The sequence below is a fragment of the Wolffia australiana genome, chromosome 9 (assembly GCF_029677425.1).
Source record: "Wolffia australiana isolate 7733 chromosome 9, ASM2967742v1".
Lineage (NCBI taxonomy): Eukaryota > Viridiplantae > Streptophyta > Magnoliopsida > Alismatales > Araceae > Wolffia > Wolffia australiana.
This window is the reverse complement of record NC_135843.1, coordinates 16,176,849-16,248,937: the sequence shown is the minus strand read 5'-3', so window position 1 is coordinate 16,248,937 and position 72,089 is coordinate 16,176,849. Positions and strand designations below refer to the sequence as shown.

Here is a 72,089-nt window from a genome sequence, read left to right as displayed (position 1 = left end):
GATTTTTTTGGAAGCATGAACTAATTCAAAAGAAGCCTCGGTGGGAGCATGAGGTATTTGACCCATACTTGACCTGATATAATGTCATTAACTGGTTTTACTAGAAGATTTATGGATAATCCAATGACTAAACATATGACAGCTGCCAAGAAACAGCTAAAGTATGCAAAGGGGAAACTGAATTTGGGTTTGGTCTATGAGAAAGGAGCAGAATATAATATAATGGGTTATTCAGATAGTGACTATGCTTGAGAACAAGAAGACTAGAAGAGTACAAATTGTATGGTATTTTTCCATTGGCTGAATATTATTTGTGGGGGATCACAAAAGCAGAAGATTGTGGCATTCTCGTCTTGGGAAGCAGGATATGTAGCTGCCACTACAGCTGCATGTCAAGGTGGGTGGCTGCCTCAATTGATAAGAAAGCCCAAGAACAAAGAAAATATTCCTTTCAATTTGAAGATAGAAAATAAGTCAGCTATTGCTTTATGCAAGAACCCACTGTTTCATACCCCTTTAAAGCACATTGAAACTCCATATCATTTTATCCTGCTTTGTCTTGAGAAGAAGGAGATTGTTTTAGAGAATTTCAGCTCTAATGAATGATTTGTAGACATTTGTACCACTCATTGGGAAAAAAAGGTTTATTGAACTACAAAGGAAGCTGAATATGATGGAAACTGAATGTCAAGCTTCAGGGTCATACTGATGTTTTAAATCCCAAGAATTATCTTCTTTTGGTAAAATAAAAGTATCCCATGACCTTCGTCACTATTGGCAGTAGAGAACATAAAACATAATCCTCATCGAGGACTACATCAAGAGAAATAAACATCTTCACCTACATATATGAAGATGCTCCTGTAGCTGATGTGCATAGAGGCATAACTCTATAAAACCCACCTTTCTGATCTAGCCCAATAAACCCAATGAAACAGACTTCATGGCGGCATGAACATTGGAAGAGACCAATGTCCTTCACCAGGGTGATGTTTCGACAAAATTTATTTCTGTTCTTTACCGTTTGGATTACGCTTGGACAGCGTGCACTCTTCAGTTTCATGTTTTCATTTGGTATATCATCTACTGCTACCATTTGCGAATGAAAGTTCAGAACAAAAAAACAGATTTGGTTTCGTTCTTTTTTTACTTCTTCCTACATAGGGTTGTCATATGGGCCTCCCTCTAAGGAAAGGGAACAAGGACCACTAAAGGGTCTTATGCATCCTCGAGAATGGAACGAGGCCCATGCATACGAACACAGAGGCCCACATACACAGAATTCAAAACTAGAAAGAATTGATAAAAACACAGCAAAGATAATGTCGACCTCAAGGGGCCCATTGATTAGGCCGAATAATTGAAGGCCAGGTCTCTCCTTCAGCATACGCTCCATGAGCTTGTTGAGACTGGGATTCAGTGCTAGATGGTTCCCATCAAATCCTAAGAAGAATATTTAAGCAAAGGTGCTTTTCCTGTCAATAATATCTCTGGCAAAATCTCTATCTTTGTCGCTAATCAATGCGAAAACATCTTGACTCTCTCATACACAAGTCCATGGTTTTGAGTCCCTTTAACATACCTGAGAATTTGCCCTACAGACACGTGTGAACTATAGTGGGTTTCAGCATGAATCAGCTCAGAACACTCGCAACATATACCAACTCTAGCCGTGTGTGTATGATATACCTCCGACTTCCCATCAACCTTCTGAAGTGAGTTGCATCTACTTAATCATCTTTTGTAAGAGTGAAATAGGTATTACATCCCTCCATCTTAAGGAAACTTAGTAGTTTACCATCATATCTGCTTTACCTGAATGTAATCTTAGTTGATGACTGCTTAATTTCAATTCCAAGGAAAGTTGAAAGCACACCTAGATCGGCCATATCAAATTCTTCCTTCATCTACTTCATCTACTTCCTTGGATCCTGTGAAAATAAAATCATCAACTTTACACCCATGTGATGGATGTGCCAGCCATTCAGTGCTGTCAACCTAATGATCATCTGGAACATCTTAAATCCAGCAATGAGAGCAAAAACTGTCATCATCAATTCCGGGTCTCTAGGAGTACCCTTTTGCCACGAGTCGGGCTTTAAGCCTTATGATCTTTCCACTCTAGTACTATTTGACTTTGTACACCTACTCATGTCCAATGGGTTTACAGTCTTCTGGTGGAGACACCACCTCTTACTTTGAATTCCTATTAATTGATCTGCTTTCTCCCTACATGGCATGTTTCCAATTGACGTCAGCAGGTGTTTCGCTGAAATTTGATGGCTCTTCGTAGATCATAAGACCATTTTTATCAATTTTAGATGTCGTTTCTAGTGTTATAGCTCCATCCTCACTAGGGTCCTTTACATGGAGCTCTCGGCTAATTGAGTCTACCTTAATGGAGATGACACCTCTTTAACATTATCAGCTGCCAAAGATGCTCCTTCTCTTGCAATTTGGTTGACTACATATGATGGAATAGGGCAACCACCAATTTTGTGTCTAAGTTGACCCAAGAGCTGTTCTTCTAGTCGCGTTCTTTTTCTTCTTCAAAAATGACATCCCAGCTGATCTGAATTGTTGAATAACAGGGCAAGAAATACCGATGTGCTTTCGTCCTGGTCTCATAGCAAATACATACTGGTGGTTGACTTTGATCTTCCCGTTTTTTCAGATGCTTGTGACTTTCTTAATAGGAACTAGTGACCAAAAAAACTCCTTTGATGATCTATTCCTGGCTTCTCACCTGTGTCTCATGCCGTGTCTTCCTAAGAATGCACGTTCTGGATGACCTGTTCAGCACATAGATAGCACCGTTTAGTGCCTCTACCCGCAGCTCCTTCTCCGCCTGTGCTACTACCTTGAATATCTTGAAAGCTGCTAAAGCATCAGATATCAAAGTATGATTAGTAGAATTCATCGTAGCCACCTACGTCAATCTCAAATGATCATGTACGATTAGTAGAAAGTAGTGTCTGCCTCCAAGTGATGGTAGTGAGATGGGTCAGCATATATCAAAGCACACCAAATTTTGTGGCTTCACAAACAAATGATCCTTCCCTTTTGGAAATGGTGCACAAAAATGCTTGACAATGATGTAGGATGCAAATCAATCTTCCAAGACTTCAATTGTTGATAGTCCTTTGACTACTGCATTTCTTGTCATTTGATGCAATGTGTGTAGTCTTTAGAGACAAAATCTGCAATGCGATATCTTCAAATTTCTACTTCTTTTTTGGTGAGGTGACAGAACTCTAAAATGACCAATTCTAGCTTGTCGAGACAGCCCCACTTCACGATCTTTGCAAGCAATGTCTTATTGGTCTCGTAGATGAACAAGGAAGAATTTCTAGATATTCATAGGGTACTCACAATTATCAAAGACACCCAAAATGCGGATGTTGACCTTTAGTGTTAGTTCATACAACACCTTCTCGAGCTTTAACACACTTCCATCCTTGATTTTTGTATTGATTGTCCCCTTTGTGACGTAAGTGTTTTGTGATCCATCGCCGAAATAGACAATGCAAGTCAACGTCAAATCTAGGACACAGAAATAATTTTGAATCCATGTCATGTGTGAATTAACTCCAATCTCAAGAAACGAGACATTAGAAGCGTGGCACAGCTAAGGCTATTGAAGCTCTATATAAGCATATCTAAGGCTTCTTAACCAACTGCCATTGATAGTGCTGAGACCTCGTCTCCACCAGCTTCGACCAAGTTTGCCTTTCATTCTCTGTTATCCTCTGATTTGTATTCAGACTTAAAATGATCAAATTTCTGGCACTTGGAGTATTGTATCTTTGACTTGTCGAGGTTCGCTTCTAATGGTCGTCTAAAGTGTTGGGTTATAAAGGCCTAGATCTGGATGAATAAATCAGAATGACACGCAGTAGAATATTTTTGTGAAATCAAACGGCATCATTAAAACTATGAAACGAAAAAGATTTACACCAATCGCATCCATGATTTCTTGGATCCTGGAGTGAGATGAGTCAAGCTACTCCAATGTGCACCATCTAGATGTATCCACACGATCCTCGGCACATCGGATCTTCTCCTTCTTTTGACAAGCACCATTCTACATCAACCGTCGTCGTTACGCCGTTATGATCGCATCGGGCATGGAGAGAGGGTGTGGGAGAAGGAAATAGAAGGCGAAGGCCCGCGGACAATTCTGGCCTGAGCGAATTTGGTTGAGGGCCTTCCCTATTTATACTAAGTGGGTATTTTTCATAAAAACCCCAAAAACAAAAGTATATCTTTCAACGTCCAAAAGACCATTTGCATGTGACCCTGTAAGCCCATGTATCAGTTAAGTTAACAAATCCAGTGGCCAAATAACCTTTATTGGCCTTCCAAATTAATTATCTATATTATCATATAAATTAATTAATGTCAGTTCAATTTAACCCAATCGATAGGTCAAGTCTCCAACACGTGGGGTGCCAAGCTACACGTCGTGTTCTAGAAGATACAAAGGTGTGTGTATCGACTCACTTCATGGAACATGTTCGTCATCGGTTACCGTGTACGTATAACCCCTCATCCACTAGACGCTCCAAGGATGACTTTGGAGACATCAACTATATTGACATACTTCTTTTCTCATCGTCAAGTTTCAGGTTGACCTAGTTGGAAACTTTCTAATAGTTCATACTTCTATATTGTATAAGAAAACTTCAAATCTAGACTTTCTATTATTTGAACATTATTGAAAACTCAACTTTATGGAGACGTTGAGTTTCAACCGATCTTCTCCATGACCTCAAAATTTCCATTTTGTCTTCTCAAGACATCCAGAACACATATCATATTATTTTAGTGCTTATAAGTATTAGAGCTTAGGCCACTTTTGGCCTTGCCCATCGAATTATGTGCTTGATTAATATTATTATCATGGCACAATGAACCCCTCTCTGAGTTTCCCATCCCAAAACAACTTTGGTGATGCTATCTATGTTTATAGATTTGGATAGTAGTGATAACCTTATTGAACTATCTCTATAGATCGGTATTCTCACTACGTAGGTTATTTCTCCAAAATCCCTTTATGGAGAAGAGATTTGACAGTCATTCTTTTATTGATTATAACATTCCTACATCATTCTCAATGAGTAGAATGTACTCTACACAAAGAATATGATAATTATGATTGTATTTGTACTCCCATGGGTCATCTGGTATACTTGCATGGCCAGTTCTTCATTCTTAATAAGGACATGAGATTTGATCACTCTATCAAAACTCATATTCTAACTTCAGAATGACTGCTTCAATCCATAATTTGACTCTGACAGCTTGCACACTTGGATGTATAATTATAGGTTGTGTCAAATACAGCTTCATCCATTTCTTCAGTCCATAATGATAGTGTGCTTCTTGGTGAGAATGAATCTGGTGGACTATATCATGGCAGCTAGTGTGAACCCTTACTCCATGAAAATTTTCTTTGAACAATTTCAATTTGTCCATTAGCAAATAATCTTTATCAAAAGATTACTTTCTCATAATGGATACCATACCCTTCAGAGTTCGACCAAGTTCAAAACTTGGTTGATATGTGCAAACCAAACTCCACAATCCACATGTTCTCGCTCATTCCAAAAGTTAGAATAACATCTTCGTATGTTAGAGATCACCATCTCTTAGATATGGTGTTTTGACATTAACTCAAAATCACGATGTCCAACATTATGATCGAGTTATCTAGTCACTTCTACCAAACATATGAACCTCTTCGGTATACTTCTGAACAAGTTTAGGACCAACTCCTCACCCAATGAGGCTATGATATTTATAGATCAGGAATTCCTTCCGAGAATTCCTTCTGAACACTATCTTCTCGTAGAATATATGTGTCTTTCAACAAGACAATCCTTAGCCAACAAAACAATATTGTTCCTTAGGATGGTAAAAGTAGTATTTTATTCCAATTTAGATATCCATAAAATCCATATCTCATAGTCCTCAACTCCATCTAATCTAACTCGAGCCTCATCTTATGGACTAGATTTCACATTTATAAAGTTGGGCTTCATTCTCTTTCAACAACTCTTATGGAATAGAATTCACAGATTAAATGGTTAACAAGTTCAGCATTCATGCAACTGCAATGAGTGCATGTACACATGGGTTCACTAGAGGTCTTAAGTTGCTAGTCATGGACTCCACTATGTTCAACACACTGTAAATCTATGTCTTTGATGAACCATTCATTTCATAAGTGGAGGACTAAGTTGAGATAGGTAACATCTTCATGCATGAACTATGTGAACTCCATACTCAAGTATTATTCTCTTCGATCGCATCAAAAAGTTTTCCTACGCTTTCAGGTATGTAGAAACATACATCCCCATGTATCAACAAATCATTGACATGTTCTCCACTTCATAAGTTTGGAGGCATGGGTACTTTTACCCAAAAGGTACGATTAGCATCAAGCATATGATTAAAAATCAAATGCGCTAACTATACATCACATGCATTTTAAGTTCTGTACCTTTTGCCAATGCTATTTATGCTCATAAAGATGAGCTCTTTTCACATAGTTCTTGCTCTTAGTAGGAGCAATATCATTTTGTGATAATGCAGAATTATTGCTTTTATATCGATGCCAAAGCAATCAACTTATTTCTCAAATAAATGGAACAACTATTGTTCTCGATAGTTAGGGAATATCCAAATCTCTTCATAACAGATGTGATGTTCTTGTTCATTGTAGGAACATGATTATATTCTAAAGATACCATATCTCTCAAGTGAAATTTGACATTCACTATCCATATAGTGATCATCGTAACTTTTATGATACTTCCTAGCCCCAAATTTATGTTTCCTTTTCCTCAACTTTGTTCACGTTTTAAGCAATCAAAACATCCATATGTTTTAACTTGCTTCGAGCTATCTTAATGAGTTACTACGCATGGTTCGTCTTCTAGTGACCTTTCAGACCGTAGTATAAATATTTGTTGCTGCTTATAACCTTGTGTGATAGGAACACCTTAACATCCCGAGACACCTTCCCATTGGTCATACCAAATAAGGTGTCTCGGGATGTTACCTTGTAATGGTTCATCTTTGACATCTTTAAGCAAGTTAAGTACGAGCCATGAAGGAATTGAATTACGATATCAACAATAAATTGAAGGGAGAACCATTCTCCTAGTATACATCACTGTTTTGTCATTTCAATCATCTTTAGCATATCTTCATATGCAGAAGATCCCTCGACCATGTGAGCTTTGAATAGACTATTGGGATTTCACATCCATAAGTCCTTAGGTTCTATGTCTTTATGCTATCTCAATAGCTAACGGCTCATTAATGGTGCGTTAACAATGAACTCTTCACTTAAATTTTTTTACTCATATCCCATCACCGACATCGGCATCATTCAAAAGGAGATAAACTAACCTTTTAGACTTGAAGAATCTCATCAAGTTCATGAGCAAATCATAAATTATCGACTTGTCAATGAGTTGCATCAAACATGCAATCTAATGGGCTACTTGACGACGAGTGTTTATAGGAGATTAGGTCAATGAAAGACCTAGAATGTTTTACAAGATGTTCTATCCATCAATAAGGGCTCCCACTAAAATTTATCATTCCATAAAACCCTCACGTGTACATAAACAGAGAAACCAACTTTCTCCTAGTGGGGATCATATTCTCAAAACACATACTATGACCTAGAGTATAGCTCCACCAATCATAATACATATCATTGAGCACCCATCTCATGGGACTTGCAACCAATTGCAACATCCAATCATAGTTTGGTCCAAAACGCTCATGCAGCCTAGAGTATACCCCCACCAACCACTGAGTTTGGTCTAAGCAATACCTTCATTACTGGACGGAAATAGATTTGCGTATAATCCTGGAGTATACCCCCTCCAAACTACACTGTTCCTCTACCCCGTTCTTGTATCATACACTAGTACTTAGTCCTGCCTCCCAAATAAGTGAGCCTGGAGTTGACTCCACCAACCCAACATAAAGGGATTTGGATCCTAAGACTATAATGAAGGAGGACCATGCTTGAGTTCGTCACTCCCGCACTACAGCTCAGAGTTTAATTTGAGGGGTTTTAGGTTTGGTCTCAACTATCACGAGGAGCACTATGTGATATCTCATATCACATGTGTCTTCTTCTAAGGCATATGAATTATACATATGTCTCGTTAATGGGACAAGGAGGCGAATGTATCTTGAAAATCAATCATAGTCAAAATTTTAAGCCCAATAGCTCCCTATATTGGATAACAAAAACTTAGGGATCCTATATTAGATCCATCTAAAAGTTTTTAGTGTCTCATTCCATCAAACACTCCACAATATAATATTGCAGATACTAAATCAAATAAATAAATGCAATATTAAAGTTAAATTTAATCAGATTAAATTAAAGCAATATTTAATCACATTAAACCATTGCTAAATTTAAAATTTATGATCAAATAAATCAAGAAATAACCATTTAATCAATTTAAAACTGTTTTAGGAATTTTATTGAATTTGTAATTTAACTCTAAAATTATTCCATTCAATTATTCCAAATATAAATGCATTTCCTTCTTAAGGAATTTTATTAACATCAAATAAATTACCTTTTAATTTATTTTGATGAATAAAATAAAATACAGATTATTCCTGAATTTTATGGAATTTATTTGGTATTAAACAATTTAACTCTTTAGTTATTCAACTCCAATAAAGGGAAATCAGCATGTCCAATTTATATTTAAGATTTATTTGACATTAAATTTAACGTTTAAATTTTTTCCTGTCAAGAATAAATAATATAATTTTCCTGATTTTTCCAGAATTTTTCAGGACTTATTTCATGCCTAAAATATTTTATTTCAAAATTATTTAGGGTCAAATAAATATTCTGATTTTAACGCAATAGATAAAGTTTAACCACAAGAAATCAGGATTGGCCTAGTGGTTATGGGCCTTCTTGAAGAGAGGGGAGAACAGAGTTCGAATCTCGATGGGTACAATCTTTTAGAAATAAACAGTTCAATTCCCACCAAGTGCGGGCCACCCGGTCGGCCAACCTAGCGGGCCACCTAGGTGGCGCAGGCCCCGCGGGCACCCCGCCTAGGTGGTGTCGGCTGCACAAGCGAATGCCTAGGTGGTGCCCGCCATGCAGCACACCAGCCAAGGTGGCTCCCGCCACGTGGCACACCTGCCTAGGTGGCACGGGCCTCGCAGGCGGCCCACCTAGCTGGTGCTCGCCACGCGTGCGGGCCACCTAGGTGATGGTGGGGGACCATCCATCTTCGAAGACCTTGTCAAACCAGTTTGTCAATCGAGGGCTCACGCGCGATACCTAACCTTCGGAGTACTCACCTCGTCAATGGGCCATAAAGGTTTGACGTTTTCTTTCCTTGCATTTTCCTTGCTTAGTAGGCCATGTATGTTGGCCGCGTATGTGTTTCTTTTTTTTATTCGCACGTGTGTGGACTGCTGTACGAACCTACACATTTGCGCGTGTGTTAGCGCCTATGTAGGCGTGTTAGTGTGTCTCTCTCTCCTATTAGGGGGGGCCTAATTATTTTTAATTGGGCTTTCTCCCCTTTATTTCTAAGGGGGAAGGCCCATATTTGCCCCTATAAAAGGTGGTTTCCCCCCCAAAAGAAGAGAGGAGCGAAGAAAGATTGAAGAAAATGTGATTTTTAGTGAGTTTTCCTGTTTTTTTTGTTTTTTTAAGTTTTGTCATATTTATGAAAATGCCACTATGGAAATAGAGAGAGAGAGAGCCGAGAACTCGCCAGAAACCGCCGCCGCCTATGCCAAAAACTATCATCGCCGCCGCTTTCATCGGAGCTCTGCCCGCCATGCTTCACGCTGCCCATCGTCAGCCACAACCACCATGCGTTGCCTGCGGTTGCCCAATGCCGCCAACCGCCGCCCTGTGCCACCCAGCCAGGCTCCCCAGAAAAAAAAAATTCTCATTTTTGCACGTCTTGCACATATTCGTATTTTTGAAAGTCATATCAGGTGCATTTATGCAAATACTCATCATCTCATCATTTAGTAGGAGTACCCTATCCTTTACGTAGTATCTAGCTGAGACAATGGGTCGAAATCGTAACCCCATTCGAGCAGACTACATGATCGATCATGGATGGGAGAATGGCCCCATCACTTACGATCTTCTAATGGAAGATCAATTACATTCATCGTTCATGCACTCACTCAGATGAAAACTACCCAAACACCTATCCTGAGGATAGGGAATCGCGCTTTCGCAACTCTACCGGACCTCATAGACCGAGTTGGCCCATCGACGTCCATCTGAGCAATATCAGACACCCAAGCCAATTACCGCCCGTACTTATGGAGCAAGTGCGAAAAATGGGGTGATCTTTTCACCGCCATCTCCTCAGCCCTGACGCCTTCTGCAACAGCCAGACGGCCATTATCGACAACAAGACGATCGTCATCAGTGGGACCACTGTGGAGAGTAGAATGATCACTATCAGGACAATCGTTACTAGGACAATCACAACTGGACGATCATGATCGTTTCCAAAATGATTGTTACTAGGATGATCGCCATCAGGGCAATCATGATCACTCCCTGGAGGATCGCCATCAGGGCAATCATGATCACTACCTGGATGATCGCTACCATGGTGATCGCCACCAGTATGATCACTATCCACATCAGAATGATTGCTATCGGGGCGATCGCTATTAGGATGATTGCCACCTAGATGATCACCACTAGGACGATCACTATCGATCACAAAACGATCGTAACCACCAGCAGGACAGTCGCTACGAGGACTACCACCCCCAGGATGATCGTTATCAATAGCAAGATGATAGCTATCATCAACAAGACGACGATCCTAGAAAATATGACGATCTCTACCGACATCAGGACGATCACTACCTTGATGATAACTGTATGGGTGATCCCTATAGCACGCATGATGATTACTATGGATATTTGGATGACTATTCGTGGCAACAAGATGGCCACCATCAGCAGCAAGAAAGACATCACACAAGAGGACCACCCTACGACCACCAGGGCCAACACCGCGAGCCGATCCCTATCCAATACAGAGCTTTACCTGGAACATACCCACCACCGGCCCCTTATGTTGCCCCGGCCTTGCATGGGCAAGGATACCCCCGTGCGCCGCCGATGCCTTACGCTCTGCAGGCACCTCCTGCGGTGCACACCTATGGGGCCCCACTCACGTCGCGCCCCAAGTCTAGCATACTTCTTTCATACCTGTCGTGCCCTACATGCAGCCTGTACCATGTGTTGCGCCTGACATGCCGTCGCGGCATGTCTATCCACCGGCCACATATACTTTGTATGCCTCACGTGGGCCGCTAGTTCCTTATAGGCAGAATGACCCACGAGCGCTACCCGCGCCTTATGCGTTGGCTACATACTCTGCACCACCTTCGGGGTATTACTAGACTTTGATGCCCTCACCACCACCTGTTGCGCTCGCGTCATATGCGTTCTTTACACCACGAACACCTTTTTAACAGTATGCTCCATTGGCACTACATGTGGCTCAGTCAACTTATACGCCCCCGACCATATACCAGCCTTCTCACATTGCTTCAAAGTATGACACTTAGTATGATGATCCCCCACCAACCAATGAGGATTACTATGGTCCACCTCATGATGATTTCTATCTGCGACTGCTAGACAACGAGTATTATGATGATGTTGTAGAGCCTTCTCGTGGATCCCGTCGTGCTAGGACTAATAGGAAGACTAGGAGAAGTGCTCATAATGCACCAGATGTCCATACGTTCATGACTTCTACTAAGTCCCCACCAATTGCTTGAGTTCTTGGCACCCTTGAGCTAGATGAGCTCAAGACTGCCCATAGTGTTACTTCCCTAGTAGACCCACCAGAAGGGCCTCTACCACTGTCAAGGCTACAATTTATTTTCATTACTGAGCCATACATAGATGCCCTTAATGCCACGCCTAATGATGACCTCCTAATAGAGACTCCACCCCAGGAGACCGTTAGGGTAGTTTACCCAATGATTTGGAGCTAGTAGAGCTCGATGCTACGAGATGTTATGATTTCCCAGAAGAGTTTCCTCTACTTTGGAAAATTCAGTTTACCTCTTCCGATATGCCTGAGCTAGCTGAACTCGTGGCCAAGTCTAGTGATGGATTCCCGAACAAGCAGTCGAAAGAGCCTCTACCACTGCAGACGCTATAGTATATGATTCCCATATTCGTAGAGATAGTTGAATCGTTAGTTACATTTAGTTATTGATTCCCGATAGGGCCTTCAGAAGAGCCTTAGCCCCTGGTGATGTTGCAGCTTGGCTTTAGTATCAATCTAGACTTAGACCCACTTTTACCCATGCTTCATGTTTATATCCTGAGAGAGTTTATGAATGATTTACGATCACTGCAAAAGTTTCTACGCGTTGTTTACCCCACGGCTGAGATAGCGATAGCCATGCTTTTCGAGCTAAAACATATACATCGCGTCTCCACGGATGCAAATCGTATTCACGAGAGGAGGTTTCATGCACCTCTGTATTTCCTTTCTGATCGTGATGTTCTATTTGGGAGATACTTCTGGAAGCCAATGTGGCTTCTTGATAAGCCTAAAAATGATGTGTAAATACGTCGTTGTTTGGGCTTCTAGACTTATGCAATAAAATTTATAAATAATCTTAATCACTAAATACAATGTATAGAGCAAGCAAGGGGTCGAACAACACGGAGGGAACAAGCAAGAATATTTATCCAACTTTAAATAAATTAATTCAAGAATGAATCAACTTCACAATTAATAAACCTTAATTATATTTAATTAAGTTTTTATTTAATCCAAAATTAAGTAAAAACTTAATTTTGATTTTAAATATCTTCGGTCAAAACACTCAAGATAGGATAACTTTAATTATCAGATCAGATTAATTCGGACTAAAAATTTCCCAATTATTATTAAATTTAAAAGATTTTTATGAATTAAAATTGGGAATTAATAATCAAGAAAGGGGTTTTGAAATTAGACTTCAAGAAGGACGAATTTTTGGATGAAATTTTATACTTAGGTTTTTTATATTTTGAATTCAATTTCCAAAACAATATCAATTTTGAAATCTAGAGAGAGAAAATAGATAAATTAACCTAGAGAGAGAAAGTGAAGAATTTGGGGGAAAAGTGAAATCCGAGCCTAATTTAAAAATCCAAAAATGCAGAATTGTTCCAAATCTATTTTAAAAAAAGATTAAAAATCAGATCTTGAATCAAAATCAAATTGGAATGCTAATTTCATTCAAAAAAACTTGTAGGGCATGTACATTTCGCCCATGCTAAGGCATTTTAGAATCTTTGAAGAAGAAGTTCAAAATACAAATCAGAAACTTACAATTTTGAATGAAGAATCAAGATCAGTTGACTTCAGAAACAACTCCTGTGTCCTTCTTGGCCAATTCCTTGGGGAGAGCTTCCAAAAGTTAATTTTCCTAGGGGAGACTCTATTTAAAGATCCAACCGTATGGATCGTAGAGGGGTAAAAGACAAACATGCCCTCAAAATTTCAGCTCAATCGGACGTCTAGATCTCAAGATATTGCCATTTTACTGGCGTTTAATCTCAACCGTTGTATCTTTTATCTCTCTTCAACAAAATCTCATAAAATGGCATTTTTTAATTGGTCGGCACTTATTTTCTCATTTTCCCCCTTCTCGGAATGCGTTCTGACTTGTTGTTATGTGCATTTGCAGCGCGCAATCATCGGAGCATTGATTGCCTCATTTGAATGGATAACAAAGCTCCACGTGGCCCCTTTTTCTTAAGAAAAGGAAAGACAAAAGTTAGGTGAGCTTACCAAATTTTTTTAATACACGCAGGTTGATTTTTGCGTGCATTTAATGCACGCGGCGAATCGACTGCTACGTGCATTAAATAACGCGCACGGGGATTATTTCTTTATAAATGCGCATGGGTCGGTTGCTGCGTGCAATCAATGCACGCGGCTAACTGACTGCACGTACGAGGAAGTACATCTTAAATGCATGCGAAGATCGATTCTCCTTGTGCATTTATTGCATGAAAAGAATCAACAATAATGTACTTTTTATTCTTCTTCTCGCCCTCCGCGCCATGTAATTCCATGCAAAGCAATAATGTGCTCATGATGGCATCACGCATCGCGATGCTATCATGGGCGAATAAAACATTTAACTTAATGGATCCCATCATTCACGTGAATTTTGGGCGAATGATGTGGATGCCATGTGTTTAAATAAAGAAATACCATTATAAAATGCCAAATAAATAAAATATATATTCGTTAAATTTGAAAAAAAAACATTTCTTGACTATAGAATGGTCAGAAAATTATATAAAAATTTTGGAAAAAATCCAGAAAATTTAGGAAAGCCCTTACCAACCTTTAGCCAAGTATTTAAGGCCGTAAAAAATATTTCTTCAATAAAATGAGGTTAAATACCATGTAAACAGTAATAGACAATCAGAAACAATAATAAAATCAAAGTGCAAGTCATTTATCTTTATTTATATATGATGACATGCAAATATGGCCATTAAAACACATAAATATAATGTAATATTCATTAATTAAAGATGTTAATTTGCAAGTTATCACTTCTCCGAGATACATGAGTTGGTCTTATTATGACTTATGCATCTGCCAGAGATAGATGGATTGAGGCAGACTTCTCTCTCGTATATTAAGTAGTATGTTCTTGTGATACGAGCGATTTCATGATGTGGGAGTGGATTATTCCCTGGGCAGAGTTGTTTATATTTCGATACCATGTATGGCCAGATACCACGTAAGCCTCCTGACTTCGCCCTCTTAGTCATGCATTTTAGGCTCTTAGATTATGGATTTGCATTTGCGTGTCATGTGAGAGAGTCATGTCATAACATTCATGTATGCATTGCATTCCAACATGAGAACTATGAACTCGTTGCCAATTTACATCGATGCCCAATTAGTTATTGTGAAGCGACTTGGTTATGGATCGGTTGAGGCTTTAGAGATACTCTCTAAGGGTCGCTATGACGCTTCGTGCTCGTAGTGTCGGGCCTTTCTCAATAGTCCAGATGGTTGGGAAGACCGCATGTGTTGCAAGTATTTCCCCTATATGGGGAATATGCCCCATCATCAATGTGTCCAACCTTGACTCGTACCAACCCGTGCCGCCTCTTTTCTCCACCAAAAAGATGTTCCCTTTTGGCCCTAGTAGTCAACATTCATTCTTGATGAGTTTGTTAGTCCACCTTACCCAGTTTGCACCCCCCCCCTCCACTGATGAAGCACTCGTGGAAACAGAAGACGAGCTCTAACCACCCATCCGGCATGAGCAATCCCCTCGACACGATGCAGTTGGTCTCAAGCTCGACACTATCGAGCTTTCCCCATGCTCGGAGGATGACGGGGGACCATCCAGCTTCAAAGACCCTGTAAAACCAGTTCATCAAGCAAGGGCTCACGCCCAAGACCTAGCCTTTGGAGAACTCTGCCTCGTCAATGGGCCATAAAGGTTTGACGTTTTCTTTCGTTGCATTTTCCTTGCTTAGTAGGCCATCTATGTTGGCCGCGTATGTGTTTGTTTTTTTTATTCGCACGTGTGTGGACTGCTGTACGAACCTACACATTTGCGCGTGTGTTAGCGTCAAAGTGGGCGTGTTAGTGTGTCTCTCTCTCCTATTAGGGGGGGGGCCTAATTACTTTTAATTGGGCTTTCTCCCCTTTATTTCTAAGGGGGAAGGCCCATATTTGCCCCTATAAAAGGTGGTTTCCCCCCCAAAAGAAGAGAGGAGAGAAGAAAGATTGAAGAAAATGTTTTTTAGTGATTTTCCTGGTTTTTTTCATTTTCTTCATATTTACAAAAATGCCGCTGCAAAAATAGAGAGAGAGAGAGAGAAAAAAAACCCTAAAATTTGCCAAAAACAACCACTGCCGCCGCTTTTGCAAGACCTCTGGCTGCCGCTCTTGAGGCCGCCAAGAACCGCCCGCCGTCGCCTAACATCATCAATGGCCGTCAAGCGATGCTAGCGGCTGCCCAGCGCCGCCAGCGGCCACCCAACGCTGCCCAGCACTGGCCGCATCCGCCCTGGCCGCCTAGGGCTATCCAACGGCGCAAGCGGTCGCCTAAGCCGCCAAAGTCTGCCCACGGCCCCCCCACGCAGCCCAGGTCTGCCCGAAGCCGCCCGCGACCGCGCGAAGGGTGCCCTTGGCTGCCTAGATCGCCCCAGGCCGCTCGAGGCCACCGCAGCAACTGCCAATAGTCGCTGGAGGCACCCACGGCCACCGCAGCACTCGCTAGTGGTTGTCGCAGCAATTGTCCGCGGCCACTTCAGCCACTCGCGACCAACAGTTGCCTGTTACTACCGCCGTTGTGTCCTGCCATGGTTGCCACCTGTCTGCCACTTCCAATGTGCCCTGCCCTCGCCCCCGCGATCGCCAAATGGCTACCGCCATTGTCATGCGCTGCCATCGCCGCGACGGTCACTAGTCGTCTATTGTCGTACCCTACCGCTGTCGCCGTGCCCTGCCATCACCGCCACGCCCAGCCATTGCCACACCCGTCACTGCACCCAAAGGCACACTTCACCACCGTGCTCATGGCTACAGCAATCACCACACCTCGTTATTGCGCCCATCGCCACTGTGCCTTGCCATTGCACCCGTCACCATGCCTAGCCGCCTACTTGCGCCATGGCGCATACTTGCATTGCCGCGTGTACTTGCGTCGTTGTGCCTACTTGCACCATGGTGCCTTCTTACGCCACCGCACCTCCTTGCATCGTCGTGCCTTCTTGCGTCGCCACACTTATTTGCACCTCCATGCCTACTTGCGCCGCCACGCCTACTTGTGCCGCCATGCCTACTTGTGTCGGTGCACTTAATTGCACCACTGCACCTACTTGTGTCGCCGCCCCTACGTGCGCCTACATCGTGCCTTGGAGTTGTTCGCCTTCTACGGTTGCCGAATCAGACACCACCCGAGCCTACTGTTCTAGGTACGCTCTTCGATTCCCTCTCAACATTATTTTATTACTGCTAGCGCCTCCGAACAGTTTCTCCACTGTCGGGGTTAGATTAGTGATAGATAGGATTCACGTTCTGAGGATTAGAATTTCATTTGGTACGTTCTTGGTTGAGACCATCGATGCCATGCGCCAAAGCAGGAGTACTCGAGCTCGCACTGTCACCCTTCAACCTGAAGTCCGGATCATCAAGAGCCTAGTGGCATTCCCAGGTCACGCTTATCATAGCCTAATGGTCATTCGTGTTAGTTGACACCAGATTTGTTCTTCCAGTGATTTCAGCATAGCATCGTCATCACTCACACTACGTCCACATTAGTCATCTCCACTACATGACATGATTGTCATCACTCTCCTCGTGGTGTAACATGAGCCTTTCGATTGCGGCACCCGTCTTGTTACATCAGGTGGTGCCGCCACGAAGGCCACTGCCAAGGTGGCACCGCCACGCTGGGGGGCTACCTAGGTGGCACCCCCCTCACGGGCGGGTTGCCTAGGTGGCACTCACCATGTGGGCGGGCCAACTAGATGGCACCCCCCACTTGGGTCGCTCGCCTAGGTGGCGTCTACCATGTGTGCGGGCTGCCTAGAGTGGATCGAGATTGACCCGTCTGCTCTAGGTTGTGCCCAGGGTGGGCCCCATGTGGCCTACACTAGCCAGGCACAGGTCAACTAATGTAGGGCCAGCTCTAGCCATCGCTGGGCCACCGATCAGCCGCCGGTGAGACGCCGAGGCCCTCTGCTGCAAAATGGACCCCACTTAGTCTAAACGTGGCCCCGTTCCGTCCTAACTAGGCCCCCGTTCAGGCTGAACAAGGCCTCGCTCCGCCATGAGGAGGTCGCGGGTCCAGTTCAAGCTGAACGGGGACCCATTCTGCCCTGGACAGAGCCCATTAAACCGCTGAACGAGGTTTTTTTCAAGCTCTAAAGAGCTCAGAATAGAACGAAGTGTTTCTCCAATCAAGATTTAACCAAAACAATGCAAAAAATATCGTTTTGCATTCCGTTTTAGATTATTTTTATGTCGTTCTTCATCCAAATCAAGGCAGAATCTGGCTCTGATATCATTGTTGGGTTCTTAAGGCCTAGATCTAGATGAATAAATCAGAGCGACACGCAGTAGAATATTTTTGCGAAATCAAACGGCATCATTAAAACTATGAAACGAAAAAAGATTTACACCAATCGCATCCATGATTTCTTGGATCCTGGAGTGAGATGAGTCAAGCTACTCCAATGTGCACCATCTAGATGTATCCACATGATCCTCGGCACGTCGGATCTTCTCCTTCTTTTGACAAGCACCGTTCTACATCAACTGTCGTCGTTACGCCGTTATGATCGCATCGGGCATGGAGAGAGGGTGTGGGAGAAGGAAATAGAAGGCGAAGGCCCGCGGACAATTCTGGCCTGAGCGAATTTGGTTGAGGGCCTTCCCTATTTATACTAAGTGGGTATTTTTCATAAAAACCCCAAAAACAAAAGTATATCTTTCAACGTCCAAAAGACCATTTGCATGTGACTTTGTAAGCCCATGTATCAGTTAAGTTAACGAATCCAGTGGCCAAATAACCTTTATTGGCCTTCCAAATTAATTATCTATATTATCATATAAATTAATTAATGTCAGTTCAATTTAACCCAATCGATAGGTCAAGTCTCCAACACGTGGGGTGCCAAGCTACACGTCGTGTTCTAGAAGATACAAAGGTGTGTGTATCGACTTACTTCATGGAACATGTTCGTCATCTGTTATCGTGTACGTATAACCCCACATCCACTGGACACTCCAAGGATGACTTAGATTATGGTCAACTGTAAAACCCTAATCAGTCACCAAGTTAGTACTGATGCATTTAGAAATCATCGGAGAACTCTTCTCAGATATTTCACTACCTTGGCCAAGGACTTCATTGCATTATCTTCCTTGAGTTGTCTCCTCTTATACTGAGGGTCAATGATACCATCTTGACCACTCAATCATCTTCGTGGACTTCTTGATGTACCGGAACTAAGACCGTTTAGAATCCCATGATTAGAGACACGTTGGCCATAGTCAAAGTACAACCCTCCCTCCACAAGACGTCTTTGGTGGCTCAGGTCTAAGGACCGGCCATACTCATCATATGACTGAGGCTAGATAGTGCTATTTTAACTGGATACTTTGATGTCCTTCTTAAGTATCCTTTGAATAGGAATGTTTAGAACATATGCTTAAAGACTAGTGATCTCTGCATTACGATCTCATCATAATTCACCAAGTCTGATCATGTATTCATCGACTTCATTACAAGCACACACGTGTACTATAATGAATATGTTGTATCAATGAACATGGAACAAGATGTGGAATGTCTGGTTGGCTTGCCGACCACATATATTTCCATCACGAAGATCATCCAAAAGACTTCCCGCGGCCATTTCTTAGGCTTTCACTCCTTATATTAACCATTCCTTTGTCTAAGGAACTCTACATAGTTTCTTCTTTCAGAAACTTAGATTGCACTCACATCAACATGCTTGCTATTCTTCTCTCTACTCGTGTTCATTTATCCACAAGTCAAGAACCTTCAGAGATGTGATAACTTCTTCCATTGTCATCACACTCAGGTCACTAAATCGTTCAAGTAAAAGTGTTAGTGCATCGTACTTTGATGGCGTTAACCTAAACATTTTGCGGACAATTTCTCATTCTAGGAGTCTCTCACCAAGGCTCATCAAATCACCAACAAATTGTGTAAATTGTTGTGTGAACTCACCTACTGCTTCATCGTTCTTCTTCGTTAATAGCTCAAATTTGTGTCGAAGCTCTTATATTATTCATTATGTCAAATGATCCACTCCAACATTTAATACACGTAGCATCTCTCAATTCTCCTTCATTGAGTTTCTTATGTTCCTGCTCATCTGGCCCATCCTCCAAAATTACAGAGAGGATGATTGAAATGCCTATCAATCTTTTGATTTGTCTCCTTGTTAAAAATTACTTCCCACAATATTCTAGTTTCCAAGTGCAGTTCTATTTGCATCGATCACTACTAGTAGTTTGTATTCGACAGCTGGGCCACTTGGAAATGGCCAGATGACAAGCTTCGAACAACATTACTTCTCAAATGATCATCTCATCAAACGATGATGATACTTCTTCCTTCGTTAGCATCCTCACATGTTTAGTGGATTCCAAACACGCCCTAATACAAATTGTTGGCAGAGAATCAATATGTACCTGACAAATCAATGTCAAAGCTCTAAGGGTATCAACAAACTCCTTGATGAACAAGAAGGAAAAACTGAATCTTGGATTAAAATTGAATGTTGTCATAATTGGGGTTTTTATATCTTCACATAGATCAGGTTTTGCAATCAAAAACAAACCATTACATAACCATCATCTCATCCACGAGGACCAATCAGAGCTCACATAACAAGTCCACATCTAACAACTCTTTGTGGTTTGCTGGAGAACCGTGAGATGCTCTTATGTCCATCCCAGATCATCAACCTTAATATATTATAGTGCAACTTAGAGAATTATGATGAGATCATAGTACAAAGATCACTATTTTTTAAGTATGTGTTCTAATTATTCTTATTAGAAGGATACTAGAGGTAGGGTTTGATGGTCTTGGTCCCCTCCGATTTTTTGCCATGGACCTAAACCTTACCTAAAGTTTGGTCTGGTTCGGGTCTGGTCTTGTTTGGTCCTGATCCAGCCCGGTCCAGTTAAATTGACTTGTCAAAGTCAAAACCAAGGTCAAATATGAAAATTTGGTACGAACTTTTCCTAAAATAATATGGCATTATAAGACAATTCACAATATCCATCTTAGAAAGTGAAAAACAACATTTAGATGTTGCTTCCTAGCTCTCTTCAATGCGAGCGTTGCACAACCTCCAAAGTAACATTGATTTAGCACCACCATGCTGCTACAACCTAAAAGAAGCATAGACATACATCATGATTAAAAAACACGCTATCCCAAAATACAATCTAAATTTTAAATAATAGAAATAAAATATAAATGATCTTAAAAATTTTAGTCTCCATCGTCATCCTCTGAAATTTCCTCCACTTCACCATCTTCCTCTTTCTTCTCCTCATTGGCTTTATAAGCTCAAAATTTTAAAGTCATCAATATAGATATAGATTATGCCGATAGTCATCCCTTTTTCAAAGTGACAATTCATCTTCCTACTAAAAAGAGATGCTCTGATGGCACACTCGAAGCACAAATAGAGAGGAACTCCTTTGCGACAACTACAAGCCGTGGATATGTTTCATACCCAACTTCAGACCACAATTTGAATGTGTCATCACAAAGACCAATGCAAGGCTCTTTCAAATTTTTATTGAATTCATCTCTAGTTGATCTTTGACTTGGACTTGTAGTTGTCTTGTCAAGTTCCATCAATGCAACCATTAATTTTGAGTGCTTTGCAAGTATAGAAGGTTGTTCTTCAATAGTTTTCTGGTTGGTTGAAGTTAAATATCTGGACACCTTATTGAGCAATTGAAAAGTAGTGTGATGATGAAAAAAGTTTCATCATCGGGAATAAACTCAAGCTTCTTTCATGAGTCACTATTTTTAATATAGTAATGCATGATAGACGTTGCCTTTTGAGGATGGGAAGTCAGGGAGTCAACCATTATCTCTAAGTCAATTCTTGCAGTGTCCAGGACATGGTCTTCACCCAAATCAAGGAATCCAAAGATGATTGTACTTGGAACATATAGAGAAAATAATAGAAAACTAATCAAGATGAGATAGTGCAAGAGTATTAACCAACATAATAAGAAATAAAAGTACCAAAACAAAACCAACTAGAACATGAAAACAAAGATTCTTCTAGTATAAAAGAAGAAAAAAAGAATAGGAAAATGAAAAAAAAGAATAGAATAAGAAGAGAACAATAAAAAATAAAGGAAGATGAAAATAAGAAGAACAAAAGTAGAATAAAAGAAGGAGAAGAGAAAAAAAATAAGATAACAAAATGATAAAAATGAAGAGGAAAAAAGAGGAAAAGAATAGTAAAAGAAGAAAAACATAAGACAAGAGATAAGAGAGAAAGATGAAGATAAGAAGAGAAGAGAAGAATAAAGAAGACCAGAAGTGAAGATAATAAGATATTTATTTAACTAATAATAAGTTATATTCTAGATAGAAGAGAGGGATAATAACAATGATTATTATGATTTAAGTAGTTAGTGAAGAGTAATATTATTCTTAGTAAAATATAAGGAGTTACTTAATAAGAGTAATTATTTCAAAGAACTAAGAAGAAGAATGGAAGTAGAAATTAAATAGTTTTTTCAAGGAAGATAAATATAATTTTCATAAAGTGAAAGGAATAAAAACTTAGAAAAAATGGGAAAATCCCGCAATGCATAACATGCGTTTGCTTGTCATTGACCGCACCCAATAGGAACATCTGAAAAAGAAATAAAAATATATTAAATAAGACAAGATAGATCTCTTTGTCCGATCATCTTTAATGAAGATTGGACAGATGAGATCATATCCCACTATTTGAAATAAGCCCAAATGACACGGGCTTCAGACCCATTCAGCTTGAAGCCCAGTCATAATTTATTTTCAACTTTTTTAGGCTCGCGTCCCGTTGGGCTGTGATCAATCTTGTTGCTTCGATGCCTGGCCCAGCACAGAGCTAAAAAAAAAAGGGGTATAGTCCTATATCGGAATATTTCAAAACATGAAATGCTATAAAAATATTGACATATATCTCAGATCCAAATAACTAAAGACTTCTCTCATGTGTACGTGGACTTCTCCCTTAGCCTTTGTGAGCCATATGTTTGGCCTCTCTGGTGGCAGATAGGCTTGTGTCGCATGGTGCCACCCTTTTCTGGCCACAAGTATGTTTGAGTGCCCTGCGTTTGCTTCGCCTATGCTGGCTTGGGCACTATTGTGCCCGGTTGGGTCCCTATCTGCCCACAATAAATAAAACTTTTCATTAATATTCTCATCTATATTAACAACTAAATGACATCTAAAAGAACATTAATCTCATAGATATGGTTTTATCATATTTTTGCAAAAAAATTCTTGGACTTGTAAATAATGTAAAAATTACATTAAAAATGCATTATTTATCTCACTTGCTAATTTAGTGTATGAGATGGAAATTTTGGTAAATTTGAAGATAATAAACATGAAACAAACCCAAAATGACTTTAAAATATGTAGGATTTCTTGCCACATTTTGGGTCTATCATTAGCACCAGTTGGTGTCTCGTACTTTAGTTCCCCTCTTACCTCACAACCGATTGAAGCGACCAAGGTTCTTCTAGCCTCCATCCCACACTTGGTGACCAACCAGAAAAATGTCATACTTACAGTCCTTCCTACGCACATAAAGATCAAGAGGTTGTCTTTTTCTTTAGTAAGAACAAGGCCCCCAAGCCAGATGGGTTTTCATGTGAATTTTACATCACTTACTAGGATATAATAGGCACAGATTTAGTGCAAGTCATCAAGGAGATCTATAAATGTAAAGCCTTACTTAGAAATTAGAAATCCACTTTTCTTATGCTTATCCTAAAAATGCATAATCCAATTTCTGTTCGAGACTTTTGACCTATTAATTATTTTAATGTGTGCTACATGGTAACATCCAAAATCATTATGAAACAACTTGGGACCTTCCTTCATAGACTCATCTCTCCTAAGTAGTGTGGTTTTTTCAAGGGTCAACAAATCCACAACAATATCATGCTAGTTCACGAGTTAGCATAATCAATCGAGAAGGCCTTGGATAGAGTCGAGTGGACTTTCCTTACCATAGTATCAGGACGCGTAGGTTTCACCAATGCATTTCAGAGAATCATTTCTCTCTCTTGGTGGACAAAAACTCCACTAGTTTCTTCACTGTCACGCGAGATCTACAGCAAAGTGACCCTCTCTTGCCCAGACTTTTCATATTGATGAAGGAGGTCTTCATGCGACTACCCACATGAGCGACTGCCTGAGGACTCATCCAACCGTATTATTTGAAAATAATTTGTGTGGTCATCTCTCATTCTCTATCAGCAGATGATGATATTTTGTTCCTCAATGGATCTCAAAAATTCATTAAGGGGCTTATGAGTATATGCAGAGTGTGCGAGCAAGCCTTTAGCCAGTTTTTCAATGCTTTGGAGAGTAGCGTTATGGTTGAACCATCAACTACCATAAAGCTCTCACATATTGTCCAAAAATATACTTGATGTTCACAAGGATGCCTTCCTTTTGACTATCTTGAATGCCCCATCTTTTTTGGCCCCACATGACATCATTATTTTGATGCCTTATTAGACAATACGAGAAAGAAACTACATGATGGAAATATTGATTTCTATCCCTTGGGGGACACATCCAACTCATACGACACATCCTCATGAGCTTCTCATTGCATACCCTAGCAGTACATTCATTTTTGCTCTTTAATGTTCACTTTGTGGAGAGCCTATGCATGCATTTCCTATGGTCTTGTCACCTCACAAAGGCCATAGACACCATTAGGATTCTTGGAAGAAAGCCTATCAACCAACAAAGGAGAGGGGTCTAGGGATCAGGCGCCCTCAAGACGTCCAAGACATGCTTAAGAAGAAGTTTGTGTGGTGTATGCGTAAAATGAGCTCCCTGTTGGGGTGCTTCATACAGACCAACTATGGCAAGTGGGATCGTAGGAAGTCAAATATCAAGTTTCACAAATGGTGGTGTACTTGACGCCATCATTGGCTAGAGATATCTAATGTGATATCCTTGGCACGTCAGCAAGGCATGATCAATGCTTGGTATGATACTTGGCTCGCCGATACACCCTTAGTTTGCCACCCTAACTCTGTCCACCATAGCCTACGGTTGACCATGAAATAGTTACTAATAGGAAACGTGTGACTCCTAGGGAGCAATATGTCCTTCAAATAGATTCCTTACAGAAATAGGAACCTCCCTAGGTCCCCCTATGTAGACACTCAATCTTGATGGGAATTTATCATGTCAGTCCTCTTGTGGTCGCTTTCGAAAGAGATTACCTACACAGACACGAGTGGGTGCATTTGGAAACCGAGGATTATTCCTTGCATCTCATTCTTCCTTGGGATATTCATGCCTCGTGGCCTCCCATGTGATGATCAGGTGACCCATATTATTCACTCACTAAGTTAACACTGCCATTGTTTCCTTATCTCTCCTCAAGTTGAGACTATGGAACATCTTTTCTTCCATAATGAGATTTCTATAGATGGTTGGCGCCAATTTACTCACCATTGGCATCTGCTCTTACTCACACATCATACGCTAACACATATAGAGTTTTTTGACAAAATCTTTATCCCATCGGCATGCTCTAAACCTAGCCCTTATCTACACATCACCATAGCATACTTGCCATGGGAGCTATGGAAAGAGCAAAATTCTTCTCATTTTGAAAGGTTTACCATGAGCGCACTAGACGTCATTCAACGTGCCACACAATGGCTATGGAGAGCACACCATATTGTACTACCCATTGCCTGATGCTCCCCACTTACATGCGATATAATTTGCAGCTAGGGAATCCTGGTAGCTTTGACTTCCATCACCACTTGGCTGAAGATTTTCCATACTGCCAATAGGCTTTCTAACACTCAATGTGGAGGGTGCAGTCAAAGGGAAATTGGGCCCATCAAGTGGAGGTGTTATCCAACGGGACCACACAAGGAGTATTATTTTTACTTTTATGCCTTTATGTAGAGTACATACTAATACACCAGCCAAAGCTATGGTAATACGTGATGGCTTGCTCAGGAGCAAAACCTTCACAATATCATCTTTGAATCCAACTCATAGTTGTCGTTCAACACGCTTCATGCAAGCTCATGCTCTCAATGGCATCTCTACAGAGTCTTGCAAGATATCATGCATTATCACCCATGCTTGGCCAGCATTTGGCATCAGTTGCACTGTGGGAACCAGACACCGAATGCCCTTGCCAACTGTAATGTATGCTCTTGATGGATATTATGTGACCGTCAAGCCAACCACACTACCATGTTTATATAAGTTCATCGAATAAAATATTTGTGTTCATGATTATTTCATGTGATATTTATAATGAAGTCCGTGACTACGTGCAATGACTTAGTGAATTATGATGAGATCATAATACAGTGATCACTAGTCTTTAAAAATGTATTCTAAATATCCATATTCGATGGATAGTCGAGACAGACATTGAATTATCTGGATAGAATATCACTAGCTGATCCTACTTATACAATAAGTATAGTTGATCTTGTGGCTACTAGTGTGGTGACACTAAGGACAGATAGTGAGTGCTCTTTGGAGAAATAGTTCACTGAACTGATCCATAGGAATCCCCGAATGGTATTATACCTAAATGTCAATCAGGTTGATTCAAGTCACGGTTGTATAAGTGATCCATTGACTTGAGACACCAAGGACATCTCCTAAGTGAACGACTACATTCTGACTATGACTCATGAGCCTCTAATCATGGGATTCAAATAAGTTACGACTGTGACTTATTTGAATCACTGACCTGAGACACCAAGGACATCTCCTGAGTGGACGACTACATGTTGACAATGACTCATGAGCCTCTAATCATGGGATTCAAATAAATTATAGATCGGATGTAGGAAGAAGCTTACGGAGATGATTGAGTGGTCAAGACAAGATCATCCGCCCTCGGTATAAGAGGAGATTGACTCAAGGAAGACAATGCAGAAAAAACCCTGGCCAGGGTACTGAGGATATTGGAGGAGGTGTTCTCCAATGATCCCCATTACGCATCAGTACTAATCGAATGACGGATTAGGATTTGACGATAAACCATACCCAAAGTCATTCGAGAGTCTCGCGTGGATGATGGATTATACATATAAGCTAGCTGATGACGGTAAAGGTTCCATGAGAGAGTTTGACTTGGAATCTTCTAGAGCACGAGGTCTAGCTTGGCACCCCATGGGCTGGAAACTTAACTTATCGATTGGGTTCAATTGATTTGTATTTAATTCATCTATATATTGATATAGTTAATTATTAAGGTTGATCAATAATTGTTATTGGGCCACTAAAGTTATTAACTAGAATGATACATGGGCCTAGAGGTTCACACACGCAAGGTCATAAGTGCATTGGTGGATATATTTTACTGTGTTCGGTTCTTTGAGAAAAACCTTAAGTGAAATATAAAGAGGGAAAGGGCTCTCATTTTAAGCACCCATGCAAGCCTGATTTGAGAGCCCCTCCCTTTCTTTATTCTCTACATCACTACTCAACCAAGGAGAGAGTCTCCAAGGAGAGTTGAAGAAGAAGAAGAGGTGGAGATCCAAGCGGCGGGTGATCGTGTGGATGCTGCTAGAGGTCGGACGTGTGAATGGCTTTGGAACGATCTCAAAGTGAGCATGTAAAGGGTGGAATAAGTTCCCCAAAAAGGTACATTTGATGTTTTATTTTAAAGATCGATTGTGGATCGATCGACACGCGTCCGCATCCATTGAAACTTATTTTCCATGGATGAACCAAGGCACTGAGCCCAACAACTCTCACATCCCCTCTCTATAAATCATATGCAGGACTTCCTCAAGTGACTCACGGCTGCCATCATGTTGAGAGCATGGGCTTACCCATTCTTTCCATGTGTTGCATCCTATCAAATACTTTTCCTCACAAATGGCGTACAACATCGCACACTAGAGGCAGGAGTGCGTGACCTCTTGCCTAATTGTTGTACCCTCTACGCACCTCCACAATGATATCTAAGGATGGCGCAAGGACCATTTATACTCGATGCATCACCACCTCCACGGGAAAAAAGTACACTATAGGTGCTTACAGCATTCTCAGGAAGCTGTATCAGTATCACCTTTGTATCAATTTCTTTTTGGATTATGGGTGTGGCGAGTAGGGTCCAAGTGTACTTAGGACCTTTACACTCACTCCACACCTATAAATGCCTATAAACACATCACTTCATATATAAAACCTCCCTAGGTTGTGTCAAGGGCATGGTTGGACCAATCTACATGCACAACCCTCGGGTCTGCCATACCCAACACCATGTTTTTTCCAATAAAAAAAGTGTATATATATTTCAGTTACATTTTGTGAGCTTTGTATAATAACCTTATATATATAAGGGTATTAAAAAAATTGTGCTGAAATTCATGCAATATAAATATATATGCAAACACAAGTTACGCTAATATTTTTTTAACTATTTTATTCTTTCTTAATATGCTATACATTAAAAATTATCCCAGCAATGTTCCTCTCGATATGAATACTTCTACAAAATATTTCAATAAACCCCGGTGCAATATGACAGTGAGAACTGAAAGATGCTCATGCAAATAGAAGGGTAGATATGTGATTATTCGTCTTACGATTATTTTATGGGATTTCTTTGCCCCATGTATATTTTTTACTTGTGATTAAAATCAGTCACTCACTATGCACCTTAGGGGTGAATTTTAGGATCAATTAGTAAAGAGGCAACTTAAAATCTCTACTTTGACTGATAGTTCCAAATAGATTTTGGGTACTCTATTGTACCCCCCCCCCCCCGATGGGGGGTTCTTTTCACCTTTCCCTCGTGGTACTTTTATGCTATTAGTGGGATGGTTTTTGACATGTCATATTCTCTTTGGCAATATAATCATACAGATTCTGAAAATTTCAAATCCGACTTCCCCCGTAAATTCTCTAGTCCAAATGATAGACAAGCTTCCATATTTCTACCTTATATTGTTGGGGGGGACTCCGTTCATTGAAGTACCATAAAATCTAATAAAGAAGTGATCCATTGTGTAAGACATTACTAAAACAATCTATCATTAATGAGCATAATACAAAAGTGAACAAGGGATCCATTCTAAAAACATCACACGCAATGAAAAAAAGCTTCAAGTAAATAATTTTTCATGGTAACATATACTCAGGGGTAAGTGTCAAATCCTGCCAAGAAAAATATTCTACAAAATAGAAATAACAATAGAAGAGAGTGGCATATTTCAAATTCAATAAAATTTTAATTATTTTCAAATAACAGATATCAGTTATCATGTATATAATAATACCATTATGGGGTTCTTATTATTGTTTTCTCTAAAATCTTTCTCAAATGAGCACCCATTGTATGTCCTTAGTTTGTCCACAATAATGGCCATAAGATCAGCCATATTTATTGTTTAAGAGGACTACTCAAAATTCTATTCTAATGACTCCATGTCCAACTATAATACACACTTGAAGACTACTGATCAATCTATTTTTATCTCATTAAATTCAATAAGTCAGTGCATGCATTAAATTACTTCATAACTAATATTAAAACAAATCATGGAAGTGCGATTGGCTTGACGGCCACGTAATATCCATCATTTATATCATTATTTCAAATTTATTCACAATTTCCTTGTTTCTTAGGTGATGGAACGCGGCAGCTTACTCCATCGGAGACGTCATCAGAACCGCCATCATCATTGTCGACAACCCCTCAGTTCGCATCCCACCTGACCGACACGCCATGGCGTAATTGAAGAAACCCGGGTCACACCCCGGGAGAGAGCACGACCGCAGCAGCACATGTTTTGATTTCTAGCAGCTCGTGCTCGTCATGTTCGACATTTTACCGCATTCCTGTGTCGTTTTCATGTTGGCATGTCATGTCTGTTTGGTCGTGTGTCGCATCATCGTTTTGTCATCGAGTCTTTTAGTTTTAGTATTTTAGTTTTTGTTGTTGTTTTAAAGGGGATCCATTAGCTATATGGACCCCCCTTAAAGGACCTCCCCTTTATGGGACCATTCTAGGGGGCTCAACTTGACTCTCTATATAAGGGAGAAGTGGCCGCCCTAGGTCGGTTAGACCAGAAGTTATGGTTTTAAAATTTAACTCTATTTTGGTCTTACGAGAGGAAGAGGGAGGGAAAGGAGAAGAGGAAAAGGAAGAAGGGAAGAGACAGCACAAAGCACCTTGGCACCAACACGCTACCGTCGACTACGTCCGTGTGTCCTTCACCGAGCCTCCAACTTCATGCACACTTGAGCGCAGGTTCTCGCTCGGTCTCCGACGCCAACCATCGCCCGCAGCTCCTTGGTTAACTGCTCACAATTCGAGCTGAAACACCTTGGTGCACCACGCACCAACGACTCGACTGACATGCTACGATCGTATGAGATGCTCGATGAAGATCCACTACCTCCACTGCTTGGTCCGCCGCTAACGATTCCACTAGCAAAGATTGAAGTAGAAGCGAGAGAGAAGTGGAACTCAAAGAATCAAATTCTTGATAAAAGAAGAAGGGAGAATAAGAAAGCGCAGAAAGGGATAAGAAGAAAATCCCATCTCCAACGAATAAGGCATACGGGTCTATTGATAGAGTTAAGAGTGAAGTGAGAGAGCTGTTTCCATCTTAATGACGGTAAGGCGGATGTCTTCATGATGACACGTTTTAATGCGGAGTCATCATGATCTTCTGACAGCATGTCTCCACCTGATACCATAGCTGCATTCATGATATGTCATTATAGCCATTGTCGAATGTTCGAGGTTCTGGCCTTTGTACGGAGGATGCAGCACATCATTCCGAGGTTGTGGCGTTTGTACAGAGGATGGCAGTACATCATTCCAAGGATATGGTGTTCGTACGGAAGACGGTGATCCATCATTCCGAGGCAGATATGCTTGATTGTGGTTCTCTGATGACGGATATTCCACCTAGGAAATGTGCATTTTCAGAAGCATGGAGGTGGCAGCGACAGCTAGACGAACCCAAGGAGGATTGGCAGAATGTTCAAGAAGATCAGTTGCGTTAACATCACCACGCAAAACCAAGGTGGGAAGCACATTGAGTTTTGACCGGATCCATTGAAATCGTTGCTTTGAGAGTGGTTTGGTGAGAATATCTGCAAGTTGATCATGAGTAGATAAGAAGGAAACTTTAAGTAATCCACCTGAGACATGTTCTCTAAAAAAATGAAAGGCAATTTCTATATGTTTCATGCAAGAGCGAAACACAGGATTTTTTGTAAGATAGGTGGCACCAATGTTATCGCACCATAGCATTGGAGATAAACCTGGATGTAAATGAACTTCATGAAGTAAAGCTTTGATCCAAATTAATTCAGTGGTAGCATGTGCGACAGATTTATATTTGGCATCAGTGCTAGAAAGAGATATTGAGGCTTGTTTCTTTGATGAGAAACTAACCAGATTGGGTCCAAATTATATCAAATACCCTTGTTCTGAACGCCGATCAGTTGGATCACCAGCCCAGTCAGAGTCTGAAAAACATTAAGAGCCATGTTTGTTGAACAATTAAAAGAAAAAGATAAGCCAGATGTACCTTTTAAATACCTGAGAAGATGTTTGACTGTAGCTCAATGAGTACCCATTGGGGCATACACATCTTAACCTGCTTGGTTGACTGCATAGGTAATATCTGGACAAGTAAGTGTAAGGTATTGTAAATGACCAACAATTTTCCGATAAGTAGTGGGATCTAGTGGAGTTACATGATTACTAGTAGAAGATGACACACTATAGGGTGTAGAGGTGTTATCACATCCATCCATTTTAGCATATAAATGGACAACTATATGCAGATTGGGATAACTGTATGCCAGATGATGTTTGAATAAGTTTAATTCCTAGAAAATACTTAGCTGGCCCTAGATCACGAACAGTAAATTTACGTTTGAGTGCACTAATTATGATGGTAACTTCATTTGTATTAGACCTTAGAAGTAAGATGACATCAACATAGATGAGAAGAAATAAATGAGAATTAGATGTTATTTTGAAAAACAATGAAGTATCAGTTTTAGAGCTTTGAAAATTTAATTTTAGTAATAAATTAGAAAGTTTTTGATGCCACATCCTGGGTGCTTGTTTTAAGCCATAAATTGATTTTTTAGTAGATATACATGCTTAGGATATAAGGTATTAATAAATCTCGGCAGTTGTTTCATGTAAATTATTTCAATACGATCTCGGGGTAAGAAAGCATTAGAAATATATAATTATTGAATGCACCAGTTTTTAGAAATAGCTACTGATAATAAAAGACAAATTGTAGTCATTTTTACTACCGGACTGAATGTGTCATGATAGTCGATGCCTTGAGACTGACGAAACCCTTGAGCTACTAATCTAGCTTTATATCTTTCAATAGAGCCATTAGCACAAAGTTTGGTTTTAAATACCCATTTGGAGCCAACAATGTTTGCTCCTGATGGAGGAATGGTAAGAAGCCATGTCTGATTTTGATGGAGTGCACTTATTTTTTCTTCCATTGACCTTTTCCAAACTGGCATTCTAATGCCTGCAAAACAGTAAGTTCAAATGACGAAGATAAAGAAGAGTTTGTAACTACTGAAGGTAGAAAGAAGTCGTCTTCATTCTTGGGTAGCGTGTGGAACATCAAGTAGATCGTAGATGCGGCGCATTTTTAGAGGAGTTGACTATTTTGTTCTTGATGGTGAATCACTGCTGCGTTCTACAAGTTGTGAAGGCGGTGGTGTAGAAGAGGAGGAATTTATCAAGGGACTTAGTTCTGATGAAGGCATAGATTTAGTTGATTCCGTATGATTATGAGCTAATGAGATTGTCGATTCAGGTAAAGTGTTCAGCCTAAGATTTATTGATGTATATTGTACTGGTGCAGTCCCTAAGATTCCATTAGTGGAACGAGAAGAAGAAAAGGATTGAGAGAATGGGAAAACAGATTCATCAAATATAACATCTCTTGAAATGTATGGACGATTTGTAGTGAGAGAAAAACATCTATATCCTTTGTGTAAGGAGCTATAGCCTACAAACACACAACATTCCGACCGAGAAGACAGTTTATTTTTAGTGTAAGCACGAAGGTTTGGAAAACAAAGCGAGCCAAAAACTTTTTAAGAGGTCTAATCTGGTGCCTTGGAGTGAAGTATCTCAAAGGGTGATTTGCTACCTAACACAGTAGAAATCATTCAGTTGATAAGATACACAACAGTTGCAACAGCTTCATCCCAAGATTTCTCTGGCATTGAGGCTTGTTATAACATGCACAATGCAGTCTCTATAATATGTTGGTGCTTACGTTCAGCTGTCCCATTTTTCTCCGGTGTATGGGGATAGGAGACTTGATGTTTAATACAGCATGTCTGAAAATATTTATAAATAGATTGAAACTCACCACCCCAATCCGATTGAAATACCTTAATTTTTGTAGAGAACTGTTCTTCCACTAATTGTTGGAATTGTATGAATGTAGCCAGGACATCACTCTTGTCCTTTGTGGATACAACCACGTATACCTGCTATATTCATCAATGAAAGTAACATAATACGAATAACCAAGATAAGATTTAGTGGGCGAAGGCCCCCAAAGATCAGAATGTATGATTTGAAGCGGTAGAAGAGAAGAGTAATGATTAACTGAAAAGGGCGGTTTCCGTGCCTTGCTTAAAAAACATGACGAGCAAGTAAATGGAGATAGTGTTTGTGATAAAGGAAGTCCAAAATGTGAGATAATTTGTTTTACAATACGAAATGCGGGATGTCCTAGGCGTAGGTGGCACACATCAGCAGTCTACTGCTCGCCAAAAAATGCCTTTGCTTGTTCAGGTTTGATACAGTAGAGGCCTCACACACCCGTCCCATGAGAATAAGCTTCCCCATCATGCAATCCTTTATGTAAGATAATTTAGGGTGAAATTCAACAAATACATGGTTATCTGTCGTGAGTTTATGAATAGAAAGAAGATTTTTCAAAATTTGTGGTACATGGAGCACATTATGAAGATTAAGAGCATGTTTTTTGTTAGTTAAGGGAATAACAGAATATCCAAGAGAAGATATGACCAAACCTGTACCATCACCTACAAAGAGTCGGTCGAAGCCGCCATATGGAACTGATCCATAGAGATTGTGAACATCAGCAGTGACATGATGTGTGGCCCCGCTGTCAGGGTACTATGTAATGGTATATTACAGAAGAGCTTGTGGAGGGACCATTGGATGTGCATTATCACCATGATGAGATATGTAGGTTTGCGGTAGTGGAGAGTAACTCGACGTTGGTGATCCACTAGGCATTCCTAAAAAATGAGGTAGATGATTTAGCGAAAAAAATCTGCATTCAGGTGCACGGTATACTTGCTTGAGACATAACTGACATCTAGGGATGAATCGTCCTCCACGTCCACTACATCCCCTTCCATCTCCTGCTCTTCTAGTATATCGATATCCTCGAGTGTGGAAGGAAGGTGAATAATGATTGAAGTTGGAGTTTGGAGCTTGACTTACATGGGCGGTCTGCACCTGATTGGCCTTTGGAGTAGTCGAGGGATCCACGGACTCATCGTCACTTCCAAAGTTGTCTAATGCCACTTCAGAGAAGAGAACACCAACCAAGTCATCAAACGACAAACTCTCATGTTGAGTTGTTATACCAGTTCGAAATTAGCGGAATTTGGATTGAAGGCCACGCAGAAAAACAAACTTTGTAGTGTGCTTAGCCACATGCTCGTTTGCCTTAATTAGTTCAGCCACAATTTTTTGAAACTCAGAGATGTATTCGTCAATGGCTCGGTTCCCTTTCTTAAAGGAATGAAACCTCATGGTTAATTCCATTATTCAGGATTCTGATGCAGACGAGAGTTCTTTTGTGAGCTTATCCCAGGCCTCTCTGGCTGTGAGACAGCCCAAAACCATGGGAAGTAATTCAGCAAACATTGAAGAGATAATAGTGGAAAGTACCTGCTGATAATTGCACTTCCAAGGCGTATTTTTGCTGTCGGTGTCAATTTCTTCAGGAGGAGGTTGATGTGTCAAATGTCGACCAAGGCCTTGCGATTTGATGATCGGAACTATCTGAATCTTCCAAAGGAGGTAGTTGGTTTTCGACAACTTGATCATCATCCCTAGAGTTGAGGGGACTGTGTTGACCGGAGTGCCCATGTGTTTACGAATGGAAGCAGAAGGCCAATCAGAGACGGGACTGGATGTGACAGCCGCTCCCTTAGTTGAGGCACTCGCAGCTTCAGTTGGCTCTGATACCATGATAAATATTGAAGTAGAAGAGAGAGAGAATTGGAACTCAAAGAACTAAAGTCCTGATAAAAGAAGGGAAAACAAGAAAGCGCAAAAAGGGATAAGAAGAAAATCCCATCTCCAACGAAGAACCCATAAGTGTCCATTTATAGAGTTGAGAGGGAAGTGAGAGAGTTGTTTTTGTCTTAATGATGGTAAGGCAGATGTTTTCATGATGATTTGTTTTAAAGTGGAGTCATCATGATCTTTTGACAGCATGTCGCCACCTGATACCATAGCTGCATTTATGATATGTCATTATAGCCATTGTCGAATGTTTAAGGTTCTGGCTTTTGTACGGAGGATGTGGTACATCATTCTGAGGTTGTGGCATTTGTACATAGGTCCGCGATACATCATTCTGAGGATGTGGCATTTGTACAAAAGGCGGCAATCCATCGTTCTAAGGCAGATATGCTTGATTGTGGTTCTCTGATGACGGATATTCCACCTAGGAAATGTGCATTTTCAGAAGCATGGAAGTGGCAGCGACGGCTAGAGGAACCCAAGGAGGATTGGCAGAATGTTTGAGAAGATCAGTTGCGTTAACATCCTTGACTCCCGCGTCAGTCGTCCGTCGGTCAAACTGCTGGATGACCGCGATGCTCGAGCCCTTGCAATGCCATTCAAGCCGTTCTGGCCACCTACCATGACGCAGAGTTGATGAAGTCGACTCACAAGTCGGACCATCCCACGTGTGATCTATTGCACCATGATCATCGGTGACTAACCGTGCATGATGTAGGACGGACGTCGTCGACGTCCTGCGGGGGGAGTCGGGGTCCGTTTGTCCTCCTCGGGGACGATCTCCTCGGACTGCACGTCCCGCTCTAGGTAGGATGCCCCAGAAAGGTCATGCGCAGGTCCTCAATTTGTTGTCGCCAAAGGGTGTCACTATCTCCACATAGTCGGCGCTCCACGGATAGTCGTCGAGGCGTTTGTGGGCCCGACTACCGGTGGGCGGGGCAGTTCAGCCGGCCGGATGACGAGGACGGCGGCAAACTGTGTGGAAGTCTACGATGACTAGCAGCATTGTGCGGTGAACGGTGACGGCGGTGGCAACGGCGAGTGACGGTGACGAGCAGCGAGCAGCGAGCAGCGACGGCGACGGCGGTCATCAGCGGCGGCGGCGGCGATCACCGGCAGCGAGCGGCGGCGGCGGTGGCGGCGGCACGGCAAGTGGCGGCGGCAGTGGCGGCAAGTGGCGGCGTAACGGCGGCAGCGGCGCGCGGCGGCGTCGGCGGCGGCGGCAACGAGCGTTGCGGCGCGCGCAGCGGCGGCGATGGCCCATTAAATTAGGCTCGTTAATGGGCTTAGGGCTGATGTGGCATCCCTCAAGATGCGTGCATGGGCGGCTAGATTAACCGGCGCCTCGGGGCGCAGATTTTTAGCGCCTCGGGGCATGGATTTACGACACCTCGGGGCACGGGATCTAGGTTGGCTGGGCCTGGTTGGATTGGTGGGCCTGGCTGGCTAGGGCAAGCCCAATGGGCGAGGCGGCCCAATGGATCGGGCGACTGGGCAGGGCTGGGTGCGGCGCGGACAAGCGCGGTGTGGTTGGGCGCGGCTAGGCGCAAATGGGCGCGGCTGGGCGCAGATGGGCGCGGCGCGAATGGGCGCAGCGTGGCTGGGCCCAGCGCAGGGCGGCGCAGGCAGAGCACGGCACGGGTGGGCGTCGGGCGACACTGGGCGCCCGCGGGGCAGCGGCGGTGCGCGGAGTGCAGCCAGGTGCGGCTGAGCGCGGGAGATGGCGAGCAGCCAGAGATGGCTGGACTACGGGCGCGCGGCGGCGCGACTTTTGGGCACGCGGCGGCGCGTTTCCTGGCACCCGGTGGCGCAGAACGTTGCGCGAGGCAGCACGCCTTCAGGGTGCGCTGGTGGCACATTTCATGGCACGCGGTGGAGCAACTTCAAGGTGCGCGACGGCGCGTTACTTGGCGCACGGGCGCATGGGATGGCGGCGGCGCGCGAGGCGTCAGCGGTGCACGCGTGATGGCATGGTGGCATCGCTGTGCGGCGCAGGGCGGCGGGCGCGTGTATGGCAGCTGTTGGGATCGCGAACTGGCGGGGCCGGCGGGGACCGGCGGCGGTGGCGGCGGCGGCACCGCTCCTTCAACTTTCTCTCTCTAAACTCTTTTTTGTTCCAAAAATTCAACTAGACTTCTTTTTCCTCTTACCCTAGGGGTCCTATATATAGGCCCCATGAACAACAAAGGGAAACCCTAACTAGAAATTAAAAATTTATCCTAAACCTTAGAAAAAAATACCTAGATAACTTGAGGGCTACGCCATCAGTGCACCTGACCGACGGCAACAAATCTCAGCACCACGTGGGGTGACCCTAGTGCGCCTGACCGACCGTGCAGCTCGCGAAGAGTACTCTGCCCGTAGTTGACGGCGTCAGTGCTTACACCTTCAGTCGCCCGAGCAGCCTATGCCTTTCCGCCCCTAGCGATCCATGCAGGAACTTCTGTCGGTGCCCGTGACGCTGGGCCATCATCGTGTCATCTGTACCAATAGAACACCCACGCTGCGCACCACTGATCGGTCCTATGCTGTCATTGAACCATAGTGACCGCCACTCTGCCAACCATGCTGACTCACGTCCCGCTGACTGTTGCCCGAACTCTACAGCATCTTCGTACTGCCCACCGTTGCTCCCCACCGTTGTCGTCTCTGCTCGCGTCAAGCCTCTAGAGAGGGGTCGCTCCCGCCGAGCATAGCTGTTCACTTGAGCCGCGTTGTTGCCGCACTTCCCGTTTCTTCGCCTCCAACTTTCGATGCTCCTACGCCACGACATCGCCCCTAGTCGAGCCAAGCTGTGCCCCTCAAGAGTACGCCTCCGCCTACCTGCCCACACCGGCCCGTGCACCAACAAAGACACCAACAACAAACGCTACCACCAACCAGGTACGTCTATCCCCTTGCTCGTCAAGTTATATTGCGTCTTTCAGTAAATTTTTGGCTGCACTCCACGGCGCTCGGGTTAGGTCTGATGAGAGATTTATATATTGAAAATTATGAATTGAGTGAACTCCTACGTACAGATTGAGCCCGTTTGTTACATGCGAACGTCCACAGAATTATTCCGTTCGACGTCGTAGTTGTCTTCATTGCTCCGACAAGGGTCAGAAGGTCAAAGTCACCATCACCGGTCGCCCACCCCGGAGCTCAAAACTTGGCAAACCCCACGAGTCGGGGCCTGCACATACATCTGCCTAGGGTTCATCTCACCACATAGCTACATCCCCTTAGGGATTTATCCATCAGGCAGCATCATTAACGTCATCTGACATCATCTAGGTATTCAAGCATTTTCTCGGTATCGACCGGATGACGTCTTTGACAACGTTCGGCATCACTAGGCATTCTAAGGGGACCATTAATAGAACTTTGACATTTTAAAACACATTAAATCATTATATAAACAATATATGTCAAGACCAATTTCAAATACCACATCATAAGGTAATTATGGCTACAAAACTGAAATCCTTTTAATTATTACATATTTCTATTCTTAATTTCATATGAAGTGACAAAAAACTCAAAATTCAGCACTAAAATTTTCATTTAAAATATTCTTATGATATTTTATGGTATTATATACCATATAGGAAGCATTATAAAATTATGCAACAATTTCAACTATCACATTAATAATTCAAAACCCAATTTAGGTAACCTCTTGGGAATATTTGGGTAACTTGAGTTATGTGTTTAGCTGTTTACCCCATTGATATTGGTTTTACTATTAAAAGTTCATCATAAAAAATTGTGTGAAAGCAGAAACTTAATGTTTAATTAAATGATTGTGAAAACTACAACCCATGACAAAGTGTCTAATATCTCATATCATAATTGGCCTATTTAGTTGAAGAGAAAGTAAGCACAGCCAATGGTTGTGTCTTTAAAGAAAGAAAAAAATGAGATGTCAAGCTCATAATTGGCCTGGCCCCAAACAGGAGGGAATCAGCCAAAATATAAATAGTTATCCACTTTGCTGATTGCCTCTTCCTTATTTTGGGCAGCAAATCAGCAATGGCATGCACTAATACAAAAGAATGTAAAGGTGAAAACTTGCTGCGATGTCTGATGGTGCAATGCAAACAAGGATCAAAGACCAAATCCTTGGGTCTAATGACAAACCACTCTGCCATTTTTCTGTCTATAATCAAGTGAAAAAACATATCCAATTTCAGCATAGAAATCCAAATAACAGCTTATGTTCTCATTTCCGAATTTCTACAGACACTTGGTGTGTGCCCTTTATTTTCTTTCTTTGTGATTGTCTTTACTCTCTTGAGAGCTCATCCCATCTTAAAATATTAGCCTATCTTTTACCTACCAACATGTACATATTTCTCCCTACATTTTATCAACATCTGCCTTTATAATCTATAAAAAATAAAGGTATAATAATATCACCTGCAAGTATTATAATATTAATCTTCTTTCTCCTTTTCTTCGCACTTTACAAGAAGCTTCATTTCTACAATTCCAGTCTCTGTGAAGATGACCTTTCTATCTGTCATACATTCCACACGGATACTATTTTAACAGAGAAAAATTAATTTTCATGATGTGTTTACAGCCCTAATTCTTTTATATCCAATCAATGTCATTGTCGAGGATTGGCGCCCCAATAGTATATTTACATAAAATCTAGGTATTGAATGGTCAGATATTATTAAATGATTACTCAGATTTAATTTCCTAGAATATAGGTTAGCTAACTTTTTTTTTAGATTGTTTATGAGGAGAATTTATGTCACAGAAATGAGATCTCTTTCAGTTAGAACAATTTCTACAAGTAGATATTTTCCACTCGTCCTTTTTCATGCATTTATTGTGAATGAACGGGAGGAGGTCACTCATAATTATCTTTTGAAGCCCTCCAACCCAATCAATAAGGAAGAGTCATTTTAAAATGTTTTTTATCTTGTCCACCGGAGTTGTCGATGAGTAAAGAATAGTTTGGAAATAAGAAAAAGATGTAACTATATGATCATTCAGCACCGATGCAGTATGGGACTATCACCATTCTTACTCCTCCTGTCAATGGAGTGAATTAATATCATGATAAATTAATGATACACTAATTGATTAATCAAATATAATGATGATTTGTGGGCTTAGACTAAAATGATTATATATCTATGTTATCAAGATTTAATCGACAAAATATACCCTTATTTTTAATGGATTTTCTGGGCATGTGATAAGCCTAAAAATGCGTGTAAATATGTCGCTTATTTGATGTTTAGACTTATACAATACAATTTATAAATACCCTTAATCACTAAATATAGAATATAGAGCAAGCAAGGGGTTGAACCACAGGGAGGCAGCAAGTAAGAATTTTTATCCAATTTCAATGAATTAATTCAAAGATGAATTAGTTGTGCAATTAATAAATCTTAATTCTGCTTAATTGTGTTTTTAATTCATCAAAATCAAGTAAAAAACTTAATTTTGATTTTAAATATTTCAGTTAGAAAGCTCAAGAGAGAATTATTTCAATTATAAGATCAGATTAATTCGGATTATTAATTTCCAAATTATTAAAAAAATTTAAGACAATTTTTATGAATTAAAATTGGCAATTTAATAATCAAGAAAGGGATTTAAAATTGAACTTCAAGATGAAAGAATTTTCAAATCAAATTTTTTTTTAGGTTTTTTATATATTAAATCAAATTTCCAAATAATAAAAATGGGGAAAAGATGAAATCCGACCGTCAATTAAAAATCTAATGATGCAGAAATGTTCAAAATTGATGTAGAATTAAAGATCAAAAATCAGATCTTGAATCAGAATCAAAATGCAGTGCTAATTTCATTCAAAACCACTTCTAGGGCATGTACATTTTGCCCATGCCTTAGCGTTTTAGAATCGTTCAAGAAGAAGATTGAAATACAAATAAGAAACTTATAAATTTGAGTGCAGAATCAAGAATTGTCGACTTCCAAAGCAACTCTTGTGTCCTTCCTGGCCAAATCCTTGGAGAGAGCTTCAAAAAGTGAATTTTGCCCTTTTCCAGATCTCTATTTAAAGATCCACCCATCGGGATTGTGGAGGGAGAAAGGACAAACCTATCCTCAAAATTTCAGCCCAATCGGACATCTAGATCTCTAGATATCGTCATTTTACTATAGATTAATCTAGGCCATTGGATCCTCTTGTTATTTAAAAAAATCAATTTTTCTGATTGACTGACGCATGATTTTTCTCGTTTTCCGCCTTCTCGGATCACGTTCTGACACGTGATTGTCCGCGTCGTCAGTGCACAATCATTGGTGATTGAATGTCCTTTTGAATGGTTGAGAAGATGCCACGTTGCCCTTCTCTTCTATTTTTCTAAAAAAATAGGCAGAAAACGACAAAGTTAGTCGCAATTTTTGACATTTGCATTGTCAATTACGCGTGCATTTAATGCACGCGGAAAATCGACGCCGCATGCATGCGGATTTACGTGTCGGTTAGCGTGTACATTAAATGTACGCGCTAACGACTAAGATAGATTATAAATGCATGCGGAGAATCTCTGTGTACATTTATTGCACGAAGATTAATAAAAACTTTTTATTATTTTTTTTCTTTTTTTCGCCTTCCGCGCCACATATGAGCTAATGATTGGCTCATTATGGCATCGCGATTTGCGATGCCATAATGAGCCAATAATGCTCATTTCCTTCTCTCTCCTTAATATTTAATATTAATCATCCACTTATTCGCCCGAATTTCAGGCGAATGACGTGGATGCCCCTTGATAAATATATAAATATTCAATAAACTGCCAATAAATTAAATATGTATTATTTAAATATATAAAAATCATTTCTTGGCTATGTAATGGTCAAAAAATTATATAAACATATGGAAAAATTCCAGAAAAAATAGAAAATCCCTTACCAACCTTTAGCCATATATTTAAAACCCTGTAAAAAAATATTTCTTCAATGCAATGAGGTTAAATACCATGTAAAAAAATGATAAAAATTAGAAATAATAGTAAAATCAAAGTGTAAGTCATTTATCTTCATTTTAATATGATAACATGCAAATATGGTCATTAAAACACATAAATGTAATGTAAAATTCATCAATTAATCATGTTAATTTGCAAGTTATTAGCATTCTATCCATGAAGATATGATCTTTATTTGTAAAATAATCGTTTAGAATCATTTTACATTACGACGAAGAAATATTACATTTGAAGTCAGTGTGTATATACAATTTTATGAATTAAACTATGTTTTTAATGAATTTCATGAGCGTTTCCAGATTTCCCAAATTTATAATGCCATCTAGGCAATCTACTTTTCCAGATTCTCCAGTTCTAACTTCAACCAGAGTGTGAAAATGATTCAACACCAAATCGCAATGTCTAATGGTCCAAAAAGAGTTTTGGTCTAAAATTTTTAGAATTGGTTCAGGTTGAAATATATACATAGCGCCTTAATTCATGTAAGAATCATTTTTTAAGTTGATCCTACTCTAGTTGGCTGAGAGAAAAACGTAATGAAATGATTGATCGAGTTTTCTAGGTATTCTTTGCTGATTCAGGAACCATTTGTAAGGAAATTTTACCCAATAGGCTTTTTTTCAAGATGTTGGATAATCCTTGAATGATACATGTGAGTGGTTGACGAACTACAAGAGATCATATCCTAACCATGGTATACCTGATCATGAGACCATATATATTGTACTAAGGTAATAACCATTTGTCTGACTTTGCTAAGTGCATCTAGTGGCGGAGCCTTCATGAGAAAATTTGATGATAACTCCTTCAACCTCATAGAATTAGTGTTTGAAATGCAATGCCTCATGTAGCATTAACTCAAATGGGAACAATCGTCACTCCAAGAGAGGTCTAATATATGCTAAAGTGGTGCAGACAGACATAATGATAGACAAGATATATTAACTGGCGGCAAGGTAGAAAAGCTTAGTTGAAAAGCTTGAACAAGTACGTACCTCCTGGTAGCCTATCACCCATCCAAACAAAGACAACCCCATGATCATACTCTCCAGTTCGGAGCATCAGGAGTCCAAGTGTCAACAAAACCAAAATGTGATATCAATTTAAGAGCAAAATTGGTATGAATAAGTGCAAAAATGGGGCCATGAACAGGAGTATAATGTCTCAGATTTCTGGTTTTTGGAAGAATGTATGTGAAGTTCACCATGTTATGTACTGAAAAGTTTTTCACCTTTGATGGGTATTTTCTAGCATCTGTTTCAGTGGCAATATTATCTATCTTGATCTAATGTGGAAACGCTCTTCAAGCTTCAACAATTATTGTCATAAAAAAATTAGTTTCTAAATGTATTTTTAAATAGATTTATAATGTATGATGAGATGAGACACAATCTGTAGTATGAAAGTGGGCGTTGACAAATAATTGTATATTATTCACGTCAATGACTTGAAAAAATAATGATTGCACAATTTTGATCAAGGAAAGATAACTTCTCAGAATGATCAAGGTTATCAATTATTAAATTGGAACAGTAATCATGCTTTTCAGCAGTCTATATACCAATCATTTAGTGTCATTTATATAAATGCTAGTATAAAATAACTTAAAAGATAAAAGGAAACATTTCGCTAACATTTAGGGATAATCTTTAAATTATACATTTTTTCAACCATTATCAAGAAAAGTATTAATTATGTCCAAATACCATGTGCGAATGTAAAATTTTCAAATAGAGAAAATCCATTTTGAGACGTAAATTATTATCGAGTTTCTAAATAGTCATATGGAACCCGAAAAATGTTAGTCCAAATTAATGATACATACATCTTGTATTGAAAGACCAAATAATTGATGTAATACTATGAATGGTTGAAATCATAAAAATAGACCTCTTGTCATGGATGTTTTATCCTGGTTTCCTTTAATTAAATACATATGAAGTGTAGAAACCATTTGCATTTGCATTAATGTTTCCAATTTATAAGAATTTAAATCATTAAGTTCGGATTTGGAGTAATCAATAGGAGTAGAGATACCAGTTTGAGTGGGATATTTATTCTGCCATAGCCTCTCAGGCCCCTGAAGTGTTGTATTTTTAACAATGTAGTTTATTTAATATTATTTGTATTGAATACCACATGGATGGCTTTTGAAATCTGCAACATTGGATCTCATCTATGCTAAGTAATGACATATATTTGGTTCTGAGCAGCGCCTTGACACATCAATATCAAGACTTGCCGTTGTGGGTTTCTTTGTTACGTCATATATTACGTTTGACTGGTAATATTTTACAATTTTGGCAATACATGGGATGTTTAACCTGTTTCATTTTGGATTTGCATGATATCTTCCTACTAGCAGCTCAATGAAATAAACAATGAAAGAAGATGTCATTTTTATATCTATTGAGGGTCATTCTCTTACACACAGAGGGCTTACAAATGACATTTCTCAGAAATAACCAACTTTCCATGAATGAACCTTCATCTGGCCACCGGTTCAGACAGGCCCCTAATCTTCATAAGGGAGAAGTATTTCTTGGGGACATGGGCACCAGCCTGGAAACACAACTCCACCACAGCCGGTGCGTGTCCATAGAAACCTCGCCCGGAGTCGACGAGTACTTCAGGGTCCTGGAGACGGCGATGCCAGACCGTCTTCACCGGCACGAGGTCGTCCACAGCGGCCTTCTTCCAGAAGTGGCTGCCCCTCCACTGCTCAAATCTGAACACCCCACAGAGCCTGGCCTTGTGCCCTGATGGCCCAACATGAACTTCTGAGCAGTACTTGCATACTTTACAAGGGTAGACCAGCAGCAACCTTTGTACACCACTTCTGAGATTTTCCCATGCCTCAATGGTTCTCTCTGCCAACCTCCTCAATTGATCTCCAGTTGTGGGCAATGACAAACTTGAATCACTATCAAGAATTCCCTCTTCGAACCTCCTTAATTGGTTCTCTTCTGTGGGCGCTGCTAAACTTGTATTGTTGTCGTGGGTTCTTGCTGTTGACACCCGTAAGTGATCTTCCGTTGTCGGAAGTGGCACGATTGTACCATAGTGATGATCATCATTGGGGGGGAGCCAGTCTGTTGAGAGGACCTCGGCGCCGGCCTGGGAGCAAAGCTCAACAATGGCTGGGACGCGGTCGGCATCGAACCTCTGTTCGTGTTTGATGACATCTTGAAACATGTGATCCAGATGGAACGCTTCCACATGAACAAGTACATCGTCCACATTGCCGCTGACCCAGTGGTGGAGTTGCTCGCCGCCGCTGCGGTTGAAGCCGTGGCATGTCTTGATCTGGTGCCCTTCATTTCCAATGAATATTTCAGAGCAGAACCTTGGCATAAATAGAAACTCTCAGTGATTCTATAACTGAATTAAATTTTCATTCATGGAGTGACATATATGTAAGATTTGATGCACTGAGAAAGAGTATATAAGGAAAGTTAGATTCTGAAAGCAGAGATTTATGACATCCACAAACAATAAATGCTGAGATTTTGAGAAACGCAAGTAGGATAGATCATACGCGTCCTATGATCCATCCTTCTTATATCCTTCCTTTTGTTAGTTCAAATTAAGGAAGATGAAATGTTTCTCAAAGTAGGATCCAAGCAAAACTTATATCTATAAATGATTATATTATCATCCATTTCATAATGTTATCATTTTTTTGCTTACGTAGATAGAAGTATAATATTTCTACAAGAAAACGATTCAAAGAACGGAGGATAGTGTTAGAATAGCATCACAAGAGAGAGAGAAAGAGTAGAGGAATATAGACATCAGCTCCAGTTCAACACCCTCCAAAGCTTGTGGTGTGGGATGTACCATGCCGAGCTTGGATCAGGAAGGGGCGTGATGTGTGAAGGGCCTTCGTGAGTGAAGATGTCCGCTTTGATGGATGGCACAAAGATAGGTTGAATGTTCCGTTCCGATGTTGCCTGTATCAAGATAGCAGTGCAGGTTCAAAATGTTTCTCCTTCGGTCCTTTGATGTTGATCTGAGCCAGACGCCAGCACTGGTAGCTGACTGGTTGTCACAGTAGAGTTGTCCCCCACATGACAGGTCTTACAGGTAGTGGTTTAGTAGGTCACATCAACCAGAAACACCCCTTTTAATGCCTTTTTCTTCTGCCTGCACTTTGCTATGACACCTCCCTTTTGCTTTCTTGCTTTGTGCTGTATACTCCACCGAGACCCGAATGTAACCACCCCAACCCGAAGTGTCCCTTCGGTCAACCACAGAGGTGCTGCCTCGGTCGAAGAAAAAGCCGGAGCCGCCCCGCCGTAAAAAAAAAGAAGTCCCTGTTCCAACGGCGCAAAATCAGTGTGCGGCTTCGTAGGTGTACTTCGCTTAGTCTGGTATGCTTGTGCTTTGGCTCAGTGATTGGCTGAGTGATGGAGTGGCGTGTGATTCGGTCGAGTGATTCAAGTAGATCAGTCCATCAAGCTCTTCTGATAGATCTCTTATCCACATGCACACTGTCTTCCCCCCACGTTGGGATCAGGGGGGTCGTGCAGGTTGCGCTCCAAGCCCGACCTAGCTGCCCGTCTCTTTCCCAGAAAGATGGCTTAATGAGTGAATGCCCAAATGAACAAAAAGCCGCCAGTGAGCCCCAAAATTACCAAAAAATACCTCTGGTGCCCAAGTCTTTCAAGTCAAAGTGCTCTCAACTGCTGAAACAACCTGAGAATGCTGCGCTGCTGCAATGCCTGATAAATTTTCATCAGCAGATGAGGATTTGTGAGACAAATTTTCAAAATTTGAAATATGTCTGATGAACAATGTGTGGCCCAGCAACCTGTGGTCACCCTGCCGTGGTGATAGCGCAAGGAACCACGCCTTCCCTGCCAACCACGGGCTGGGGAGCCTGACATTTCAGAGAGAGCCTTCACCACCTTGCATTGTAACCGGGAACCACACCGGCGTCTTCATAGCTCAATTGCATGCCATTTCCCAGTCACACTTGGCAGCAATGGCAATTAATACGGACTGTGTTGAACTTTTTGCAACTGGAGCAAATGTTTCATCGTCAGTCAATTGGATTGAGATTACCCTTTGCCACCGCAGGCGGGCCCTTCAAGGTCAAGTACACATTGCAGTGGAACTTTTGGGTGAATACCCACCTTACATCCCACTATCCTATTTCCTTTGGGAGAGAAACGACATCCCAAGTACCGTTTTTCTCAAGCGGACATTTCTTCATCCATGGCGATTTCCCCTGGTGGAGAGCTTCAACTTCAACTCGAGTGGGGAACATATAATCCAGTTCTTCCAAAAAGCTTCATAATACGTTCTCCAAGTTCATACTCACATACTGGCCAATGGGGTATTTTTTTTGTGGATCGACCAGACCCTTTACCACACTTCCCATGTCCCGTCCATCCCAGGTCACTCACTGTTCTCTGATTCAACTGGTTCGGGCAGAAGAGAGACTGCTACACTGTCGTTCTTCTAGGAGGGGGGGGGAGTTTTGTGCAGTGCCCTCTGCTATATCACACATGGACTTGGGAGTTTCAAGCACTGTTTATCACTAGGAGGTTCCTCTGATATCTGACTGCGGGATGGACAGGAAACGATTCCACACTTGGTCAGTCACGTCACGGTCTGGCTCTCTCTGCAGAAGAAAAATAAAAAAAAAAAGGTAACGAAGGCGAAACATAGAACTTCATAGAAACACTGGATGAGGGATATGAGGGTGGCACCTGAGTTCCGAGTGCTCCAGTTGCGCTTTGGATGCACTTTAGTGCCTTGCGTGGGTTGAGCTTGTTGCCATGTGCACAACAAGAACAGCAGCAACAGCGAAGAACAACAATCCGCAGACCAGACTTCAGTCTCGGGAAAGAGGAAACTAGCAGGCTTAACAGAGAGTGATTTCCAATTTATCCGGTTCACCAGTGTTCCACCAGATAAGTAGAGCTTCACGACAGCTTCAGTATAAACCCGTCACTGAACAGGGCAATTGCCAGACACAGCCACAGGGTATCCCAGGCGGAGTCCAGAGCGCCAGACCCGCTCTGCTGAGGGAGTTGAGGAGTGACGGCCGTGTGACATTCGCGGCTAGAGTTTACGGTTGCTTGAAAAATTGAAAGTTTTTGTTTTTGATTCGTCACCATTATTATCTCTCTGAATCTCTTCACAGTCACAGTCCTCCTAACTCCTCAGCAAAACTAACTTTGCTAACTCATCAAACTTGATTAAACTTCCGCCGACTTCAGTGGTAAACAAATCACAGCAAACATCCATCAAGCACACAACAAAAAGGAAATAATCCTGTAAGGCTGACGCTGTGAATAAACTTGTTCGCGATGTTTCGCCAAGTGACATGCTTCTACAAAACACTCTCATCGCAGAGAACCAAAAAAGCGAGGATAACAGTTTTCATCAGTCAAAAAGTCAGGTGTCCATTGTTCGATGTGTCGCATCACCCGCTCCTCCCGGTCCCCCGATCGTCTGGCGCTGCGTTGTTGAGCATTGTTGCAGGGGGGAGTCGAGGAGGGTCTAAGGACCCAATCTTCAGAGGACGGAATCATTCCGGAGAGAGACTGTCAAAGCAGCTATCAGCGTCAGAGTATATCATCTATCCGCATCTATCTACTATTTTCTGTATACATCTTTGTTGAAATTGCCCGTTGCCCGAATGTCTTACCCTGAAATCGACCCTGAGAGATAGAGTCTCACCCCACTCCCTTGGAACCTCCTCCCCCTTAGTTTAGACGTTTGGACTTTCCAGGCTCGGACATAAGTTTGAAACAGTTTGCCTTCCTTCAGGGGACATTGATCCTTGATCCGCATCCCGGTATCCCACCCGGTATCGCCCAAGATGGATGAGGAAGATGAATTAGCGCGAGGCGAGGCAGCAGGCTGTCGACTTGAACATTCGTTCGCCACTGAACATTCTGGAGAGCAGCAGTTGAGCTGCTGTTCCCTTTCTTCAGATGCTTTCTCTTCCCGATTCTTCCAAGCAAGCGCCTTCAAGCTTCCAGCAGTTCCAGTAGTTGGCAGTGTTGCAGTTGCAAAATGCGAGTAATAGTGATTCACACTTCCACCCACACTGCTGGATTGGGGGGTGCTGGGCTGGTTGTTGTGTCTGTGAGGGACCCCTCGACCCTTCCCAGGTTTCTCAGTAGTTGCAGAGAGAAAATGCTGCCTGGGTGTGTGTGGTGGGAGCTCTCGGTCTGCAGATCTGCGCTGCTGGCGCTGATAGGTACCTGATTCGAGTTTCTCTCGTTGGTTTTTGACCTGAGAAGTTGCAGCTTCAAGCTTCAAAGATCTGATTCAATGAATATCCTCTGTGAATATCCATATGGCTTAGTTCAGGCGTGAGAATATACTGGGCGGATTTTTTCAGTCCCTTGCCCTGCCTGTTTCCAGCACCATGTTAGAATAGCATCACAAGAGAGAGAGAAAGAGTAGAGGAATATAGACATCAGCTCCAGTTCAACAGATAGTTTCTGGAATTGGACAATCATTTTGCTATAAAATTGTTTCTTCAGACCAAACAACCGTTAGAAGATTGATATACAGTAGAACTGTTCTGTTAAAAGTGGATTAGAAAGAATTTCAGGAGACAATCAAAAAAGATAATTAAAATACAGAATAACATAAATATACATATGAATGCCTCGATAAGAGACTTATACACACAAATAGATTATTTTCTCATCAAATAAACATAGAAAATGGCAGAGGCCGACCTACGTGACATATCTATTACCATCAATCGACAACTTTTTTCATCCAGCTAACATGATTCTACAACCAGAGACTATCCATCAACTAAAGAAGATAATGAAAGGATGATGAACGTAATGATTTATTATAAGCATGGTCAGCAACCGCGCATAATTTCATGACAGTTTTATTATCATGACAGATGGTGTACAGCTTGTTCAAATTAATGGTCAGTTAAGAAATTCAGATGTTCTCGGCAGCCAGCCACAAAGCACACATAAAAGATATAAAAAATCATGTGAGCCCCAAAGCATAATCACATGGTACAAAGTTATGCTAAAATTTGCAAGAGGTTGATCATTAAAAAATTTACAGATCACACACAGCTCAACATCAAAACCGAGATGAGAATACAATAAGTTTTTAATCAACAAATTAAATGTCAAATGGGTGCTACTGAATTGAGCATGCAATTTGTCCAGCATTGAACGTTCTCGTTCTAAATGGGTGTTACTGAAACTTCCTTGGGAACAAGAAGATTAATATTATGGTTATCAGAAATCAAGTTATGAGATATCGGCATAGGAAAGACTGCACTTTTCGTCCTCGTGACGCCCAATATGTTCGGTTAAAATCAGATAAAATTTTGATACTTATTTATAAAATTACGGCCTCTATCTTGTACGGGAACCTCAAGCATCTCCAGATCATAATCGGAAATCAAATAAAATTCAGATTTCTTCTTTCACATTGAATAAAACGAGAAAAAACAATAGTTAGTGGACTACTTTATCAGGCTCAAGGATTGCAAAAAGACTAAGAGGAAATGAACAAAACCCATAAACTTACTTGCAAGACTTGACAGGAAAGCTCTTGAGTAGAGAAGCAACGCCATCTCGGAGGATTCGCCTCGCTGAGAGAACTTCTTCGGCAACGGGAATCATGGCTTGAACAGGGTAGAAATTCGATCTGTTCTTGATTCTTTTAAGGATCATTGGCCGAAGTTTCCGCAAATCCACTCCCGACGAGTAGAATCGCCGTCGCACGACGCATCTCTCGAGACCCCAGCCAAGCCGGCGGGCCAACTCCCCCATCGCCGCCATCGCTGCATCTCCCACTCTCTCTTCCCTTGTCTATTTTCCATTAATACAACCTAAACTACATATTTCCAGTATATTAACAAATTATCTCAACCTAAATTATTTATAATGGTATTCTACTTGCTTGTAATTGAACTGCTAGTTATTTCAATTGATTTGCTCTATTTTTATTGGCAAAAAACACGGTGCCGGATACGGCCGATCCGTGCCTTGGACGCCTCCAACGGAGGTTTTATATATAAAGTATAGTTTCGGATCGTCTGGGACGTGGACAATGGAGGGGACGGGACAAAGACCGTCCCATTGGACATCCGGAATCAGTGCAGGGACGCAAACGGAATGGTTTTTTCGTCCGAGACCTCCAGACTGGACGAATTTTTCGTCGACGAGACAGTTTGACATAGGACGGCTACGGAATGGACGACTAAGGAATGGGCGACTAAGGAATGGACGAATGGGTCGACGGGACAAACTACGGGTAGATGGACGACTAGGGATTGATCGGATACTGGAGGGATAAAACAGCCACAGAAATCACACGGTCGAATTCGGACTTTAAAATCGATGAAAATCTGGTGGTGCAGCTCCGACCCTTATCGAGGGGCGGGAGTACTGTCTTCCCCCACCGCGACGATGCCTAAGCACCGAAATCAATATCCGAATTCGCGTCGTGAAGAAACACCCGAGAAAGAGAGAGAAGAAGTGGAAATCCAAACCAAATCTAATTTTGACGGCGGTGGAAACTTCTCGAGAAAACACTGGACGGAGAACACTTTCGACACCAAAGAGTTCAAGCGTACCTCGACACTGTAGTGTGTGAAGAGGATGCGGGGAATTCCGATCGTGACGAGGTTGGGCGAATCCGGGCGTTGAGCGACCCACTGGACGAGGAAGATTCTGGGCGTTCCGGGTGTTGAACGGCCCTGGTAGAGAGTAGATGTCGTTGTCGCAGAGTCAGGCATAGGCGAATACCTGTGTGTGCGAAGTGCGCGTAGGGTGCACGGAGCGCACGGAGCACGCGGAGCAGCGCGCGCAGGCGTTGAGCACGCAGAGCGTCGGGGCGCGCGCGGAGTGCGCGGAGGGCGTGCAGCGCACCTAGAGCGCGCGTAGAGTGCGCGGCTCAAAGCGTCGAACAGCGTCGACGATGACCAGCGCCGCCGGTGTCGAAGTCTTGCGGGGCGGCATGGGCGGCCTTGGTTGGGGCAGCCCCAAGCGGGCAGCCTGGGGTGGCCTGGGCGGCCCCAAGTGGGCGGCCTGGGGGCAGCCTTGGCGGCCCTAGCAGGGGCGGCCTGGGCGCCCCTGGTTGGGGCGGCCTGGGTGTCCTTTGGGCGGCCCCAAGCAGGCGGCCTAGGGGCGACCTTGGCGGCCCTGGGAGGGGTGGCCTGGGCGGCCCTAGTTGGGGCGGCCTGGGCGACCTTTGGGTGGCCCCAAGCGGGCGGCCTAGGGGTGGCCTTGGGCGTCCTTTGGAAGGCGAGAGAGAGGGAGAGAGAGAGAGAGAGAGAGGATGGAGAGAGAGGATGGAAAGAGAGGATGGAAAGAGAGGATGGAAGGCTGACGTTGCGAGGCGGCGGCGGCGGCGGCGCCAGGGCTGGCGAGATAGGGATGCTTGGGCAGTCTTCCAAGAAGAGTTAAACAGAACTCAATTCTTGAAATTTGACTGCCTAACTGTTTCTTGAAACAATGGCCTATACATATAGGCCTTGGAGGAAAGAGAAAATACAACTTTAAGACGAGAAATTAAAGATGAGTCGTGCTTCATGTCACGCCAAGGGGCAGTTGTTGATCTACCGTTGGCGACGTGTCATGACGCGTGAAGGAACATGTGTGCGTGGAGACGTGCGTAGTGGAGACGGTTGCGACATATCCGTAGGGGGAGTGATGACGTCGAATGACTGTGGCGGCGTATCCGTGGCGGAGACGTTGACTTCGGTTGACCGTGGCAATGCGTCCGATGGTGATGTGTCGGCGTCCTCGCCATCACAGTTTTTTCATCCTGGGATGAAAAAACCGTCTTGTCCGCATTCCCTAAACTATTAGTTCAGGATCATCCGAGACGTGGACGATGGACGAGACAGGACGAAGATCGTCCCGTTCGACGTCCGAAATCAGTGCAGGGACGTGGACGGGATGGTTTTTTCGTACGCGACCTCCGGATGGGATGTTTTTTTGTCCTAGAGGATAAAAACCGTCCCGTCCAGAGATTTCGGGACAAATTTCCGTCTCGAAATAAACAATAAATTTAGGTGTGGAGTGAGCGTAAATGTCCCAATTACGCCCGGACCCTACGCACCCATGCCCATGATGAGGAAAAAAAAAGATACAAAGGTGATATCGGTGCAGCTCCCAAAGAAGGCCGAGCCCCCATAGTATTCTTATGTCCCGCGGAGGTGGTGATGCATGGAGTATAAGTGGTCCTCGTGCGACAATTGATTGGCTCCTAAACAGTTGCATGTTTATAGTCGTTGGTTCAGTTAATTGCCGCTTTATTAATATTTTCATGTTGTTCAAATTCTGGTTATTTAATTTGATTTTTTTGTATGAATTAACACCCGTTTAATACAACCTAAACAACTTATTTCTAATATATTAACAAATTATAATAACATATTTATAATGCTATTATACTTTCTTGTAATTGAATTACTTATTATTTAAATTGATTGGCTCTTAAATAGGGTGTTTGAAATTGTTGGTTCAGTTAGGTACCACTTTGGTTATATTTTCGTGTTATTCAAATTCTGGCTATTTAATTAGATTGTTCAGTATGAGTTAACACCCGTTTAATACAACCTAAACTCCATAATTCCAATATATTGACAAATTGTCTCAATCCAATATATTTATAATGGTATTCTACTTGCATGTAATTGAACTGCTAGTCATTTAAATTGATTGACTCTTTAACAGTTGAGAGTTTATAATCGTTGGTTCAGTTAGGTGCCACTTTGGTTATATTTTCCTGTTATTCCAATTCTGGTTATTTAATTAGATTGTTCAGTATGAGTTAACACCCGTTTAATACAACCTAAACTCCATATTTCCAATATATTGACAAATTATCTCAATCCAATATATTTATAATGGTATTCTACTTGCATGTAATTGAACCTGCTAGTCATTTAAATTGATTGGCTCTTTAACAGTTGAGTGTTTATAATCGTTGGTTCAGTTAGGTGCCACTTTGGTTCTATTTTCCTGTTATTCAAATTCTGGCTATTTAATTAGATTGTTTAGTATGAGTTAACAACCGTTTAATACAACCTAGACTCCATATTTCCAATATATTGACAAATTATCTCAATCTAATATATTTATAATGGTATTCTACTTGCATGTGATTGAACTGCTAGTCATTTAAATTGATTGGCTCTTTAACAGTTGTGTGCCACTTTGTTTCTATTTCTAGTTATCTAATTAGATTGTTTTGAATGAATTAACACCCGTTTAAACTTATTCATGCAGTTGGGTCCCTTTGATTATATTTCTGCCAGGTATTTCAATTGATTGATTATTATGCATTTATAATTGTTGGTTTAAGTGTGTCACGTTGGCTATGTTTGCATGTTATTAAACTGCTGGTTTTATTTGAATCGATTGTTTTGTTTTTTATTATTATGCATTTTCACTTGATGGGGTCAGTTATGTGTCATTTCGGTTATGTTACATGGTATTAAAACTGCAAGCTACTTAAATTTATTGTTGTATTATAATTATTAATAATTTATACGTATTGGTTCAGCTATGCATCATTTGGGTTATATTGATATGGTAAGTAACAGCTGGTTATTTAAATTTATTGTTTATTTTGATTATTCTGTTTTATAGCTAATGGTTCAGTAATTTGCCACTTTTTTTATGTATGAAAGTTACTTAAATGTCAGTACTTTTTATTGTTTTGTTTCATTCATGCCACACTTGTATGTATATGTGGCAATTTTTTATTGACATGTCTTTGGAGCATTTAACGAACCAAATGCATGATTTAAATATGAAAATATCCTACTCCCACTCCTAAAATCATTTCTTATTCTAAAATGGCTCTTAAATTCGTGCCTTAAACTCATTCAGAAACATAATTTGTTCTTGAGACAAGTTATACTAAGATGTCTACTATAATAGGAGATTTTCATAACATGTCAAAATAATGATATAAAGTATGTTTATACTAAATTAAATAATAAGATGATTCGATCATTTTAGTTGAAGCAGTTATTATATTATTGTGAGCATAATTTGAAAGTTCGTAAGAAACTTTATTTAATTATGAAAATGATGATATTTGATTGATTTTCTTCATAATAATAGGTTTGGACAGTCTCATTCTGGTTCTTGTTTTTAGTAAGGACTTATACCTTACATATAGTTCGGTTTGGTTCGGTTACGGTCTACACTTGTTCAGTACCAGCCTGGTCCTGGTCCTGGTCCAGTCGTGTTGATTATTCAGTATCAAACTCAAAGTTGAAAAATAAAATTACAAAATTAAATCGACATTGACTTTATGTACAACCTCCTCAAGTCTGTTTTTCTAAAATTTGATGTCTCTTATAAACAGGTGTTCCTGACCTCAATGCAACCACTTTAATAGATTATTAGATATATTTTCAAACTATAAATATTCATATCCCTTTCCTTGGACTTTTTGCTATATTGACTGCGTATCAGGTGGTTAATCAATTAACGAACATGTCATCAGTTCAATAAAGTAATATCTGTAAATGGATAAAAAAATGACAATATATTTATGAACACAAGTGTAAGTTCTCTTCCCTAAAAATAAAAGAAAATTTTAGAATTACATCGGAAATTTTACTCAAGTGGGAGACACTAGGGGGGTGCAATAGATGCATGCTCTATTGTGGGATTATGATTTGGTGCATGAAATAAATTTCAATGCAGCATGGCTAGAGGGTTTCTAGATCTCCTTTCTTTATTCACCAACTCTTCTTGAAGCCTTCGAAATCTTCTCATCATCAAGGAGTGGACATGGAGTGAGTGAAGAACTGGAGAAAGAAGAGGGGGGGAACCCAGATCTCGCTGGCATTGGCACCTAAAATGGGTCTCTACCCTATTTATGCTTATCAAGATTTTTTCACAAAAATTTGTAGTCAATATAATCTTCTAAGTAAGAACAATTTTTTGTGAAAAATATATCTTTAAATTAAGTCTTTAATTTATTTGTTTGTGATTCTTTAACTTATATTAAGTGAAATGGTGTTAGGAAACTAATTTTTTTATTAGCTATATATTATGTAGGAAATAAAACACGTTTTTACTGATAATAAGATAGATATTACTCATAAATATATATTTGATTCACATTATAAGGTATTTTTTCAAATGGTTATGTAACTAGACCAGTTTTGGAAAGGATAAATTTGTAGTAAAATTATTTACTTTTCAAATAGTGTTTACAATTTGATCACTTAGACAACAGTAATAATAGAAAATTTTAAAATATATAATTCATAAATAAGAAGTTATTTTAAAAAAGACATTTTTAATGAAGTCTCTCATTTATAGTTTGAAAAGTTATTTAAGTAGACCAGTTATTAAATGGAAATATAAGAGAAAAGTTATTTACCTTTTGGATTCAATGTACATTCATATAGGAGAGGAAAATTTATGTTTCTAATCATAGAAAAAGATTATGTATTTAGTCTATATTTACTAAGAAAGCATTACTATTCGCGACATCAACAATGTTTGATGGATAATTATAAAGACCAGATATTGAATGAAAGAATAATAGGACAGCTATTTTCCTTTTAAATTAACTTAACACTAATATGGGTAAGAAAAAATATGCACAATATAGTGCAAAAATAGAATATATATTTTTTCCGTTTTTCCAATATCGGATTGTTATTTAGGAAGAAACTATCACTTAATAACATCATCAATTTATTTTTCCACGGTTTTTTGAATGAACCATTTTTTAAAGTGAAAAGGTAGTATCATAATTATTTACCTTTTAGATTAACTTTAAATCCTTAATTTCTTAATAATTTGATAAATTTCTATTTACCTTTTTTCTCTCAAGAAAGAGTAACTATTCCAAAAAGTTATCTTTTAATCACATCTGAAATTTATTTTCAGGATGGTTATTTCTTTAAACCAGTTATTACATAAAAAGGAAAGATGAAAGTTTTTAGCCTATTACACTGATTTTGCTTTAAGATAGGTAAGAAAACTTTTTTATAAGAAGATAATTTATATTTTTGTTTAAGTTATATCTGTTTATATATATAATAAGTTAGAAAAATGTACGGCTAAAAATTGTCGTTTATTTATTTTGGTGACAGTTAATGAATTTGTCTATTTATTCAATAAAAAGCTATTAGGAATTTTATTTACCTTATACATTTACTTTTCATGGAGAAAAATCCATCTTTTAATGAAGAGTAAATCCATCTTCAAATGATGTGAATAATTTTTTTCAGATTGTTAATTAAGTAAAGCAGTTATCAAATGAAAATGTGATAGGAAACCTGTTTACATTTTTTAATTAATCTCATTGATGTATTTAGGAAAATAGTTTTTTATAATAATAAGAAATTTTCAATAATATATTTAATTCCTTTTTAAAGACGGAATGACGATTTTACAATATCTATCTTTCAATGACGTCATCAATTTAGTTGTCTGATGGTTATCTAATTACACCACTGATTAAATGCAAAAGAGAATAGCAAAAGTCACTTAACTTTTGGATTAAGAGAATAGAAATATATTTTACGAAAAATAAAGTTTTAAAATAGATAAGTTATTTTATGAATAAACAATTACACATGTAACTTGTATTCCAATGATAGTTATAACAAGACAAAAAAATATAAATTTAAAATTATGGAGTCAAGAGGGAACTGATTATTTAGAAAAAAACTATGTTCAAGCAAATGATAGCTAGCGGATGGATGGCAGCTACACACATACACGGATTGGCTGGACGTCAGTCGGGTCAATAATCCATTCACATTTAACCACCTCTCTCTCTTTCCCTCTCTCCCTCCTATTGCTAAATTCATCTCTCATCCTCTCCTTATACTCATCTCTCTCTCTTTTTTCCTCTCACCCGCCTCTCTCCCAATTTTCTCACTTTCCCTCACTTTCCAATCCGCTGAGGTTCGAACTGATTGGTCAGAAGATGACTACTGCACTTTTTTAAAAGATCACTATGACTAATAACTGATATGTCCTAGTCATCTTCCAGTGCAGAGGATGATGGATAATGGGTTGCAATGAAACAAATGATGTAACTCGTCATCCGTCGTCCAATCCTACTTTAACAGGTGGCCCACGCCATCCACCATCTCAAACAGAAGACTGATGACTAATGACTGAAATATCTTCATCCAGTTATCTGTCCACCAGTGTAGATGATGACAGATAGTGGGTTGAGAACAAAACAAATGCTGTCATTTGTTGTCCAATCCTTCTTTTAAAGACATCCCTAGCTATTCGTCATCCTGGACGGATGACTGATGACTAATGCCAGAAATATCTTATTTCTAGTCATTTGTCTACAAACGTGGGCAATCCCTATGCTAATGACAGACGAGGGATGATGAATGACAGATGAGGAGGAAATGTATGATGTATGGATGATGCAGATAACGAGAGGCGGATGATGGATGTGGAGGAAACATATGACATTGTTGTTAGTCTGTCGTCCTATCCTACATTAAAAGATATCCCCATACATCCTTCATCTCAGACAGATGACTAATGACTAATGACCGAAATATCTTCGTACAGTCATCCGTCTGCCAGTGCGGAAGATCACAATACCGATGACAGATGATGGACTAGGAATGATAGATAGGGAGGAAACATATGACATCATCCATCAGGGAATCCTACTTTCAAAGACATCCTTAACCATCCGTCATCCCTAGCAGATCTGATGAGTGATATCTAATGACTATAATACCTACTGGTGTGGACCATGCGTAAGCCGACGCCGATGAGGATATCACTGACGACGACGATGATGATGACGATGACAATGACAATGATAGGGAACGACAACCATCATCCGTCACATCATTCGTCATGGTGATGGCAAAGTGATGGATGACGTGACGGTTGACGAGTCACATAACATGCATGTATATCGACATTTATTAGGAAGTTATGAGGTCATTTTAAATGAAAGAAACATGCAATTTAAGTTAAATTCCACTTTTATCAAAATATTCGTTCATTAAGTAAAATTTTAATAGGTTTTTGCATTTATAAGCATAGTAAGGAATTTGATGGTTAACTATAAGAATAAAAATTATAAAAGGAAAACAATATTAATAACAATAAATATAACAAAATAAAAGATTGGGCCGCAGCCAAGCCAAGGCGCAATCTTAGCCAAGCGCACCGCATGCACTGCCCGCAGTACAGCCAAGGCCGCAGCCGCCGGGTAACACAAGCCCAGCCAACAGCCGCGCCTCAAAGTAAGTCATTCGACGGCGCCCAAGGGTAAGTGTGGATTTAAATTCAGTTGTAAAGGAAGTGCAGAATATATATACCAAGCCGTATTTTTAAAATTGTCAATATGGGATTGCGAAATCCCATATCTCAAATGCACTCGGGCTGGGCCGATAATAGAAATGAATGATCACGGCCCATCGGGCCGCGATCTAAAATAAAATTCAAAACAAAACCCGTCCGGGCTTTGAGCCATCCTGGCCCAAAGCCCGCGTCAGCTCGGGCTTTTATTAATAAATGTGTTATAATCTTGACTGTCGATCTTCCTTTGGAAGATCGAAAGGTCAAGATCATCTTTTAATTTTCGTTCTGTTAATTTCAGGTAGACAGCTCAGCACAGGACGCCTTCGTGGACGAATCGAAAACGGCCACGTAGCAATCTGGAGCTGACGAGGCGCCGCTGACGCAGCATGGGTCCACCAGAACTAATAGGGTCCATGGCTACGATTTAATCGTAGCCGTTGGACCCTCTAAAGGGGAGATCCGACGATCAGAAAACTTTCCGATCGTCCTCTTCATCCCACCTACGCCTTCGTCGCCGGCAAAGTCAATCTCGCGACGAGAAGGCGGATTTTCGCTGATTCATCGCCAGAAACTTTGCCGGAATAATTCCATACCGGTCAGGAAGGTCATCCGACCATTCCTGACCTATAAAAGGATCATGAATCACTGAAAACATTATCTTTTGCCGCCAAACTGAACGCCCATTTCGAAATCAAAATTAACGACGGAGGAAAGATCCTCTGCCCTTTTCTCAACTCTCTGGAATCTCTCGGTCAATGGCGGTGACAGCGCCGCGACCTGAAGGGAGATCAGGAAGAGATAAGAGAGGAAGGAGCAGAGAGCGTACCTGAAGGACGACGCGGCCAGGGAAGGATCAGGAGCTGCCGACGATCCTGAATTGGCGCAGAAATCCAGTAAGTACTTTGGTTTATTTTTTTATTTTTTTTATTTTTCACAATTCATACAGTTTCAAGAAAGAGTAACTAATCTCATCAAACTTTCACCTCGAAATCGAGTGAGATCGATTTCAAGTAAAACGTACAAAAAACTTCACAAAATTCTTTCAGACATTTCCACAAACACCTTGCAACCATACATTCAACTTTCTTTTTCCCCTATTATTTGACCTCTAAAAATTCCATAAAAATCTTCCGAAACCACTAATCTACTTCTTCTCATGTATAAAGTCTGAGATCAATATAAAATCTTTAGGGAGGACTTTCCCTATAAACATCATTAATAAATTCCTCCCTATCCTTTCTTGACCATTCTACTCATTAGTCGAATTCTATCTCTAAGTGCCAATCCCTGTGGAGACGACCTTGCTCATCGTTATACGATTTTGAGCAAGTTTACACGTACAAATTTTTATTTGATTGAAGCGAAAATAACGATAATTTACACCCCATTTTTCGCCTTCATCAACGGTGACGAAATTAGGGGCCCGTCATGGTGACAGTGACAGATGATGAACTGGGCGTGATGGTGACGCGACGGTGACGGGGGCCTCGGACGAGTGACGTGATGGGACGGCCATCAAAGATATCGTCCATGACGGATTTTAAAAAATGACCAATAAAGCTTTAAAATCATTAGATTTTAGCTTTTGGACAGCCAAGAGTTCTTCACGTGGTGTTGCTAACTCAATTTATTGACATTTTGCAGAAAAGTCCCTGCATTAATTCACGTGTGCAAAAGGATGCAGTCCAAAGGTATTTGGAGATATGTCCCTCCAATTCTCTCTCCTCCGCATTGTTGTTTATCTTGCCACCCGTGACGGTGATGTCATCAGGTGATGGTTACGTGATGGGGATGCCGCAAACCATGACGGTGACGCAAACGTGACGGATTTTCCGAAATCCTCAGACGTGTGACGGGACGAAACTTTCGTCACGTCACCGTTCGTCACGGATCGTCATCCATTCCGTCACGTCCGGGGCATCACGTCCCGGACGTGCCGTTCCCTAGACGATGACGATGATGATGACAGTGACAACGACGATGCCGATGACGATGTCGATGACGATGCCGATGACGATGCCGATGCCGATGCCGATGCCGATGATGATGCCGATGACGATGCTGATGACAACGACGATGACGATGACGATGAAGATGATGATGCTAATGCTGATGCCGAAGCCGATGCCGATGCTGATGACGACGGCGACGATGATGACGATGACGATGACGACAACGATGATGACGACGATGACGATGATAATGACGATGACGATGATGATGATGATGGCGACGAAGATGCGGATATGATGAAACTGGGCGAAACATAAGATGCATCCGTCATCCATTGGTTACTTTTAATGACGTCATCAATTTATTTGTCGGCACTCGCCGCCTCTGCACCGCAGATTAAATTGGAGGGGGTGGTTACACGCCACGAAAACGACAGGCCGGTGCCGTAGGAATCTGGAACACGTCGAGCAAACGGCGTCGTCAATCTTGACGGCAGAACAGGTGTCGGCTTTTCATTGGCTGTGTTCATTGACGGTTCCGTTCACCGCCTCAGATTTTGGGCTATAAATACACCCCTCCAGCCCTCGAGCATTACGCGTTTCCCCTTCTGCTTTCCATAGCCGCGAGTTAGGTCGTCGTCTCTCCTTCTGTTTTCCCAAGGTATTGCCTCGATCTTTCTCGTCTCGTTACCGTTCTTCGTTTCTTTAGTTGTTGAGTTGCGGATCGCGTGACTCTGGTTGTTTTTACGGCTGTTTTTGGTTTTCTGGTTGTTTTCTTGTTGTTTCCGATCGGATGGTTTGTTTTTTCAGCCGATCGTTTCCGGTTGGCGATCCTTTCTTGGATCTGATTGCAGATCCGTGTTGATAGGCTTTTTAATGTTTCTACACGGTTAATCGTGGTGCGGTGTGTTGAATCAATTGTTTCTTTTAGATGTTGGTTCTCATAGAAGTTTTTCGCTGGTTTTTGTTTGCCTTTGTGTGCTTTCGTTCAGCTGTCTCTGATCATTATTCATACTGTTGCTCTGATTCCTGATGCGTTTTAATCCGCTATTGAATGTTCTTCTACGATTCGTCAGTGTATTGAGTGAACATGAACTTTCACATATTTCCATATGTGCGTTTGCTCCATTTGTTTTTTTGCATACGCATGTCTGCTTTCTAATTTGTCCATTTTATTTTCTATACGTACTTATATATTGATTTTTAACCTATTCCCCTTCATGAATATTTATATTACTTACATCTAATATCATGATACAACCTAGCTATTCATTTACTTATCGTATCTCACTTTCTTACTCCTGGCGTTCGCTCGATCGGCTACTTGTTCACTAGAACGTAATTGTTTTGTCCTTTCCTCTCGATCATCATTAATCAGGATGATCAAAACGTTATAATAGACATCATACAACTTAGCTATTCATTTACTTATCGTATCTCACTTTCTTACGCCTGGCGGTCACTCGATCGGCTATTTTTTTACTAGAACGTAATAGTTTTGTCCTTTCCTCTCGATCATAATTAATCAGGATGATCAAAACATTACATTCGACATCCACTCAATTTTAGCTGTGTTTCACAGACGAATCTCCATTATTTTTTCCTTTAATTTATCCTTTCGAGTAATATGTTGCTATAGTCGAGAAGTTTGCTCCTATGCGTCGATTACTTGGTCCCTCTTCATCAATGCTCACCTCATTACATTTTCGTCTCTTATTTCTGAGAGATCAATTTGCACCTCATTATTCATCTGTATGGTGGCCTCCATCGATGTATTTCTATTATTCTGTCTTATTTCGTCAATTTCAATGTAAGTAGGGTAAATAATTCGCGTCTACTCTCGAAACAGATGCAGATCTTCGTCAAGACTCTCACTGGAAAGACTATCACCTTGGAGGTGGAGTCCTCGGACACCATCGACAACGTGAAAGCCAAGATCCAGGACAAGGAGGGAATTCCTCCAGACCAGCAGCGTCTCATCTTCGCTGGCAAGCAGCTAGAAGATGGCCGCACGCTTGCCGACTACAACATTCAGAAAGAGTCCACCCTCCACTTAGTGCTGCGTCTCCGCGGTGGGATGCAAATCTTCGTCAAAACCTTGACCGGAAAGACCATCACGCTTGAGGTGGAGTCCTCAGACACCATCGACAACGTGAAGGCCAAGATCCAGGACAAGGAAGGGATCCCCCCGGACCAGCAGCGCCTCATCTTCGCCGGGAAACAGCTGGAAGACGGCCGCACCCTCGCCGATTACAACATCCAGAAGGAGTCGACCCTTCACTTGGTGCTCCGTCTCCGAGGAGGTATGCAGATCTTCGTGAAGACTCTCACAGGGAAGACGATCACGCTTGAGGTGGAGTCCTCAGACACCATCGACAACGTGAAGGCCAAGATCCAGGACAAGGAAGGGATCCCCCCGGACCAGCAGCGCCTCATCTTCGCCGGGAAACAGCTGGAAGACGGCCGCACCCTCGCCGATTACAACATCCAGAAGGAGTCGACCCTTCACTTGGTGCTCCGTCTCCGAGGAGGTATGCAGATCTTCGTGAAGACTCTCACAGGGAAGACGATCACGCTTGAGGTGGAGTCCTCAGACACCATCGATAACGTGAAAGCCAAGATCCAGGACAAGGAGGGGATCCCCCCGGACCAGCAGCGCCTCATCTTCGCCGGGAAACAGCTGGAAGACGGCCGCACCCTCGCCGATTACAACATCCAGAAGGAGTCGACCCTTCACTTGGTGCTCCGTCTCCGAGGAGGTATGCAGATCTTCGTGAAGACTCTCACAGGGAAGACGATCACGCTTGAGGTGGAGTCGTCGGACACCATCGATAACGTGAAAGCCAAGATCCAGGACAAGGAGGGGATCCCCCCGGACCAGCAGCGCCTCATCTTCGCTGGCAAGCAGCTCGAAGACGGCCGCACTCTCGCCGACTACAACATCCAGAAGGAGTCTACCTTACACCTGGTGCTCCGTCTCCGAGGAGGAATGCAGATCTTCGTGAAGACGCTGACGGGGAAGACGATCACGCTCGAGGTGGAGTCGTCGGACACCATCGATAACGTGAAGGCGAAGATCCAGGACAAGGAGGGGATCCCGCCGGACCAGCAGCGTCTCATCTTTGCCGGCAAGCAGCTCGAAGACGGCCGCACTCTCGCCGACTACAACATCCAGAAGGAGTCGACCCTTCACTTGGTGCTTCGTCTTCGAGGAGGGTACTAAGCCAATCCTCTCATCCTTTCTCTCTGGTTGACTGAATTCTGCTTTGGACGTGGTGGTTGCTTTCTCTTCTTCTCCCGTCTCTGTTTGCTTATCTGCGTGTGATGACGGCTCTTCTTGCTAGCTTTGCTCTTTTGCTGAATGGTTAGCTAGTTCCAACTCTATGTTTCTATCCAACTCTAGTCGGCGAAGGAATCCTTACGGTTATCATCATCGCTCTTCGCTCTCCTATTGATGTTGACATGACTATGAACATCATTGTCAGTTTTCATCATTATCGTCTTGACTCTTGCGAGATTATAACTCTGATGAGTACGATTTATATGCGGATGATGGTTTGCGCCATTGTCCTCTAACACATTTTTGCACAGTATTAAAATGAAATCCTATTGAATTTTTGCCTATTTTTTATTGTTGCTTGTCAATGCGTATGTTATTCAACACAATATACTTAAACTTCACGTGTTTTTTTCTTAGTATTTAGAATAAAATTTTTTATTGCTGGTTTAATAATATAAATTCCTGATTTTAGTAAAGTTCTAATAAACGCATGCGCCTGCTAGGTTATATTTTGTTATCCTATTTGGTCTCCGTGGTCAGTTTTTGGTCATTTAAGCATATTTAGTAAATTTATAGGAAATAATATTAGTATTAACTATGTTAATACTGTTGTAAAAGCCGTATTAATAGTTAAAATTTCTAAAAATACAAGGTAACAACAGTAGTTTTAAAATAGGAGACGATTTAGCTTGACAAATGCATACAACAGAATAAAGCTAGTGCGCAAAAAATTGACAACAGATTCTTATTACTGAATTTATATCTATTTGCTTATGAAACATGTATTTTAAATATGAATTGTAATTTTCATTTGGACACCTTGTTTAGTTGTCTTGTAACTCTACATTTAGTAAATGAATGTAGCGTAATATTGTTATCCATGCTGAAGAATGAAATTCAATGTTAAACTAATTTGATGTCGCATGCAAATACATCCTTAAAAGATAACCTAAATAATAATTACTTACATTTGAAATTCTTTAAAAATTTTATTTGAAGTGATGTTATGTGTTATTATTAAATGATGCCAAATTGTGCAATATGTGAATATCAAGATACATAATTGGTAAGAATAATAAACCCGGTGATTAAAAGTAAGACGCAGCAACAAAAAAAACAAAAGTACTTTAAAGATTGCTGCTTAAATAATGCCAAATTGTACCATGGGTACATAATTCATTCAGTTAAACATGTATTCTGTGTATTTAAATGAAATAGACAAGGGTTTTGTAGAAATTGAGATGACTAATACATTTCTTTGTTTCTTGCAATGTGGACGGGATCTTACTCTGATATGTAAAATTTTATAATGCGTGCATCTGAGTTCCACTAAGGAGGACGATGATTCAATCAACTGGAATGATAGGGATAAAAAAAAAACAAAAAAAGAAAGAAGAAGAAAAGAAAGAGTCCCGCTGAAGAAAAAAGTGAAACCATATAATGTTGTATGAACAATGTATTATTTTATCAGTACTGAAATAAACATTTATATATTTTTACCCTTGATAAGAAGTTTTTCATGTTTCATAATATCGCCTTTGTAAATATGATCATTCTTCAATGTCAGAAAGCCTTTTTATCTGAAAACATAACTAAATCAAAATTAATTTTTTACATGCGGTAGTATTTTCTCTCTTTTTTGTAGCTCACTCTAAATAAATTGATATGCATCAAAATCTGATGGAATCCTTCAGGGTTATTTTTTGGTTATTAGGTACAATTTTGTTCATGCAAAAATCAAATCCTGAATAACTTTTGGTATAATGGTTGGAATTACCTAGGAAACTATTGTGCTGAGAAAATATAACTTAGTAAGGGTAAGGGTGAAGACTAACCATAATAAGGTTTGAGTGAGTGAGTCAATAATTGGATATATTTAAATAGCGCATCGATAAAAAATTATATGAAAGGGTGGAGATATGATTTGAGTAATTAGTGATATTCTCATCGATAAAAATTTATATGAGTGAAAATTAATTTAATCTAATCAATTTTATAAATATAATTCGACTAGACATTTATTAAACCCCAAAAATATTCTAAAGGCTACAATCTTACTGATAAACAAATTGGTTAATATCTTGTTGTCTTTAATTGAGTTATTAACAAATGTCTATAAACCCTGGCTTTTAAAATAATTTGAGTAATTACTGATGAGCTACAGTCATGTGCACACATAAAATAAATTAGGGGTTAAATGCCTTTTTCTACAGTAATTACGAGATGAGAATGGTTATATCTACACTATGAATACGACAAGATGAAGATGAAGAGAAGTGCATATAGTTATACGTAACAACTAATGAATGACGATGAGGGATAAAATATAGATATGGTTGGATAGACGTGAATGGATGGATGTCAGAAGGTGGGCAGATGTTGAGAAAAAAGATGAAAAAAAAATCCCACATGACTCATTGTAAATCCGGGTATTCTTGAAGGATAAAGGTGATTTGTGACAATGGGAGAGCCCCTCCACTTCTCTTTTGCTTTCTGACTTCAGTTTACAAGAAACACAAAGAAAACTTGATTCATCTTGAAATCACATTCTTTCACTCAGCCTACTAAGCTTGAAGAAATTGCAATATGCTTTCACATAGATAGACGGCTCTATTTATACATAAGACAATAAGAACAAATAGCATAGAGGGACAAAGCTACACTAAAATTTTCAACCCAAAAATCCTTTTAGATCAGTAGATGCGAGAAAGGAATGAGGTTCTCTACAAACCAGGAAAAATAATATTAAATCCTCAAATATTTCCTGAAATATATTTTACACCATAAAAATATCTTAAACACACCAATTTTTTTTTCTTTATGAGTTAAATGTCAGAAAATTCTTAAAAATATATATTATGCACTAGAAACTTATTTTACTAATGAATATGATCTTATAAAATTCAAAAAAATTCTAAAAAATAAATAAAACCGGAATATTATTCCAAATATTAATTTAAGCCTTTTGTGCATGATAACACACAAAGATAAAAAATTTAGCAGAAATACATACATAAAATTCATGAAATTAGTCTGCTAAATAGTATATCGCATATTTTTATAGAATCTATTCTATGGGCTCATCAAACTGTATCCTTTTGCACAAAAGCGATAGATCACCATGTCTGTATGATGAGATATGATCACAGTTTGAGCCTGAGTACTCTTGACCTGCAAGACCAGAACAATGTAAATGATTTTTTCTTAGCCTCCTCACATAAGTGACACGATGACCATGGAATTGTTTGACGCTCCTTTAAAAAAGTTATTCTAGAAGTGTAGACATGGACGTGCTATGTGAGAAAAGTTATTCTAGAAGTGTAGACATGGACGTGCTATGTGAGATCATGACGGGTGGAATGACAGTCAAGATAAAAATTGATTTAATACTTTATGACTAATATTATATATATAGTGAAAAGGGATAAATTTCCATAAAAATTACATTTTAGATAGATACAACTAGATATGGATTTCTCACATATTCTAGGAGTTTTATTTGAGATACAAGACTTAGGTAAATAAAATTTTGATTCTGAGATACAAATGGCAATACAAGAGAAATCCTAGCCATCTCCCAGATAATAAAAACTGTCCAAATACACAAGAACCCCACCCTTGAAAAACATTCAAATCCATTTAAGAAATAGGTCAACTAAAGGTAAGAATTGTTAAATAACCCACAATTTGAATTTGAAAGATTTATCTTAAAATCTGGGAAGGAAGGAATGTGAATCTAGGCTGAAAATAGAGTAATCCTATTCCACCAAACCCTTATAACTAAATCATATGGCTTTTGAGAGTTCGGGTACTTCCATTTAAATTCTTCTTTCTTCTCTTTGAATCCCATCTCGGATTTCTTCTCCTAACTTGCTTATAGAGGCCTGATGCATCAGATTTCTTTGATCCATTCTTTTTATACAAGAGTGTGGGAGAGACTGTTCAAGTGTGATCAAGATTCTTGGAGAAAAGCACCACTCGGCCCTGGGGGAAAGTGACAGTAAGGTTTGTGTGATTTCTTGAATAATTCATTTGAATTGTCTCACATTTTTCTTTAAGAACATTCCACGGGATAGGTTAGAATTCAAGATTTTTCATGCATCAAACAACACAAAAAATTCATCCTTTTAAAAAAGTTACAACATTTTTTAGTCCATTATCCACTATACCTCTCACCAACAAATTATGTGCTTCCCAGAACAGCGTCTTTCAAATATGCCGCATGAAGAGAAGCCAAAGGTTCTATTTTTCCATCAAACCCATTTCTTGCCCTAAAGAATTCTGAAAAAGTATGAAAAATCATTATAAATTATGAGAACTTATCCAAGCTAAAGTAAATAATTATTTAATTTTTAGAAACATTTGTGCCACTCTAATTGATTTTATTAATTTTAGTCTTTAGAAAATAGTTGAATATCCATTAATGTATAAAGTCACATAAAAAATTGATTTTAAATATATTTTAATTACAATTCAATTTCTTATTACCTGCTCAAGTATTTTGAATCCTTATCCTGCATGGATGAAGGAAAATTTTAGTAATATTGTTGCTTAAGTCAGAGCCTTAAAAATAATTTATTTTACCCCATTTCTGGTTTATCAGTCATCTCTTTGATAAACTCTAAATGCATCATGAAATCATAAATTTTCTAATGACAATTTGAGATCATTTTACCTAATTTATTCTCATTTTTATATGAAATTTCAATCCCATGCATTACATGAAGAAAATTGGTAAAAATAACACTTTTTAATATGATATGCAGCATAATTCATCAACCACTAAATTATTATTGAAAACATGCTTAAAATATGTAATGACTTATATCCTCCTCCCTTTTGTATGTTAGCTTAAAATTTTCATGGAAAGAGATAAAAATGAAAAAAAAAAATTGTTTTATGAGCAGAGCAGGCAAGTGCAGCCCACCAGAAGGCCACACCAACACTCAAGCCAACAACAAGCAGCCCAGCGCAGAGGCACTCAAGTCCGCCTACACCCGACAAGCGTTGCTCAGCCTAAGGCACCATATAAGACCCACACTGAGGCCGGTGTACACAAATGAGAGGGAAGTCTGAATTATTTTGATGTATTATATCAATTGAGATTTTTTAGCTTATCATGTTTTAAATTTTGTCGAGATGGGATTAGATTTGATTATTTCTTTCAGCTTTGCATCGGGCCGAATTGAGAATAAACAAAAGGGGTCGCAAACCAATGGGCCATGATGTGAATGAAGTTGAGGATGAAAATATGACCAGGCTTCGAGCCAACCCTGCTCAACGCCCGTCTATTATTGGGCCCTTTTAAGTAAACAGACATGATCTCAGCTGTCCAATCTTCTTAAAGAAAATCAAATGATGAGATCTGCATCTTATTATTTTATTTATTTTCTTTACTTTTGGGGCCTTCTGATTGGCCATGATGGCTGACAAGGAAGACTAGACCTCATGAAGAATGAATCACAAAGGCGATATTGATGACACGAGAAACTAACGAGGCATTGATGGGGTGAGGACAAGGGTACACTGTAAGAAGGGGTTCCATGGCTGCGATTTAATCACAGATTTTGGGCAAATATTAATGGAGATCTGATGTCTAGGTGCAGATCCATCCCTCTCCACCCTAAAACATTGGTGCCGTCACCGGATGGCGGTTTTTGACTGGGGGACGGGGACTGCCAAGGTATCCAAATGCCTGGGACGACCCTCAAGGCCTTCCCCTTCCATCGATGGCCATGGGAGGTCCTTCTCGGGCCTCTTAAAAGGCTCTATAAGCCCAATGAAGACCATCTTCTGATCCAAATTTCAATCATGGTGGTGGAGGACCCTTCGTTAATTGGCGAGTGCAGGAGGAGGATCGTGACAACCTCTTAACTGCTCACAAAGCTCGGGATGACACCAGAGGGGGCTGAAGAAGATGAATAACTGTGCCAGCATAAGAGAGAAGAAAGGGGGAAATCACACGTCGACGTTATGGGGTGGCGATCGGCTTTCCCACCCCAGACCTTTGATTCAGTGCAGGATTGATAATCTTCTTTACTTCATGTGGATGATAAACATTTAGGAACTTCTTTAGTTTTGATAATATTTTTTTAGCTTAGAGATTGATCAAACTTTTGTGAAGTTTGGTTACCACAGCCTCTTTGAGGCATTTTATCATACACGTGTTTTACATGAAGGGGTATTTCACGATTTATCATATTTCTATGATGAGTTAACCTTATTAAATATATTAAAGAGTCTATATATATCAATCTAATATATATATATATATACATTAGATTTTATTCTCTTTTTTAGCATTCTGTCGAATACCTATCCGGCGTCTCATACCACCCCTATTTATCTAGAATTTCAGCCATATATATAAATATAAAGTTATATGAAAATACATATCACTATATAGTACACATTAAATCTATTAAAGTCGTAAACATCTTTTTAATCATATCAATTTACTTTTAATTATTCTTGTTAGTGCCCTTATCTTCTTCTAATCTTTCTATCTCTCTCCCATTAGTTACTTAATTATACTATAAATTAGATAATTCCTTATTTTCTCCCTATCAATATTAAACTTAATCTTTAATTCTTAGAAAATATAAATATCTTTCCACCTCACTAGTCTACACCTACTTAAATATTCTCTCTTGATCTATCAAAATTCTAGTCCCATTCTTCTTCCTCTTCCATCCTCTTATTAAAGTAACTCCTTTTAAAGTACTAAGGATAAAATTAATCTAATTAAGACTTAATTTGCATTATTATTATATCAAACTCCTTTCTAAGATATAACCTATTATTAATCAAATAAATAACATTCTAGCACATAATCATAATATTTTACAATTCTTTACTACTTTATTAATATTCTCTACTTCTTCCACTACCTCTACTAATGTCATCCTTAACTCGAACACTATTAATCCATCTGATGGAGAGCACCAACTTGACCCTTAGGAGACATCTACGGAACTACCCTCATTGTCATCGGCAGTTCCGCCAGTCCGCATCCAGTCCGACCGGCACATCAAAGCATCAGTGAAGACGCCCGGGCTTAAGTACCCCGGGTAAAGCACGTTCGTAATCTTTGCGTTTTGATCTTCATCGGTTCGTGCTCGTTTGATTCTTTGTTCTACTGTGTTTGTTATTGTCGTGTCTGTATTCGTCTAGTTGCATGTCATTTCATGTTAGAGTTGTTTTGCATTTTTTTAATGTATTCTAAAATGTATTTTTTTTCTTTTTTAATTTAGTTTGTTGTAAAATGGGGCCCCAAATCATAAGGGCCCCATAATGGATCCTATGTAATGGCCCATCATGGCCTTATATAAGGCCATGATGGGGCGCTAAGACAGATCAGATCTGGATTTCAGTTTGTCGTAGTTATTCTTGTCGCTCAGAACTCACGTTAGAAGGAGAAAAGGAGGAGGA

The 72,089-nt window shown here is 40.4% G+C and overlaps 2 protein-coding genes across 2 annotated transcripts; one reads left to right on the top strand and one right to left on the bottom strand.

The window, feature by feature from the left end:
* Positions 1 to 44,505: 44,505 nt before the first annotated feature.
* Positions 44,506 to 50,971, bottom strand: APO4 (APO RNA-binding protein (DUF794)). Its single transcript, XM_078581158.1, has 2 exons — positions 50,671 to 50,971; positions 44,506 to 45,481 (listed from the first exon to the last, which is right to left on the bottom strand). The coding sequence occupies exons 1-2, from the start codon at positions 50,922 to 50,924 to the stop codon at positions 44,623 to 44,625; spliced, it is 1,113 nt and encodes a 370-aa protein (XP_078437284.1). The 5' UTR covers positions 50,925 to 50,971; the 3' UTR covers positions 44,506 to 44,622.
* A 10,997-nt stretch (positions 50,972 to 61,968) lies between these two features.
* LOC144708057 (polyubiquitin) lies at positions 61,969 to 64,760 on the top strand. The gene is made up of 2 exons (XM_078581348.1): positions 61,969 to 62,039; positions 63,228 to 64,760. Exon 2 carries the CDS (start codon positions 63,228 to 63,230, stop codon positions 64,599 to 64,601), a length of 1,374 nt encoding a protein of 457 aa, XP_078437474.1. The 5' UTR covers positions 61,969 to 62,039; the 3' UTR covers positions 64,602 to 64,760.
* Positions 64,761 to 72,089: the final 7,329 nt, after the last annotated feature.

Excerpts from the sequence above, each read along its gene's own strand:
- APO4 (XM_078581158.1), bottom strand. The coding sequence starts at position 50,924 with ATGGCGGCGATGGGGGAGTTGGCCCGCCGGCTTGGCTGGGGTCTCGAG. Across the intron at positions 45,482-50,670 it reads TTTCCTGTCAAGTCTTGCAA|GTTCTGCTCTGAAATATTCA; the intron begins GTAAGTTTATGG and ends ATTTATGCCAAG.
- LOC144708057 (XM_078581348.1), top strand. The coding sequence starts at position 63,228 with ATGCAGATCTTCGTCAAGACTCTCACTGGAAAGACTATCACCTTGGAG.